Below are 61,685 nucleotides of genomic sequence, written 5' to 3'. Positions count from 1 at the left end.
TGGCTGTAGGACTGGCGTCATCGATCGAGTCTCCCCTATAAAAGGGATCACTCGATCGATACGCTGCCACAGTGAAGCACGGGGAAGCCGTGTTTACACACGGCTCTCCCCGTTCTTCAGCTCCAGGGAGCGATCGCGACGGAGCGACTATAAACGACTAGCCGCGCGGTCGTCCCGGATCGCTCCCCGAGGGAACCTGACCGCCGCATGTAGGGGGGGGGTCCCGATCGGACCCCCGACCCGCGGAAAGGCAAGGACGTACATGTACGCCCATTTGCCTGTACGTGCCATTCTGTGGACGTACATATACATGCGGCGGTCGGGAAGTGGTTAATGGCATGCAATACCGCAGGGGGGCGCCAGAGAGCCTTCGAAAAAAGGCCCAAGGACACCACGGCAAACCTCCGAAAGACTTTGGTCCCGAGATTTGCCGTGGTCAGCCGAGCTGTCCTCTGGCCTTTCTGTGCATTTTCGATCAGCGACACTCGACTCTGGCGCCCCCCCCCCCCCACCTCAGGCCAAACCCGGTACTGCACACCACTTTGGCCTGAATCGTGCTCATTTTGTGAGACAACACTCGCAAACCGAGTTACGATTTATAAAAATGCAGCGCTCGTATTACGAAACGCTCGTTAACCTCCTTACTCGCAATCCGAGGTTCCACTGTACCTCCCCATCCAGCAGCACAGTCTTCTGTCCTTGACTTGGCAACCTACTGTGCCCTTGATAAGTCGTATCTTTTATGCTCCTAACTAGAGCTGCACGATTAATCGGAAAGAGAATCGCGATCTCGATTCTCCCCGTGGGATGACCCGCGGTTCGTCCGTTTCACGGCCGGTTCCACGTAACCAGCGTGGAATCGCAAATGGCGCCGATATCGGAACCGACGTCAGCAGCTTGCGCCGCTGGATGGATGCCTGGGCTTCTCTTGCAGATCTGTACAACTGTAGTGTGTATCCATGCGCCACCCAGTGGTTGCCAGGCGGTACTGCCTCTGATGTATTAATCTTTCTCCCAGTTCTGTACAACTGTGTGTATCCATGCGCCACCCAATGGTTGCTGGCGGTACTGCTTCTGATGTATAAAAAAGAGACCAGTGATATGTCTATATTGTTAAAGACCATATAACTCCTATGAAAAAAAACAGAATCAAAGTTTGATTCTGCTTTTTTCATAGGAGTTATATGGTCTTTAACATTATAGACATATCACTGGGCTTTTATTTTTTTCTGTTCCCAGTGGACGCACGGGTTCCTTGTTTAGCGGTCCAGCCTTCACTTGAAGTTATAGTCGTAGCCTAGTCCAAATTATTCAGCAGAGGGTTTTTTTTTTTAAATATTGAGGAGATCCTCTTTAAATAATTCACAGGGTCTTGCTGTTTTATGCCGTTGAAGAGGCTCATCTTGAAGCATGACATCTAATGTACAGTTGACACCCCTTTCTCCATTCACCCCTATACTTTTCCCAGATGTATCCTGTTCTCCCAGAATTTTCTCATGGGTCCCGATGTCGGAGAACCTCAAGTAATCTTCAGACGAGGCTTTTGTCACGTGATTGACTGCCACGGCATGCGGCTGTGCGGGGGTTAGCTCTGCAGGTGTCATTGAACATGTTGTAGAACCCAACGGGTCAGTCCGCCTAAGGCTTGATGGTTCAGTTAGTAGGGTGTAGGTCAGGGATATGCAATTAGCAGACCTCCAGATGTTGCCAAACTACAAGTCCCATGAGGCATAGCGAGACTCTGACAGCATCAAGCATGACACCCAGAGGCAGAGGCATGATGGGACTTGTAGTTTGGCAACAGCTGGAGGTCCGCTAATTGCTTATCCCTGGTGTAGGTTCTTGCATTTCTGATGCCGTTATGGGTAGATAGCCTTGAGCTGGACCGGTCACCAACTTGGTTCTTGTTCTTGGCTGTGCCCACTGCTGTTTAGACTAGGGGTCTCTAAACTTTTCATACAAAGGGCCACTTTATTGTCCTTCGGGCCGGACTGTGGCCAGCAGGGGCAGAAAATGTCACGGGCCCAGCATCAGTGAGAATAAATATGGCCTCAGGTTTGGTGGTCAATAGGCGGAGTATTCCCCCTATTAGTAGGAGGAATCGTATCCCATCATTGGTATCTGTGGAAGACATAGTGCCCCATTGTTGAGTGAGAGACTTGTAAAGTGCAACACATGCGAACTTAATCGCCTCTGGGCGCTGTATCCATTTCATGGGTAAGGAACCCCTTGACCTCAGAAGAGATGGGTTTTAATCTTTCTCCTGAAGGCCAAGTGGTCCGGCTCCAGTCGGATGGTGGTTGGTAGTGCATTCCACAGGCGGGGTTCTTTGGACTGCAAATCTTCGATCTCCTTTGGACTTGTATCTGGCTTTGGGTATCTGGAGGAGGTTTTGATTGGTGGATCGCAGAATGCGATTGGGGTTATGTTGCTGTCAGTGGGAGGAATACTGCCTCATATCAGTGGAAGGAATAGTGCCCCAAGGGCCGGATTAAGGGCTAGCAAAGGGCCACATCTGGCCCTGGGGTCACAGTTTGGAGACCCCTGGTTTAGACAAACAATAAGACGAGAGGGCACAAACACCTATTGCATTACCTGCAGCAATATATCGAGTTCTGCTCTGAAGTTAGGAGCCAGAAAACGCGTGCCGAGCTCGCACGAAGAAGCGAACGCATACGCGAGCAGCGCCCGCATATGTAATATCGCCTCGAGAGCAATAATTCTAGCCCTAGACCTCCTCTAACTCAAAACATGCAACCTGTAGAATTTTTTAAACGTCGCCTATGGAGATTTTATAGGGTAAAAGTTTGTTGCCGGGTAGAAAATTTTCCGAGGGGGAAAAATCGTTTTTTTCTTAATCGTACATTCCATCCCATAGGACCGGCGCTCTGCAGACTAGGCCGCGGCCTCGCCTAAAACATCCTGCTCGCCGCGATCCTGGGAAAAGGCCGCGAGCGGCCTTTTCCCAGGATCGCGGCGGGCTGCGGGCAGGATGTTTTAGGCGAGGCCGCTGTTTCGGCCTAGTCCTCGGAGCGCCGGTCCTATGGAACAAAAACCCATAGGTTGCCCATGTCCAAGATCCCACTCGCCAGAACGCTATTTCTAGTCGCCCTGGCGACTGGGATTTGTCGAGCCCTGTTTTATCTTCTCAATTAATGATATTTATGAATGGTATGTGACATCAGTTGACGTGTTTCAGAGGGGCACGCCCCCCCCCCCCTTTAAAGCAGATCTCAATTTATCTTTCAATAAATTGCTGGAGGTAATGCAATAGATGTTTGCGCCCTCTGTTCTTATCGTTTGTACATTTACGAGATTCCCCCGATCTTTAGAGGGCTACGGCGCCTAGAGCAGTGATGGCGAACCTCGGCACCCCAGATGTTTTGGAACTACATTTCCCATGATGCTCATGCACTCTGCATTGTAGTTGAGCATCATGGGGAAATATAGTTAAATTGACCCTTTGTTTAACCACTTAAGCCCCGGACCATTATGCAGCTAAAGGACCAGGCCCCTTTTTTGCAAATCGGCACTGCGTCGCTTTAACTGACAATTGCGCGGTCGTGCGACGTGGCTTCCAAACAAAATTGACGTCCTTTTTTTTTTTTCCCCACAAATAGAGCTTTCTTTTGGTGGTATTTGATCACCTCTGCGGTTTTTAGTTTTTGCGCTGTAAACAAAAATAGAGCGACAATTTGGAAAAAAATGCAATGTTTTTTTACTTTTTGCTATAATAAATATCCCCCAAAAATATATAAAAAAAACGTTTTTCCTCAGTTTACCTTGATACGTATTCTTCTACCTATTTTTGGTAAAAAAAATCGCAATAAGCGTTTATCGGTTGGTTTGCGCAAAATTTAGAGCGTTTACAAAATAGGGAATAGTTTTATTGCATTTTTATAAAAAAAAATTTTTTTACTACTAATGGTGGCGATCAGCGTTTTTTTTTTTTTTTTTTTTTCTTTTTTTTTCGTGACTGCGACATTATGGCGGACACTTCGGCCAATTTTGACACATTTTTGGGACCATTGTTATTTTCACAGCAAAAAAATGCATTGTTTACTGTGGAAATGACAATTGCAGTTTGGGAGTTAACCACCGGGGGCGCTGAAGGGGTTATGTGTGACCTCATCTGTGTTTACAACTGTAGGGGGGTGTGGCTGTAGGTGTGACGTCATCGATCGCGTATCCCTATAAAAGGGATCACACGATCGATGACGCCGCCACAGTGAAGAACGGGGAAGCTGTGTTTACACACGGCTCTCCCCGTTCTTCAGCTCCGGGGACCGATCGCGGGACTCCAGCGGCGATCGGGTCCGCGGGTCACGGAGCTTCGGACCGGGTCGCGGCCCCACGGCTGAGCTTATAGGGCAACGAACATATACGTTGATGTGCCCAGCCGTGCCATTCTGCCGTCCTTAAGTGGTTAAGACAAGTCACTAAATCCCTGTATCACTGAATTCCTCCTTGGCCACCATAGGACATCCCGGACAGAACATAAGTGATTATCTGCCACAACTCCAAAGTATTCATATAAAAGAAAAAGACAAAGCTACTCTATAGCATATAACCATCTCAGAAGGTTTTTTATTAAAATTGCCAGAATACTCACAAGTATAGAGTACAGAATAGCTCATGAGTCCTACAAGGTGGTCCCGGGATTGGAAGGAGCCATTTCCGGTTTTGAAGGCATCACGTACGTTGGCTCCGCCCGTTACATGTTTCGTCACTTATGACGTCTTGCAGGGAATGTCCATTAATCCCCATGGGCTCCAGAAACGGGAACACCCTCTGTTCTTATTGTTTGTACAGTTACGAGTTCTGCTCTGAAGAAGGGGGGTGTGAAATATGTCAGCTGGTGTCGTCATCCACTTGAACCTTGAGGAGTTCTTCTGATGGGCTTGCTTTTGGTTCTTGGGAAGTTATACTATGCCATTCACAATGTTTTTGTGAGTATTTTTTGATCTTTTATCATATCAATTAATGATATTTATGAATGATATGTGACATCAGTTGACGTGTTTCAGAGGGGCACGCCCCCCTTTAAAGCAGATCTTAATTTATCTTTCAATAAAGAGTACAGAATAGCTCATGAGTCCTACAAGGCGGTCCCGGGATTGGAAGGAGCCATTTCCGGTTTTGAAGGCATCACGTACGTTGGCTCCGCCCGTTACATGTTTCGTCACATATGACGTCTTGCAGGGAATGTCCATTAATCCCCATGGGCTCCAGAAACGGGAACACCCTCTGTTCTTATTGATTGTACAGTTACGAGTTCTGCTCTGAAGAAGGGGGTGTGCCCCCTGATTAATGTCAACTGGTGTCGTCATCCACTTGAACCTTGAGGAGTTCTACTGATGGGCTTGCTTTTGGTTCTTGGGAAGTTATACTATGCCATTCACAATGTTTTTGTGAGTATATTTTGATCTTTTATCTTATCAATTAATGATATGTGACATCAGTTGACGTGTTTCAGAGGGGCACGCCCCCCTTTAAAGCAGATCTTAATTTATCTTTTAATAAAGAGTACAGAATAGCTCATGAGTCCTACAAGGTGATCCCGGGATTGGAAGGAGCCATTTCCGGTTTTGAAGGCATCACGTACGTTGGCTCCGCCCGTTACATGTTTCGTCACATATGACGTCTTGCAGGGAATGTCCATTAATCCCCTGGGCTCCCGAAAACCATTGGTGCTCCAGAAACATTGGTTTTTGGTGGAACAACCCTTTTTTTTTTAAACTTTCTGAGGATTGATTATTAAATTATGAATAAAACGATGGTGACTCTACAGCAATCAGAACCAAGCTTCTCCTTTTCTTTTCTCTTTTTTTTTATTTTTATAGCAGATCTGCCGTTTTGGCAAGGTGACCCAAGGTTCTTCTGTGAAAAGTACAACACTGCCTTTCTTAAAACGAACTATGTATACATATCACAGTACAGATAGGTGTCTGTGCATGCAGGCGGGGGGTGAGTTCCCTTTTAACGATGGTGGGTGGAGCCACATATTTGGTCAACTACATCCAGAACTGCTGGCCTTAGAAAAGGTAGATTGTAGAGGCATGGATCCAAACGTACGCATCCCCCCTTTCCGGCTCGTTGGCTCTCATTAGTGAGGGACATGGACAACTGCGACTTCTTGGAGTAACCAGACAATGTGACCAATCCGGTAATGGATGGGGAGCCGTCACTTTTCCTTTTTTTTTTTTTCTCTCTTGTTACATAATTAAATTTTATACTGTGGAATAAGCAAAGGGCAAAAAAAATAAAAAACTGACAATGTTAAAATAAAATCTTTATGCCTGTACAGGCAGTGAGAGATATGACTTTTATACAACTGCTGTGCAGCCTTGCGATATACAAGCCGCCATCTTGGGCTGGGTGGAGGCAGAAAACTGGCAGCTGGCAACGTTCTGTGAAGTTACTGGGCAGGAAGGTGTGTAGCAAATTATCTCCCTCCACCCCCAAACCCCCCACCACCATATATCTAATTATCTCCTGAGACATATGGCCAGATTCAGAAACAGTTACGCCGGCGTATCAGTAGATACGCCGTCGTAACTCTGAATCTACGCTGTTGTAAATTTAAGCGTATTCTGGAATCCAGATACGCTTAAATTAGGCTAAGATACGAGCGGCGTAAGTCTCCTAAGCCGTCGTATCTTAGGGTGCATATTTACGCTGGCCGCTAGGTGGTGCATCCGTTGAGTTTGGCGTAGAATATGCAAATGACTAGATACGCCGATTCACGAAAATACGCTTGCCCGTCGCAGTAAAGATACACCGTTTACGTAAGGCGTTTTCCGGCGTAAAGTTATTCCAACAAATAGCTGGCCTAGCCAATGTTAAGTATGGCCGTCGTTCCCGCGTAGAAATTTGAAAATTTTACGTCGTTTGCGTAAGTCGTCCGTGAATATTTTTCATGGTTTTAACTGGAGTTGCACACAACTTTTACCAGTCAAAACATTTGTAAAGTACCTGCACATATCTGTAATTTTACCCGGCCTCCCACCACCACCTTTCCTATGGACTACGAGTTGGTGCCTCAGCTCTGGTGATTCCTCCACCCTTGCAATGCCTTTTAAGCATCTTCCCCCTTCTGTCTAAAGCCTCGTACACACGATCGGATTTTCCACGGACCAAGCCTCAGACTTTTGTCCGAAGATCGTTGGCTGTGAACTTGTATTGCATACAAACGGCAAAGAACTGTTGGCCAAGAAACATGAAACTACGTTTTTTTCAGCTCTTTAGCGCCACCCTATGGGCAACTTCGGCTATTGTTGTCTTATGGTGACCATTGCTTCCGAGAATGCGTGTTTGTACTTTAGATTTTTTATTTTTTTTGGACTTGTGTTGTATACACACGATGGGATAATCCGACAACACACATTTGTTGTCGGAAAATGTTAAAGCATGCTATCCTACATTTGTTGTCGGAAATTCCGACAACAATTGTTCGATGGAGCATAGAAACGGTCGGATTATCCGACAGCATCCTGCCATCCCACAATTCCCCCTCGGAAAATCCAATTGTGTGTACGAGGCTTAAGTTTAAACTCCTTGGGGCAGATCCACAAAGAAATTACGCCGGCGTATCTATTGATACGCCGGCGTAATTTCAAAATTCCTGCGTCGTATCTTTGTTTTGAATCCTCAAAACAAGATACGATGGCATCTCGGCTAGATCCGACAGGCGTACGTCTTCGTACGCCTTCGGATCTTAGATGCAATTTTTCGGAGGCCGCTAGGTGGCGTTTCCGTCGTAATCCGCATTGAGGTTGCAAATTGGCTATTTACGGCGATCCACGAACGTACGTCGGCCCGGCGCATTTTTTTCCGTCGTTTGCGTTCGGCTTTTTCCGGCGTATAGTTAAAGCTGCTATATGGTGGTGTACTCAATGTTAAGTATAGCCGTCCTTCCCGCGTACAATTTTAAATTTTTTGCGTCGTTTGCGAATAGGAATTCGTGTAGAATGACGTCACCGTCGTAAGCATTGGCTGGTTCCGGTTTAATTTCGAGCATGCGCACTGGGATACCCCCAGGGACGGCGCATGCGCAGTTAAAAAAAAACGTTGTTTACGTCGGGTCATGACGTATTAACATAAAACACGCCCCCATCACTTCCATTTGAATTCCGCGCCCTTACGCCGCAACAGATACGCTACGCCGCCGTAACTTACGGCGCGGACTCGTTGTGGATTCAAACAAAGCAAAAGTAAGTTACAGCGGCGTAGCGTATCTTAGATACGCTGCGCCCGACGCAGATGTATGTGGATCTGGCCCCTTATGTGACGATTTTCAAAATTTTCTGATTCCGATGTTGTGTGGTGAGAACTGAGATAGAAAACAAAAGTCTTTAGACTGTGAGCTGCACCATGCTTGATCTGCGGTTACCAGTTGGTTCGTGTGTTGGCCTGATGCCTCCGTTGCAAGACCACCCGGGGGCACCAGTAAGGTTTTCTAGTTTCAGTTTTGAAACCCTAGGACAGTGATGGCGAACCTTGGCACTCCAGATGTTTTGGAACTACATTTCCCATGATGCTCCAGTACACTGCAGAGTGCATGAGCATCATGGGAAATGTAGTTCCAAAACAGCTGGAGTGCCAAGGTTCGCCATCACCGCCCTAGGAAGTTATGGTTTTTCTACATCATTATTACGTTATGGTCAGTACCACCTGGGACAGATGGAAGAGGAGTATTCAGAGAACACCCGCATGCATACACTTAAACCCAAGTTTTTTTGTTTTGTTTTTTCTTCATATCGTGGACCCAAGTTTTGATGTTCTAGATTGCTAGGACGGTACTGACTGATGAAGAAGTTATCTCTGTGAAATAATAAAGAAATGCCAATGTGCTTGATTTGAAGCAAAAACAAGGAAAATGTTTTTGCTCAATTAAATTGTAAAAAAAAAAAACTACTATTTGTGATCTCCTGTGTTTTGAGTTTTTCTTTCCAATCATTTGGTTCATGGTTGACCGTCCTACATTCCAGGATCTAACGGCTGGTACACTCAATCAGAAAACTACTGCTTTTGAAGCAATTGTACGATAATCTGATCGTTGGTACACAGATTTTCGAGAGCGGATCGCCGCAGTTCATCCAAAAGTATCTGAAGAGACAAACGCAAAAAAAAATTCTCGTATGAAACCAGATCGTATGATTTTTATTCATTCAGCACAGTATTCGTCTCTGAAAAAAAATTGGAAGACCACGAAAGAATACAACACAACACATTACATCACTTCTGAAGTTGTATTCTGTCGTACGAGAATTTTGGTAAGTTTCGTTTCTTCATTTTTAAAAAAGGAAGAAAAATATAAACTTACCAAAATTCTTCATTTAACCAAAGACCTGGCCACTTTTTGCGATTCGGCACTGCGTCGCTGTAACTGACAATTGCGCGGTCGTGCGACGAGGCTCCCAAACAAAACTGGCGTCCTTTTTTGCCCAAAAATAGAGCTTTCTTTTGGTGGTATTTGATCACCTCTGCGGTTTTTATCAAAAAAAGAGCGACAATTTAAAAAATATATATATATTTTTTACTTGTTGCTATAATAAATATTGCTTTTTTATTTTTTTTAACTATTTTTTTTCTCAGTTAAGGCCGATATGTACCGTATTTATCGGGGTATAGCGCACTCCCGCGTATAGTGCGCACCTCTAAATTTGCCCCCATTCCTGTGGATAAAAAATAGTTTTTTGTACTTACAGTTTTGGTGTCTTGTGCGGCGTCCGTCTGCGGCTTTGGGTGTCCTCTTCGTCGGGTCCGGCGTCCTTGCGTCCTCCCCGCTCGTTTCCCGCGCTGAGTTTTGAATACTGCGCCAGCATATACCGAGCGCAGTACACTCGGGCAGGCTCGGCAACTGTCGCGCTCACGTCCAGGACGTGACCGCGGAAGAAGCCGAGACTGGCCGACTATACTCGAGTGTACTGCGCTCGGTATATGTCAGCGCAGTATTCAAAACTCGGCGCGGGTATCGGCGTTTATCGCGCACCCACGATTTTGCCCTGATTTTCAGAGCAAAAAAGTGCGCGATATACGCCGATAAATATGTTTTTTTTCTACGTATTTTTGTAAAAAAAATCGCAATAAGCGACTGGTTTGCGCAAAAGTTATAGCGCCTACAAAATAGGGGACAGAATTATGATTTTTTTTATTATTTATTTTTTTACTAGTAATGGCGGCGATCCGTGATTTTTATTGGGACTGCGATATTGCGGCGGACGTATCGGACACTTTTGACACAAATTTGGGACCATTCACATTTATACAGCGATCAGTGCTATAAAAATGCACTAATTACTGTATAAATGTGACTGGCAGGGAAGGGGTTAACACTAGGGGGTGAGCTTTCTTTTGGTGGTATTTGATCACCTCTGCTGTTTTTATTTTTTGCGCTATAAACAAAAATAGAGCGACAATTTTGAAAAACAGCAATATTTTTTACTATAATGAATATCCCCCAAAAATATATAAAAAAAAACGTTTTCCTCAGTTTAGGCCGTATTCTTCTACATATTTTTGGTAAAAAATTGCAATAAGCGTATATTGATTGGTTTGTGCAAAAGTTATAGCGTCTACAAAATAGGGGATAGTTTTATGGCATTTTTATTAATATTTAGTTTTTTTACTAGTTATGACGGCGATCTGCGATTTTTTTATTGGTACTGCAACATTATGGCGGACACATCGGACGCTTTTGACACATTTTTGGGACCATTGTCAGTTTTACAGTGATCTGTGCTATAAAAATGCACTGATTACTGTGAAAATTTCCTCCTTCCGCCGAGGGGCTGCTAAGGCGAATAGTCAGATCGCCTTTTGGCAGCCCCTCCCTGTAGGCGATCGCCTGGGACACGTGACAGGTCCCAGGCGATCGCCTGTCCAATCGGATTGCGCAGCGTCGCTCGGGCATGCGCAGTGGGTGCCCGGCCGTGAAGCCGAAAGCTGTCACGGCCGGGTGCCCACACTTAGAATGAAGACGCCGGCCGGAGAGGGGGGGGAGCGGAGCCCCAGCCGGCGCGTTGCTGGAACGTAGAGCAGGTGAGTGTATGTTTATTAAAAGCCAGCAGCTACACTTTTTGTAGCTGCTGACTTTTAATAAACATAAAAAATGACTTGAACACCCCTTTAAGGTTTCTCTCCTGTGTGAGTCTTTTGGTGGGACACCAGTTCTGAATAGCACCTAAAATACTTCCCACACCCTGAACACAACAAGGTTTTTTCTTTAGGGTGGGTCTGGTGGGCACCTAAAATTAATACGGTCATGTGACCTCCCAGAATCCTCCTCACCTCTCCGGTCAGCTCTGTGTTTTATTAATAGAGATAAGAGTGACGTCATGTGACCTCCCAGAATCCTCCTCACCTCTCCAGTCAGGTCTGTGTTTTATTAATAGAGATAAGAGTGATGTCATGTGACCTCCCAGAATCCTCCTCACCTCTCCAGTCAGGTCTGTGTTTTATTAATAGAGATAAGAGTGATGTCACGTGACCTCCCAGAATCCTCCTCACCTCTCCGGTCAGCTCTGTGTTTTATTCATAGAGATAAGAGTGATGTCATGTGACCTCCCAGAATCCTCCTCACCTCTCCGGTCAGCAGTTAGGCGATCTCCTGGGTAAGCCATAATATCCTCTAGTCTAGGTCATCTTGCTCAGAAATGGTGAGGGAGCGAACTCTATTAGGGAGGACGCTGTGCAGAAGAGCGCAGAAATCTGAAGACGGAATGAAATGACGCAACCGGCCAGAGGAGACGGGAATCGCATTTGGAGATATTCTGGGATGTATCGGACTCCCAACTCCGAATCAGATCTTCCTATTGGTTCCCTGTGAGCCCAAAGAAAACTATAGGATAATTTAAAGTGGAGTTCCACCCAAAAATGGAACTTCCACTTTTCGTAACCCTCTGTCCCTCCGGTGTCACATTTGGCACCCTTCAGGGGGAGGGGGGAGCAGCTACCTGTCTAATACACCCCACTTCCTGACATAGATCACAGCGGTGATCTACGTCATGTCCAGCGCCTACACTATCCTCCCCCGCTGTCTTCTGGGAAACACACAGGTCCCAGAAGATAGCGGGGACCAGTGAGGACACGCAGCGTGGCTCGCGCATGCGCAGTGAGGAACCGGGAAGTGAAGGCGCAAGGCTTAATTTCCTGATTCCCTCACTGAGGATGGCGTCAGGGGCAGCCGAGAGCTGAGCGCACCCGCGACCCGGTCCGCTGGAGTCCCGCGATCGGCCCCCGGAGCTGAAGAACGGGGAGAGCCGCGTGTAAACACACCTTCCCCGTTCTTCACTGTGGCGCCGTCATCGATCGTGTGTTCCCTTATACAGGGAATCACAATCGATGATGTCACACCTACAGCCACACCCCCCTACAGTTAGAAACACAGATGAGGTCACACATCACATCAGCGCCCCCTTGTGGTTAACTCCCAAACTGCAATTGTCATTTTCACAGTAAACAATGCATTTTTAATGCATTTTTTGCTGTGAAAATGACAATGGTCCCAAAAACGTGTCAAAATTGTCCGAAGTGTCCGCCATAATGTCGCAGTCACGAAAAAAATCGCTGATCGCCGCCATTAGTAGTAGTAAAAAAAAAAAAATAATAAAAATGCAATAAAACTATCCCCTATTTTGTAAACGCTATAAATTTTGCGCAAACCAATCGATAAACGCTTATTGCGATTTTTTTTTTACCAAAAATAGGTAGAAGAATACGTATCGGCCTAAACTGAGGGAAAAAAATGTTTTTTTATATATTTTTGGGAGATATTTATTATAGCAACAAGTAAAAAATATTGCATTTTTTTCAAAATTGTCGCTCTATTTTTGTTTATAGGGCAAAAAATAAAAACCGCAGAGGTGATCAAATACCACCAAAAGAAAGCTCTATTTGTGGGGGAAAAAGGACGCCAATTTTGTTTGAGAGTCACGACGCATGACCGCGCAATTGTCAGTTAAAGCGACACAGTGCCGAATCGCAAAAAGGGGCCTGGTCCTTTAAGTGGTTAAGCATTATATATATATATATATATATATATATATATACACACAAACACACACTATATATCTATAGATATATAGACATATATATATATATATATATATATATATATATATATATATATATATATATATATATTGTGTATATATATATATATTTTTTTTGTTTTATGTTCAGAATGATACTGTATATCTATCTGTATACATATCTAAGTATCTATATCTACCTATATCTAGATAAATAGATCTAGACATTATACAGAAGATATTTGTTATTTAATCATGAAATTCTTAGACGAAGGATGATCAGAGCTTTCCATTGGTCAGCTCCTGTGCAATTCCCACCCCTGGAAGTGCCTGCCCCTCCTCCCTTCTCCTCACGAGTCTTTTCCCGCGTCTGCAAAGAACCCCCTAAATTCCCCCGAACCACGCCCACTCCCCTCTACCGCTTCCGGCGTTTGCGTTCCACCAACTCTCCCCACCGCTTGCACAGTCCTGGTGAAACGCACAGAGCGAAAGTGGGTGGGGGGGAGAATCCCGGAAGTAGGTTATTTCCGGGTCTGCGAAGAAGGGGGTAAGAGTTGTGTGTGAGGTACTGAGGGGTCAGCATGCTGCTGAGGGGAGGGAGGAGATATATCCTGTACACCACTGTATATATTATATGATTGGGAGGTAATAATAATAATAATATATATCGCTGTGTGTTTCTAATATACAATGATAGAAGTTATTTCCTCCATAGACTATAGTTGTGTTCTCTGGGGATAGATAGGATATAATTACACATACATGATCTCTATGGTGGGTGGGAGGATTGGAATGTCCTGAGGGGGTGATAGATCTGATCGAAGGATAACTAAACCCTCGTACATACCATGAGATTATCAGAAGAACGATCGTCTGGGGGTTTTTTGGGGGGTTTTTTTTTGCACGCCGGTCTTATATTGGAAAAAAAAAAGGTTCCGAAAATTCTCGTACGCCAATAAAAATTCGCAAAGCGATGTATTTGTATTGTATTTTCGTACGACAGCCGCGCTGATTTAACCACTTTCTGCTGTAAGTGGTTGCGTTATCCTGACTGGATGTCATGTGACGCCCAGCAGGTTAACAGCCACCGCACGCCCATGGGGGTGCAGCATCGCGACGATCGGTGTGTCAGTCTGACGCACCGCTACGTTACCGCCCGGCCATCATTCTGCTGTAAGTGGTTGCGTTATCCTGACTGGATGTCATGTGACGCCTAGCAGGATAACAGCCGCCGCACACCCATGGGGGTGCGCATCGCGACGATCGGTGTGTCAGTCTGACGCACCGCTACGTTACCGCCCGGCCATCATTCCGCTGTAAGTGGTTGCGTTATCCTGACTGGATGTCATGTGACGCCCAGCAGGATAACAGCCGCCGCATGCCCATGGGGGTGCGCATCGCGACGATTGGTGTGTCAGTCTGACGCACCGCTATGTTACCGCCCGGCCATCATTCCGCTGTAAGTGGTTGCGTTATCCTGACTGGATGTCATGTGACGCCCAGCAGGATAACAGCCACCGCCGCATGCCCATGGGGGTGCGCATCGCGACGATCGGTGTGTCAGTCTCACGCAACGCTACGTTACCGCCCAGGCAATCAATCCGCTGTAAGTGGTTGCGTTATCCTGACTGGATGTCATGTGACGCCCAGCAGGTTAACAGCCGCCGCACGCCCATGGGGGTGCAGCATCGCGACGATCGGTGTGTCAGTCCGACACACCGCTACGCCGATCTCAGTAAAGAGCCTTCGTTGGAGGCTCTTTACCACGTGATCAGCAGCGTCCAATCACTATATAAATAGGAAGAGCCGTTGATCGGCTTTACCTCACTCGCGTCTGACGCGGTGGTGGAGGGAGGAGGATTGTGACAGACGCTAGTAGAGGAGAGCAGCCAATCGGCTCTCCTCTACTAGCGTCTGTCACCATCCTCCAATCAGCTGCTCTCTTGACAGGGGGGGTCTGTGCTGATTGTCTATCAGGACCACCAGGATGCCGGAATGGACCACCAGGGATGGCCACCCCACTGGACCACTAGGTATGCCACCTAGAGATCTCAGTAAAGTGCCTTCGTTGGAGGCTCTTTACCATGTGATCAGCAGCGTCCAATCACGATATATAAACAGGAAGAGCCGTTGATCGGCTTTTCCTCACTGGCGTCTGACGCGATAGTGGAGGATGGTGACGCTAGTAGAGGAGAGCCGATCGGCTGCTCTTCTGACAGGAGGGGGGGGGGGGGTCTTTGCTGGTTGTCTATCAGGACCACCAGGATGCTGGAATGGACCACCAGGGATGGCCACCCCACTGGACCACTAGGTATGCCACCTAGAGATCTCAGTAAAGTGCCTTCGTTGGAGGCTCTTTACCATGTGATCAGCCATATCCAATCACGGCTGATCACGATATATATAAACAGGAAGAGCCGTTGATCGGCTTTTCCTCACTCGCGTCTGACGCGAGGGCGGAGGATGGTGACAGACGCTAGTAGAGGAGAGCCGATCGGCTGCTCTCCTGACGGGGGGTCTGTGCTGATTGTCTATCAGGACCACCAGGATGCCAGAATGGACCACCAGGGATGGCCACCCCACTGGACCACTAGGTATGCCACTCAGACCACCAGGCAGCTGCCAATCAGTGCCCACCCACAATGCCTGCCAGTGCTACAAGGTAGGGTTGTCCCGATACCAGTATCTGTATCGGGACCGAGCTGTAGTGTTTCCCGCCACGCCACGTATAGACACTCCCCCTTGCTCGGGATTGGACGGGTGATCTGTCCAATCTTGAGCAAGGGGGAGTGTCTATACGCGGCGGGGAACACTACAGCTATTCAAATGAAAGCTGTGATGTTCCCCGCACGCTGTTTAACCATGCGGCGGCGGCATCTATGTATGGGGGGACATGGCTGCATATATGGGGGGACATGGCTGCATATATGGGGGGACATGGCTGCATATATGGGGGGACATGGCTGCATATATGGGGGGACATGGCTGCATATATGGGGGGACATGGCTGCATATATGGGGGGACATGGCTGCATTTGTGTGGGGACATGGCTGCATATGTGTGGGGACATGGCTGCATATGTGTGGGGACATGGCTGCATGTGGGGGGACATGGCTGCATCTGTGGGGGGACATGGCTGAATTTGTGGGGGGACATGGCTGCATATGGGGGGGACATGGCTGCATCTGTGGGGGGACATGGCTGCATCTGTGGGGGGACATGGCTGCATATGTGGGGGGACATGGCTGCATATGTGTGGGGACATGGCTGCATATGGGGGGGACATGGCTGCATATGGGGGTGACATGGCTGCATCTGTGGGGGGGGTCATGGCTGCATCTGTGGGGGGACATGGCTGCATCTTTGGGGGGACATGGCTGCATATAGGGGGGACATGGCTGCATATGTGGGGGGACATGGCTGCATATATGGGGGGACATGGCTGCATATATGGGGGGACATGGCTGCATATATGGGGGGACATGGCTGCATATATGGGGGGACATGGCTGCATTTGTGTGGGGACATGGCTGCATATGTGTGGGGACATGGCTGCATATGTGTGGGGACATGGCTGCATGTGGGGGGACATGGCTGCATCTGTGGGGGGACATGGCTGAATTTGTGGGGGGACATGGCTGCATATGGGGGGACATGGCTGCATCTGTGGGGGGACATGGCTGCATCTGTGGGGGGACATGGCTGCATATGTGGGGGGACATGGCTGCATATGTGTGGGGACATGGCTGCATATGGGGGGGGACATGGCTGCATATGGGGGTGACATGGCTGCATCTGTGGGGGGGTCATGGCTGCATCTGTGGGGGGGACATGGCTGCATCTTTGGGGGGACATGGCTGCATATATGGGGGGACATGGCTGCATATGTGTGGGGACATGGCTGCATCTGTGGGGGGACATGGCTGGATATATGTGGGGGGACATGGCTGGATATATGTGGGGGGACATGGCTGGATATATGTGGGGGGGACATGGCTGCAATATGTGGGGGGACATGGCTGCATTTATGTGGGGCGACATGGCTGGATATATGTGGGGGGACATGGCTGGATATATGGGGGGGGACATGGCTGCATATGTGGGGGGACATGGCTGCATATATGTGGGGGGACATGGCTGCATCTGGGGGGGACATGGCTGCATATATGTGGGGGATATGGCTGAATATATGTGGGGGGACATGGCTGCATTTGGGGACACATTTAAAAAAAAGTATCGGTATTCGGTATCGGCGAGTACTTGAAAAAAAGTATCGGTACTTGTACTCGGTCATAAAAAAGTGGTATCGGGACAACTCTAGTCTGAACACTGACAAGCTGACCCCCCCCCCCCCACCCCTTCATTCTCTGCAGCGCTCATACGTCTGTTTCCCGAAGACCACCTCTGGATATGACGCTGAGCACGTGACCTCAACTGCTTTGGTCGACCATGGCGAGGCCTGTTCTGAGGGGAACCTGTCCTGTTATACCGCTGTATGGTCTTGCCCACCGTGCTGCAACTGAGCGTTTCAGGGTCTTGGCAATCTTCTTATAGTCTAGGCCATCTTTATGTGGAGCAACAATTCTCTTTTTTCACATTCTCAGAGAGTTCTTTGCCATGAGGTGCCATGTTGAAATTCCAGTGACAAGTATTAGAGAGTGAGAGCGATAACACCGAATTTAACACACCTGCTCCCCATTCACCCCTGAGACCTTGTAACTCTAACGAGTCACATGACACCGGGGAGGGAAAATGGCTTAATGGGCCGAATTTGGACATTTGCACTCAATTTTGTTGCCAGCGGTTTAGACATTAATGGCTGTGTGTTGAGATATTTTGAGCAGATTTACACTGTTATACAAGCTGTACACTCACTACACAACATTGTAGCAAAGTGTCATTTCTTCATTGTTGTCACATGAAAAGATAGAAGAAAATATTTACAAAAATGTGAAGGGGTGTACTTACTTTTCTGAGATACTGTATTTTACTGTATATCCCCCCTCACTCTGCCTCTTTTCTTTCTCTCTATTCCCTATTCTGCCTGTGTTCCTGCTTGCATTCCCCTCCCTGTCACTGTATCCCTCTCTCTCTCATCCCCCTCTCTCCTCTCTCTCTCTCTCTCTCTCTCTCTCTCTCTCATCCCCCTCTCTCCTCTCTCTCTCATCCCCCTTTCTCCTCTCTCTCTCATCCCCCTTTCTCCTCTCTCTCTCTCTCTCTCTCTCTCTCTCTCTCTCTCTCATCCCCCTTTCTCCTCTCTCTCTCTCTCTCTCTCTCTCTCTCATCCCCCTTTCTCCTCTCTCTCTCTCATCCCCCTCTCTCCTCTCTCTCCTCTCTCTCTCTCTCTCATCCCCCTCTCTCCTCTCTCTTAACCCCCTCTCTCAAAACCCCCACTTTCCTCTCTCTCTACCCCCTGTCTCCTCCCTCCCTCTTAACCTTCTCTCTCCTCTCTCTCTTAACCTCCTCTCTCTCTCTCTTAACCCCCACATGCCTCTTTACCCCCCTCTCTCTCTCTCTCATCCCCCTCTCTCTTAGCCCCCTCTCTCTAAACCCCCACTTTCCTCTCTACCCCCTGTCTCCTCTCTCCCTCTTAACCTTCTCTCTCCTCTCTCTCTCTCTCTCTCTCTCTCTCTCTTAACCCCCACTCGCCTCTCTACTCCCTCTCTCTCCTAACCCCCTCTCTCTCCTAACCCCCTCTCTCCTCTCTCTTAACTCCCACTCTCCTCTTTCTCTACCCCATCTCTCCTCTCTCTCTCTACCCCCTCTCCCCTCTTTCTCCCAACCCCCCAACCCCCTCTCCCCTATCTCTCTCTACCCCATCTCTCCTCTCTCTATCTACCCCCTCTCCCCTCTTTCTCCCAACCCCCTCTCCCCTATCTCTCTCTACCCCATCTCTCCTCTCTCTATCTACCCCCTCTCCCCTCTTTCTCCCAACCCCCTCTCCCCTATCTCTCTCTACCCCTTCTCTCCTCTCTCTTGACCCCCTCTCTGCTCTCTCTCTACCCCCTCTCTCCTCTCTCTCTTAAACCCCTCTCTCCTCTCTCTCTTAACCCCATCTCTCCTCTCTCTTTTAACCCCTCTCACAACCCCCTCTCTCCTCTCTCTCTTAACTCCTCTCTCTCCACGCCTCTCTCATCTCTCTCTCTACCACTCTCTCCTCTCTATTAGCCCCCTCTCTCTTAACACCCATTCTCCTCTCTCTACCCCTCTCTCCTCTCTCTCTTAACCCCCTTTCTCCTGTCTCCCTCTCTACCCCCTCTCTCATTTCTCTCTTAACCCCTCTCTACCCCCTCTCTCCTCTCTCTCAACCCCCTGTCTCTCTCTACCCCCTCTCTCTCCCTCTTAACCCCTCTCTTCTCTCTCTTAACCCCCTTTTTACTCTCTCTAATAACCCCCTCTCCATCACTCTGCTTTTTTATCCCAACTTTACCTCTATCGTCTATCTTTCCAATCCCTGTTGCTCTTTCCCTCTTTCTCTACAACCCATGTCCGCTCTCTCTATCTGCCCCCACACCCCTTTAAATCATTTCTCTGTATCCCCCACTATCTGTCTATCCCAAATCTCTCCCTGTCCTGTCTCTTAACACCCCCCCCCCCCCCGGCCTCTCTCTCCATCCCGACATTCTCTGTGTCCTTTCTCTGTATCCCCCCTCTCTTTCCTTTCTCTCTATCCCCTCACCCCCATCTCTCTGTCATCTCTCCACCCCTCCCTCTCTCTGTTTCTCTACCACATCCTCTCTGTCTCTCGTCCCTCCTCCTCCAATCAATCTTCCCCTGCCTCTCTACCACCCTTCCCTATATCTATACCCCCCCCATCTCATTCTTTCACATTTTATTGTCACATGTACAGACATGACCCCCAAAGATTTCTACTGTGAGCAGTACTGCTACCAAGGAGGTGTTAGAGCATTGTGTGTGAACTGTACTCACCATAGTTATTCCCATTCCAACACAATCCAATCCTCAAATCACCTTCCATTGTCTTCTAATTGTACCTCTCCTCCACCAGGATTTCTCTACAAGGGATGTACCAAAGATGGACAGGAACAGAAAGGTGATGACCAAGAAGATATTGGACCTCACCATGGAGATCATCTACCTGCTAACTGGAGAGGTGAGGAGGATTCTGGGAGGTCACATGACATCACTCTTATCTCTAATAATAAAACACAGACCTGACCGGAGAGGTGAGGAGGATTCTGGGAGGTCACATGACATCACTCTTATCTCTATTAATAAAACAGACCTGACCGGAGAGGTGAGGAGGATTCTGGGAGGTCACATGACATCACTCTTATCTCTATTAATAAAACACAGAGCTGACCGGAGAGGTGAGGAGGATTCTGGGAGGTCACATGACATCACTCTCATCTCTATTAATAAAACACAGACCTGACCGGAGAGGCGAGGATGATTCTGGGAGGTCACATGACACCACTCTTATCTCTATTAATAAAACACAGACCTGACCGGAGAGGTGAGGAGGATTCTGGGAGGTCACATGACACCACTCTTATCTCTATTAATAATACACAGACCTGACCGGAGAGGTGAGGAGGATTCTGGGAGGTCACATGACATCACACTTATCTCTATTAATAAAACACAGAGCTGACCGGAGAGGTGAGGAGGATTCTGGGAGGTCACATGACATTACTCTTATCTTTATTAATAAAACACAGAGCTGACCGGAGAGGTGAGGAGGATTCTGGGAGGTCACATGACATCACTCTTTTCTCTTAATAAAACACAGACCTGACCGGAGAGGTGAGGAGGATTCTGGGAGATCACTATTAGTTATTTTCAACTTTCTCCTCCTATCTAGAAATATGCAGCAGTGAAGATGACATTTATTGAGGGTCTTTTACAAGGAATGTATCCACCTGCCCTAGAAGGCCAGAGCCCCATTTTGGAGCATGCATCCTATTCTCTAGAACGTGAGAGGAACAATGACGAGAAGATTATAGAAGTCGCACAGAACATCATTGATCTGCTGACAGGAGAGGTGAGCGGTGCCGGGAATTCTGGGACATTATCAGTAACAGACAAGGGATGTGTCTGGATGGTGACGGTATCATTGTGTGTGTCAGGTTCCTATAAGGTGTCAGGATGTCACTGTCTATTTCTCCATGGAGGAGTGGGAGTATATAGAAGGACACAAGGATCTCTACAAGGACGTCATGATGGAGAATCAGCCGCCCCTCACATCACCGGGTAAGAGGAGACTTTATTGTAAAGGAGAGAGCAGTACAGAGGCTCCACCTAGATCCCCCATCATCTGATAAACACATGGAAACAAGTTATTCAGTCACTGTGTGTGTTTCCTACAGATGGTTCCAGTAATAGAAATCCCCATTCTCCGTATTACCGGGATTCCTTTCAGGAAGATCACACCATCCCTCACCATCAGCAGGTAAATAGAACTTAGAGTCTCACCAAAGTGAAATTCGTTATTTTTTGCTTCTTTTTTGTTGTTTTCTTATCTGTTTCCATTTTACGTTTAGGGTGAAGATTTGAATGACGGGACAGTGCCATATGTAGAAGAGACATCTTCAATGGCTGATGACCGATGTCTGCAGGATATCCCTCCAGAGATCAGCAGAGGTGAGTCATTATCAAAAAAATTATTTTACCTTCTTGTTATTTTACAGTTATGATATACACCCACCGGCCACTTTACTAGGCACACTTTGCTGGTACCGGGTTGGACCCCCTTTTGTCTTCATTCTTCGTGGCATAGATCCAACAAGGTGTTGGAAACATTCCTCAGAGATTTCGGTCCATATTGACACGATGGCATCACACAGTTGCTGCAGAATTGTCAGCTGCACATCCCAATGGTGCTCAAATGGATGAGATCTGATGAGTGTGGAGGCCATTGGAGGACAGTGACCTCATTGTCCAGTGGTGAGGTGATTTGAGCTTTGTGACATGGATCATTATCTTGCTGGAAGGAGCCGCCAGAAGATGGGGACACTGTTGTCATAAAGGGATGGACATGGTCAGCAACAATACTCAGGTAGGACGTGGCATTTAAACGATGCTCAATTGGTACTAAGGGGCCCAAAGTGTGCCAAGAAGATATCACCCCAACCATTACACCACCACCACCAGCCTGAGCCGGTGATACAAGGCAGGATGGATCCATGCTTTCATGTTGTTTACACCAAATTCTGACCCCACCATCTGAATGTCTCAGCTGAAATCCAGACTCACCAGACCAGGCAAATTTTTGTCCAGTCTTCTATTGTCCAATTTTGGTGAGCCTGTGCGAATTGTAGGCACAGTTTCCTGTTCTTAGCTGATAGGAGTGGCACCTGGTGTGGTCTTCTGCTGCTGTAACCCATCTGCTTCAAGGTTCAATGTCTTGTGCGTTCAGAGATGGTATTCTGCATATCTTGGATGTAACGAGTGGTTATTTGAGTTACTGTTGCCTTTCTATCATCTGGAAGCAGTCTGCCTATTCTCCTCTGACCTCCGACATCAACAAGGCATTTTCCTCCTACACAAATGCCGCTCACTGGATATTTTTTCTCTTTCGGACCCATCTCTAAACCCGAGCGATGTTTGTGTGTGAAAATCCCAGTAGATCAGTTTTTGAAATACTCAGACCAGCCCGTCTGGCACCAACAACCATGCCACGTTCAAAGTCACTTAAATCCCTGCTCTTCCCCATTCTGGTGCTCGATTTGAACTTCAGAGTTGTTGCCATGTGATTGGCTGATTAGCAATTTGTGTTACCAAACAATTGAACAGGTGTATCTAAGAAAGTGGGTGGTGAGGGTATGTTGTAGTGAACTTTTCCCTACAATAAATAAATCATGTTTAAAAAAATAAAAATAAGGGCAAGAAAACATGGAAAGATTAAAATGTTGTATTTCCCCGCAGATGCACACCTCACCGGGAGACGCTCAGAGGAACGTTCCACCTGTAGAATGATCAAGGATGAAGTTGTAGAAGATTCTCAAGGAGAAAACCGTGTTACCCCCAATATCCATCCAGGACCTTACAGTGCAGATACATCTAATTCCAAGAATTCTTTTACCAAAGAGGCACATTCTGTTTTGCCAAGCGTCCATTTTGGACTCCAGAATGTGGATAGGTCAGTCAATCCATCTATTTCTGAGGAACCCTCTCCCATGGAGTTGGATACTATTGGCCCAAATATCCCTTCAGCACTTAGCAGATCGCCAGATCTCTCTTTCCCCATTGAACCTCCCGATAAATTGCACACTGCCCCAAATATCAAACACGAGCCTCATGGATCCCCCCACCCCACTAATCCCCAAGAATCTTCTCTTGATGTATCCTGTACTCTCTCCCCAAATATCCATCAGAGGCTGCAAAATACAGACGATTTGCTGGATCTCGCTAATCCCGAGGAATCCACTCAAGATAAACCCCATACTGTTTCCTCAAATATGAATCTGGGGCTTCACAATACGGATCGACCACCAGAGTCTAAAGAATCCTCTCCCGTTAAGTCTCGCACAATTAACTCAAATATCCATTTAGAACTTAAGAGATCACCAGATTCCTCTCATCCTGAGAGATCTTCTTCTGCTCAATCACAGACTGATGTAAATATTAATTCAGGAGTTGATAGTTCAGACAGAGCAGTAGATGCCTCCAAGCCGAAGCAATCTTCTCCTATAAATGCCTATATTTTAACTCCAAGAATCCATTCAGCACATTATGGATCTGGATCATCTGCCTTTTCCTTAAGTACCCCTCCAGGAGTTCCTAGTGTGGATAGATCAGCAGATCCCTCTAATCCCAGAGAATCTTTTGCGACCAAATCACATTCTGTTACCCTAGATATGTATCCAGAACCCTCCAATGTACATGGATCACCCGTTCCCTTAAATCCTGAGGCATGCCATCCCATGCAGTCACAAACTGCTAGTGCAGATATGCATTCAGAATGCCACAGATCACTGGATCCCTGTTGTGTTGGTGAATCGTCTACTACTTCAAATACTATTCACGATGTCTATTCAGGACCTCACAATGTGGACAGATCACTAGATCCTGACAAATCGTCTGCTACATCACATACTATTCCGAATGGCAATTCAGGACCTTACAGTGCGGAAAGAATACCGAATCCCTGTTCTCTTAATAAATCTTTTGCTACATCACATACTTTTTCGAATGGCAATTCAGGACCGCACAGATCGCTAGATCCTGACGAATCTTCTGCTACATCACCTATTTCACATGTGAATCCAGGACCTCACAGTGCAGAAAGATTACCTGATCCCCATTATCTTGACAAATCTTTTGCTACATCACCTACTACTATTCCACATGTCAATTCAGTAACTCACAGCGTGGACAGATCACAAGATCCCTGTTATCCTCAGGAATCTTCAGCTACATCACACACCATTGCAAATGTCAATTCAGGACCTCACGGTGCAGAAAGATTACAGGAGGATCCCTCTTATCCTCATAAATCTTCTGATACATCACCTACTATTCCAAATGTCAATTCAGAAGTTCACAATTCTGATAATCCACCCGATCCTGTTAAGTCCTGGGTATCTTTTCTCATGAAGTTACATGCCAGTGGATCAAATATGCATTCATCTCTTACCACATCACTGAATCTGTCTGACCCCGATGACTCTTGTGATAAGCAACTTCCTGTCCCAAATATGAATTCAGGATTTCGTACTTCATCCAGATCACCATTGTTTACTAATCTTGGGGAATCCTACCCTGATAAATCCAATGCTGTCACTCCAAACCTCCAACCAGATCATTATAATGTAGATAGAATACCAGACCTTGCTCATCCTGGAAAACCTCAGACTGTCACCCAAGATGTTCATCGGGAATTACCCAGTGTGGATAGAACACCAAGTTCTCCGGGATCCTCTCTCACAAAGTCTCATGTCTTAATCCAGTCAAAATTAAACAAATCTCTGGATCCCTCGTATTCTGTTGAATCTTCTACTTCATCACAGACTCCGGCAAATATACATTCAAGTTTTGACAAGGCAGATGGGTCAACAGATTACCTTGATCCCGGAGCATCTTCTCTCCTGAAGTCACATACCGTTAGCTCGAATACCCAGGCAATGATTAGAAGATCACTGGATCCTTCTTACCCTGTTGAACCCTCTGAAATATCGCATACTGCCCTAAATATCAATGCAGGACTTCACAGTACAAGCAGATCACTGCATTCCTCAAATCCCAATGAATCGTCTCTTGATACATCCCATACTGTCACTCAAAATATCCATCACTGTGCAGATAGAGCACTGTATCGTACAAATCCAGAGGAATCCTCTGCTGAAATACCCGACGCCCCAGATATCCATCACAGTGTGAATAGAACACCGGATCCTGAGGTGTCCTGCCCTATGAGGTCACATAATATTACCTCAAATACATATTCAGAGTTTAATTCTCCAGATCCATCTGACAAATCCTCCCTTGAATCACATACTGCTCCTCATATCCATTCAGGCCTACAGACCACAGATAGTTCTCAGGATCCCCCCATTGATTATTTGTTATCCAATAAATTACTCATTACCTTGAATGTCCATCCAGAACTTTACCTTATGGATAAATCATCCATTCCTTCTTATCCCGAAGAATACTCTTCCATTAAGTCACTAATTATTAGCCCAAATATCCGTTCTTTACGTGGGAGATCACCGGATCCTTCTTCTGATGAACCTTCTGATAAATTGCATACTGCTCCAAATATCAGTCTTGGATTTCAGAGTGAGGACAGATCACTGCATTCTTCTTATTCCGAGTTATGTTCTGTCGCCCCAAATATCAATTCGGAAATTCACAGTGTGGATACAAGCCTGGATCGTGAGGTATCTGATCACATGAAATCACAGACTGTTACCACAAATTTACATTCACTTAACAGATCACCAGATTCGTGTTATCCCGATGAATCTACTGCTAAGTCACATTCGTCCCCAAATAACTACGCAGGAGATCACATTCAAAGCAAATCACTAGAATCCCACATAGCTGAGCTATCTCCTCCCAATGTATCACTTAATGTTGACTCAAATGTCCTTCCTGAACATGACATTGCAAACAGATCACCCAACAGCTCTTGTCCTATGGAATTCTGTCCCATTAAGTCATCCATTGTTTCCCCCGATATCTGTTCATTTAACAGATCACCAGATTCCTATTATTCTGATGTATCCTCTGATGAATCACCCTCGTCTCCAAATATCCATGCAGGACATCACAGTGAAAACAGATCACCAGATCTCTCCATAGCTGAGCAGTTTTCTCCCAATGTATTACTTAATGTTGACTCAAATGCTCTACCAGAACATCAAAGTGTGGATAGATCACCCAGCCACTCTGATCCTAAGGATTTAATTCCCATGGAGTCACACACTCTTATGCCAAATGTAGGATCAGCATTCCCGAGTGCGGACCGATCACCAGGTCCCTCTAAACTTGACGAATATTCTATTGATGCATCAAATATTCATCCAAAAAGCTCTATTAGATCTCTGGATCCGATTTATAATCCCGAGGAACCTTCTCCTACCAAAATGTATACCGTTTGTCCAATTACTCCTCCAGGACTTCAGATTGTAGATAGATCACCAGATCCTGAAGTATCTTTTCACGCAATGTCACAATCGGTTAATCAAGATGCTCATCTAGAACGTCACAATGTGGATAGCCCACCCAGTCCCTCTAACCCAAAAGAACCTAGCTCCAGGGAATTACCTCCTATTACAACAAATATTCTTCAAGAACTGTGCAATGCTCCCCCATGTCTGGATTCCTCTGGCCTTAACACAATGTCGCAATCAGTTTCTCAAGATGCTCCTCTAGAACGTCACAATGTGGATAGCCCACCCAGTCCTAACCCAAAAGAACCTGGCTCCATGGAATTACCTCCTATTACAACAAATATTCTTCAAGAACTGTGCAATGCTCCCCCTTGTCTGGATTCCTCTGACCTTCACACCATGTCACAATCAGTTACTCAAGATGCTCCTCTAGAACGTCACAATGTGGATAGCCCACCCAGTCCCTCTAACCCAAAAGAACCTGGCTACATGGAATTGCCTCCTATTACAACAAATATTCTTCAAGAACTGTGCAATGCTCCCCCATGTCTGGATTCCTCTGGCCTTCACACAATGTCGCAATCAGTTACTCAAGATGCTCCTCTAGGACGTCTAAATGTGGATAGCCCACCCAGTCCCTCTAACCCAAAAGAACCTGGCTACATGGAATTACCTCCTATTACAACAAATATTCTTCAAGAACTGTGCAATGCTCCCCCATGTCTGGATTCCTCTGGCCTTAACACAATGTCGCAATCAGTTTCTCAAGATGCTCCTCTAGAACGTCACAATGTGGATAGCCCACCCAGTCCTAACCCAAAAGAACCTGGCTCCATGGAATTACCTCCTATTACAACAAATATTCTTCAAGAACTGTGCAATGCTCCCCCATGTCTGGATTCCTCTGACCTTCACACAATGTCACAATCAGTTACTCAAGATGCTCCTCTAGAACGTCACAATGTGGATAGCCCACCCAGTCCCTCTAATCCAAAAGAACCTGGCTACATGGAATTACCTCCTATTACAAGTATTCTTCAAGAACTGTACAATGCTCCCCCATGTCTGGATTCCTCTGGCCTTCACACAATGTCGCAATCGGTTACTCAAGATGCTCCTCTAGAACGTCACAATGGGGATAGCCCACCCAGTCCCTCTAACCCAAAAGAACCTGGCTACATGGAATTACCTCCTATTACAACAAGTATTCTTCAAGAACTGTGCAATGCTCCCCCATGTCTGGATTCCTCTGGCCTTCACACAATGTCACAATCAGTTACTCAAGATGCTCCTTTAGAATGTCACAATGGGGATAGCCCACCCAGCCCCTCTAACCCAAAAGAATCTAGATCCTCGGAATCACCTCCTATTACAACAGATATTCTTCAAGAACTATGCAATGCTCATCGATGTCTTGATTCCACGGGCCTTCATGAGTCTTTTCAAGCTCCCGCCCTAAATATCTACTATGAAAATCCTAGTGCTCATAATTTAGCTGATCCCTTTGGTCCTGAGGAACTTGCACCCAATGGGTCTCTTGCTAACACGCCAACTAACCATCCAGAAATTTGCAGCTTGGATAAATCACCTAAATCCTCTGAGGAATCTTCTTTGGAGAAGTCATATTATGTTCTCCCAAACATCCAATTAGAACCTCACAAGGCTGATCAATCCCCAGACACCTCAAATCTTCAGGAAACCTCTTTCAAGCAGACATTTACGGTTACCCCAAATAATGCCTTGGCACTTCATCAAACACTGGAAGCCTCTAATTCTGAGGAGCATTCTCAAGATAAGTCACGTGCCCTAACCATAAAACCCTCTAACCCGAGGCCGTCTCTTCCTGACCGATCGGGTTGTGCGACTGGAAATGCAGATAAAAATGGTCTCAGAGAAATTTCATGTCCAGTATGTGGCCGAAGTTTTAGACGCCAGCCAATATTTCTGAAACATTGGGGAATTTACTGTGGGAAAATCTTTAAAGAAAAGCCTTCTCGTAAGAAAAAACCTGACAAAAAGTCATCCCCACCTGCTAAACGGGGAAAATTGTTTAAAAAGAAAGAAGTTGTTCTCAAAGAACCAGATACTCAGCAGTCCACGGGGCCTTATCCATGTCCTGAATGTGGGAAATTCTATTCGCAGAAGTCAAATCTCCTCCAGCATCGGAGAATTCATACCGGCTTGAAGCCCTTTTCCTGTCTACATTGCGGGAAGACATTCACCAAGAAAATAAGTCTTGTGACTCACATCCGAATTCATTCTGGGGAAAAGCCATTCAAGTGCAAACAGTGTGGGAAATGTTTTGGCCAGCAGGGTCACCTCGATAGACACCGCAAAATGCACACTGGGGAGAAGCCCCATCCATGTCCTGAATGCGATAAATCCTTCCTTCAGAAATGTGATCTGGTTAAACACCAGAGGATTCACACGGGACAGAGACCTTATCTGTGTCCTGAGTGTGGGAAGTCCTTCACGGAAACGTCAGGCCTTAAAAGACATCGAAGACTTCACCGGTGAGAAATATCGACTACTGTGATTTTCTTCAAGACACCAAATCTGACCCATCACAAAATTCACACAAGATAAGCGGGAAACCTAATCGGAAGACCAGGTCCTGAATTTGATAAAGCCTTCCTTCGGAAATGCTATCTGGTTAAACACCGGAGGATTCACACAGGACTGAGACCTTATTTGTGTTCTGAGCGTGGGAAGTCGTTAACGGAGACCTTAGACCTTAAAAGACATTGACGATTTCATAGGCGAGAGATATTGACTACTGTGATCTTCTCCAAAAGACCAAAGACTACTGACATATTGACTACTGTGTTCTCCTCTAATGCACACGGTCAGAATTTCCAACAACAAATGTTCGATGTGAGCTTTTGGTCGGATATTCTGACCGTGTGTAGGCTCCATCGGACATTTGCTGTCGGAATTTCCTACAACAAATGTTTGAGAGCTGGTTCTCAATTTTTCCGACAACAAAAGTTCTTGTCGGAAATTCCGAACGTCTGTATGCATGCTCGGAATCATTAAACTTAATTTTTCTCGGCGCGTCATAGTGTTGTACGTGACCGCGTTCTTGACGTTCGGAATTCCCGACAACATTTGTGTGACCGTGTGTATGCAAGACAAGTTTGAGCGAACAGTCTGACGGGGAAAAAAAAACACTGTTTTGTTGTCGGAATGTCCGATCGTGTGTACGCAGCAATTTAAGACCAAATCTGATCCATCACAACATTCGCACAAGAGAAGCGAAAAGCCTAATCATTGATAAATCCTTCCTTCAGAAATGCTATCTGGTTAAACACCAGAGGATTCACACGGGACAGAGACCTTATCTGTGTTCTGATTGTGGAAAGTCATTCACAGAGACATCGGGCCTTAAAAGACATTGAAGACTTCATCGATGAGAGATATTGACTACTGTGATCTTCTCCAAGAGACTATATCTGATCAATCACAACATTCATATGAGAGACGCAGGAAGCCTAATAATTGAAGACCATTCAGTGTCCAATGTGGAGGACATTTAGAGAAGATATTAGACTTTAGTAGGCATTAAAGGATAAAGATAAGAAGAAGCCATCTCCGAATTCACCAATGGACGTTCCAACCAAAACACCAAGGCGGGTGGGAACAGTGCCAAGAACATCTCAGCGCTTCCCAAACCTTCACCAATGGACGTTCCAACCAAAACACCAAGGTGGGTGGGAACAGTGCCAAGAACATCTCAGCGCTTCCCAAACCTTCACCAATGGACGTTCCAACCAAAACACCAAGGTGGGTGGGAACAGTGCCAAGAACATCTCAGCGCTTCCCAAACCTTCACCAATGGACGTTCCAACCAAAACATCAAGGTGGGTGGGAACAGTGCCAAGAACATCTCAGCGCTTCCCAAACCTTCACCAATGGACGTTCCAACCAAAACACCAAGGTGGGTGGGAACAGTGCCAAGAACATCTCAGCGCTTCCCAAACCTTCACCAATGGACGTTCCAACCAAAACACCAAGGTGGGTGGGAACAGTGCCAAGAACATCTCAGCGCTTCCCAAACCTTCACCAATGGACGTTCCAACCAAAACACCAAGGTGGGTGGGAACAGTGCCAAGAACATCTCAGCGCTTCCCAAACCTTCACCAATGGACGTTCCAACCAAAACACCAAGGTGGGTGGGAACAGTGCCAAGAACATCTCAGCGCTTCCCAAACCTTCACCAATGGACGTTCCAACCAAAGCACCAAGGTGGGTGGGAACAGTGCCAAGAACATCTCAGCGCTCCAAGAGGTTTATGAAGCCAACAGGTGCCTGAGCCAACTATATATGGATTATATTTTTTAATAGATGTATGTCATTTTTTTACTTTTCTAATTTATATTTCAGTTTTGTTCTGGGAATGTTTTTATTGTTGTTTTTAAATTGTTGGAGTTGGTTTTACTTAAATATAACACAAGCTCTACTACCCATTTTGCCTATTTGATAGACAATGCTGTGAAAATGCTTTATGCCGCGTACACACGATAATTTTTCGGCATGAAAAAAAAAACGACGTTTTTAAAAACGTCATTTAAAATGATCGTGTGTGGGCTACACATCATTTTTCGGCTTCTGAAAAATCATTTTTCGGGTTGTAAAAAATGATCGTGTGTGGGCTAAAACAACGTTTTAAACCCGCGCATGCTCAGAAGCAAGTTACGAGACGGGAGCGCTCGTTCTGGTAAAACTACCGTTCATAATGGAGTAAGCACATTCATCACGCTGTGAAGGAGTGGGTATTACCGCGCTACCAAAGGGGATGGGGGGGAGGGGAAAAAGGGGGGGGTACAGCTGCGGCACTGAAAGGTGTATCAGACCATAGGATAATAACAAAAAAGAAGATAGTGCTGCGCTGTAACAGACAGAAAAGCGCGAATCGTCTTTTACTAACACGGAATCAGCTAAAAGCAGCCCAAAGGCGAATAGAACTTCCCCTTTAGAGTGCCGTCGTACGTGTTGTAGTCGTACGTGTTGTACGTCACCGCGCTTTGTTCATCATTTTTTAAAAACGATGGTGTGTGGGCAACGTCGTTTTTTAATGATGAAGTCGGAAAAACGTTGTTTTTTGGACATGCTGAAAAACAAAGTTTTTTTTCATGCCGAAAAATGATCGTGTGTACACGGCATTAGAACTTAAGCCCTGTACACACGGCCCAGATTCTCATCAGGAAAAAAAACGTTGTTTTTCCTGACGAGATTCTTGGCAAGATTCTCTTGCCAGCCCAGTGTACACACACACCATTCAAAAGAACCGCCGTTCTTTTGAATGGCACAAACACAGTGAAGTCATCGACTACGACGAGCATGCGCTCGTCACGTTCGATGCCGTCGCCGCCATCTTGCCTCACCCTACCTATGATTGAAAGCTACCGCGCATGCGTCAAAGTAATTTCGAGCATGCGCGGGTTTCCATGGAGAGGTAAGTATACTCACGCTCGGGTTTCTTGGCAGGAAAACACTGCTGAGAATGTCACGATGAGAAAAAATAGAGAGCAGGCCAAGGCCAATTTTCAGCGTTGTCACACTTTGAAGGACAATTGCGCGGTCATGCAACACTGTACCGAAATTTAATTTATATTAATTTATTGAAACAGAGCTTTCTTTTGGTGGTATTTAACCACTTGAGGACCAGCCGCCACAGTTATACTGCGGCAGGTTGGCTCCCCTGGGCAAATCAGCGTAACTGTACGTCGGCCAGAGTCGATGCGTGTGGCCGGTGCGTGGCCGGTGGGCAACCCGCGATTGCTCCTGACAGAGACAGAGCGGAGACCTGTCAATGTAAATAGACAGATCTCTGTTCTGTCAGGGGAGGAAAGACAGATCTGCTGCTCCTACTGATTAGGAGCAGTGATCGGTCTCCTCCCCCAGGCAGTCTCATTTTCCCACAGTTAGAAACACTCCCTAGGCAACGCACTTAACCTCTTGATGGCCCCCTAGTGTTAATCCCTTCCCAGCCAATTACATTTATATAGTAATCAGTGGCTATTTTTAATTCTGATCGTTGTATAAATGTCAATGGTCTCAAAAAAAGTGTCTGATCTGTCTGCCGCAATGTCGCAGTCCCGCTAAAAAAATCACTGATCACCACCGCCATTACAAGTAAAAAAAAAAAAAAGAATAATAAAAATGCCAGAAATATATCCCCTATTTTGTAGACGCAATAACTTTTGCGCAAACCAATCAATATATGCTTGGTGCAATTTTTTTTTTTTTTACCAAAAATATGAAGAAGAATACATATTGGCCTTCATATTGATGAAGATTTTTTTTTTTTTATATATATATATATATATGTATTATATCAAAAAGTTAAAATATTGTTGTTGTTTTTTTCAAAATTTTCGCTTTTTTTTTTTTGTTTATAGCGCAAACAATAAAACTCGCAGAGGTGATCAAATTTCACCAAAAGAAAGCTCTATTTGTGGGGAAAAAAGGACATACATTTTATTTGGATTCATCGCGGTCGTGCGATGCAATTGTCAGTTAAAGCGAAACAGTGCCATACCGCAAAAAATGGCCTGGTCATTAAGGGGGCAAATCTTTCCGGGCCTTAAGTGGTTAATCACCACTGTTTGTTTTTGTTTTTTGCTAAATAAGACTGGAAAATATTTTTTTCATAGTTTCTGTTATAAAATTTTGCAAATAAGTAATTTTTCTTTTTCATTGATGTGCACTGATGAGGCTACACTAATGAGCACATTGAAGCTGCACTGATGGGACTGCACTGATAATCAGGTCACAGATGAGATCAGTGCCTTGATTATCAGTGTAAAGAATGTGCTCATTGTGCCCTGTTAGCCTTTCAGGTTGTCGCCTCTCCTTTCCTCACGTAGAGACAGCGTCTGAGGAAAGGACTGCCAATAACTGGCAAAGTTTGTTTACATGTGACCAGCTGTGATTAAACACAGCTGATCACATGGTAAAGGGCCGCTGTGATTGGCCCTTTACCACAATCTGTGATCAGCTGTGTCCAAAGGATACAGCAGTCACAGAGCGCTCCCCAGGGTGCGCGGTTTTGAGTGTATTTCCAATGGATGCCGCCGCAGAACTGGAGAGCCACGCTGTAGCCGTCTTTGAGCTATAGCGCGGTACCCGCACATATGTCCTTTTAACTAGGCTTTCCCAATTAATTGTGACACAGAGGCCACAGCCTTAAAGCCCGTAGGTTCGAGTAATGCCCTGTACACACGATCGGTTTGTCTGATGAACCGATCGTGTGTGGGCCCCATCGTTTTTGTTCCCATCAGTGAAAAAAAATAGAACCTGTTTTAAAATTTTCTGATGGTTAAAAAACTGATAGAAAAAAAGACGATCGTGTGTGGGGAAATCCATCGGTCAAAAATTCACCCATGCTCAGAATCAAGTCGACGCATGCTCGGAAGCATTGAACTTCATTTTTCTCTGCACGTCGTCGTGTTTTATGTCACCGCGTTCTGACACGATCGGATTTTTAACTGATGGTGTGTAGGCAAGACTGATGAAAGTCAGCTTCATCGGATATCTGATGAAAAAATTCAATCGGTCCGTTTTCATCGGATGAACCGATCGTGTGTACAGGGCATAAGGGGCTCAGGAATGCAGTAAAATGCCACGATAGACTTGTTTGTAAATTGCTTCATTATGGATAATAGATAAAAATGCAATAATATATATATATTTATAAAATGACTAAGAATATGACTATATTTTTCTATTAAGGTGTTGATTATATTCTTCTATTAAAGTGTCGAATAAAACCAGAGTTTGCTATAAACAATTGTTTCATTGGTCATTTATGTAGCGCTACTTCCACAGGAGCCGCTTGGTTGATTGGGTTCTCTGTTCTTTGCCTCGACTTTGGGATTAACCTCAGCCCCACTGAAACACCTGGTTGAATGAAAACTGCTATCGCGCCGATTTAACTGCGCATGCGCCGTCCGCAGATTTTGCCGGCGTGCATTGCTCCCAATGACGTCGCTAGGACGTCATTGGTTTCGGCGTGAGCGTAACTTGCGTCCAGCACTTTTATTGCTTATTGCTTGTATAGCGTAGAATCACCCGAAGGTATCGAAACGCTTCCAGACCTTAACAATTCACAACAGGACCGAGTGTTACAGGCATAAATTAACATAGTAACAATATAAAATATGTACCACAATTAAAATCATAATAAAACAACAATATAACACCATAAAACCAATACAGTACAAAACCATAGAAATCACATAAGACCAAAGGAGAGACAACACACAATTCCCAACCGATCTAGCAGTGCTTCCCGCCAGAATTACCCTAACCTCACTCTTCCTATCAATCTGCCTCTGCCCACAGATAGGTTTTTAGATCCCTCCTAAATGTGGGTAGGTCAGGACTCTGAATCGACTTACGCAAACAACGTAAAATTTCAAAATTCGACGCGGGAACGACGGCCATACTTAACATTGGCTGCGCCTCATAGACCCAGGGGTAACTATACGCCGGAAAAAAGCCGAACGCAAACGACGTAAAAAAAAAAAAAAAAAGCGTCGGTCGTTCGTTTCGGAATCGGCGTAACTGCTCATTAGCATAATCATCGCGTAAAAGATAGGGAAGCGCCAACTGGCGGCCGGCCTGGAATTGCAGCCTAAGATCCGACGGTGTAACACAGTTACACCTGTCGGATCTTAGGGATATCTATGCGTAACTGATTCTATGAATCAGTCGCATAGATACGACCGGCACAACTCAGAGATACGACGGCGTGTCAGGAGATACACCATTGTATCTCTATGTGAATCTGGCCCAATGTATTTGTAACGGTCACCACCGTTTACGACCTTCCATCCCATCCAAGACAGCTTATCGACACTCCAACCAACAGGACCCGATCCCATTTCATTTGCCCAGAATCAAGACGAGACACACAGCTCTGTGCTTGTTCCAAATGTAATGACACTTTAATGGTTTCTTCTCAGCTTTTTATACAGTACAAGGCATTAAAGCAACAATGAGATCTCCACCCCCCCCCTAATCACACACTAAGGCTAATTACTTAAACATTCTAGACAGGTCGGCACCGGCCTATAATTATCATGTCTAATCACTGCACATTCCTTAAACAGCATAATAAACAAACCCATCACACACTGAGTTCCCTAGGCAGACGTTTCGTCTCCGCATGCAGCTTTACACCTATTCACACCTCTGAGCATCAATAGGTTTTAGACAGTGTTATCACACAATTAAAGGCCTTTCAAAAGCCAGCCTTATTTAACATATTAACAGTCTTCAGAGAGAGATGAATCACTATTGACTGGTTGGGGTCACAATTAACCAACATCTTGCAGTGTCTCAAAATCCTGCAATACGAACTATCAGTGATGTCAAATCTCATGTAATACATGAATTATGATTCACTTGCCACTCCATGCCCAAAGGGCACAGAGTGGACTCAGACCCAAGAGTTATCAGTGACGCTGACACAGGAGTATCCTCCATCCTCACAAAGTCTTTGGGTGTCACGGGTCATTCCGTTACAGTATTGATATGGGTTTGAATAAATGGTGTACCATAAAATTCTGTACCACTAGACTGGAATTAACTAATGAATCAGCAAAGTCAGCAATAAACAGTACATAGAAGCAATAACTGCAGTGTTGATACCTCTTAATATAAGCAATAGGCACAGGTCTCTGTGGAGCAGCTATAGGAAAGTCAGTCCTTGGTCCTATCTCTTCATCCGGCTAGCGTTGGGGGCCAGTTTTCCCGGTGGTGCACATGAGTACAGTCAAACCTGCAGGTGATCTGACTATATGGTTCTGGCTATCGAGATGGTTCCTGTAAGGGCTGCGCAGGCTCAATCCTTGCCGACGGAAATCACCGAACCTCGAGGGCGACGTGGAATTTGAGGTAAGTGGCCAGTCGGCCTCACGTCCTCGCTTTGCTCAGACGGCTCGCTCGGCCTCCTGGCTCTTTTTTTAACAACCTCCAATCCACGGGGATGTTAAGGAATGAGCCTGGATGCCGGCCGAGGTTCGGAGATTTCCGTCGGCAAGGATTGCGCCTGCGCCTGACAGAAGAAAACAGTGGCCCAGATTCAAGAAGCAATTGCGCCTGTGTAACCATAGGTTACACAGCGCAATTGCTTACTTGCTCCGGTGTTACAAATGCTCCTGATTCAGGAAAATCGTAACGCCGACTGCAGCCTAAAATCTGCGTGGCATAAGGCTCTTATGCCACGCATATCTTAGGCTGCATTCTTACGATGGCCGCTAGGGGGCGCTCCCATTGTGCTCAGCGTATAGTATGCAAATTGCATACTAACACCGATTCACAATGTTGCGCGAGCCCTGCGTACGCAATTTACGTTGTTTCCGTACGGCGTGTTTAGCGTAAGGCTGCCCCTTCTAATAGCAGGGGCAGCCAATGCTAAAGTATACCCGTCGTTCCCGCGTCGCGACGTTCGAATTTTACGTAATTTGCGTAAGTGATTCGTGAATGGCGCTGGACGCCATTCACGTTCACTTTGAAGCAAATGACGTCCTTGCGACGTCATTTGCCGCAATGCACGTCGGGAAAGTTTCCCGACGGAGCATGCGCTCTACGCTCGGCGCGGGAGCGCGCCTAATTTAAATGATTCCCGCCCCCTACGGGATCATTTACATTAGGCGCCCTTACGCAGGGCAAGTTTACACAGCGCACACGCAATTTACGGAGCTACTGCTCCGTGAATCGCAGGTAGCGCAGTAAATTTGCGGGGGCGCAGGGCAAAAACGTTGCCCTGCGCCTACGCAAGAAAGGGGCAAATCTACCTGAATCCGGGCCAGTGCTCTCTGTTTGAAACAACAGGTAATGTATTTTTAAAAGTATCACAGCTTAGCTTACTCACAAAAGCCGAAGATAAAGCAGCATATAAAAATCCCTGATGGGCTGTGTAGCGGCGGCGGCGGCGGGTGATGACATGTGCGGCTTTGCTTCCATTAGATTATTATTTGCGCTGCACTCCCACTCTCTGCGGGCTGGCTTGGGCGTCCCCTGGACTCCTCCCTGATGGTGACCGAGCTATCGAGGAATCGGATATCAGCCCCCGCTTCTGGAGGTGTGTCCTGCCTGGAGACACTCCAGTGTGGGCTTCCGCCCTTACATCGCGGGACATGGACGCGCTGACGTGACGCGCCCAGACCCGGCAATTACTCTGCTGCCATCTAGTGGCGGTAGATGTAATTGCGGTAACGCCGCCCAAGTAATGGGAACGGCGTTGCCGCGAGGGGAAGAGTAATCTGGTAGACTACTCGTTACCCTCAAAAGGGGCATCGTTACTTACAACACTGGCCGTAAGCCAAGGGTGTCCAAACTTTTTTCAAAGAGGGCCAGATTTGATGAAGTGAACACTGCGTGAGGGGCCGACCATTTTTCCTGACATTCTTCGAACCATTAAAATTAAATGCAAATTAACTAATACACGGCCCAACAAGAATGATCTTGCCTTTGTGGCTGTGTGTGGTGAAGAGTCTAAAGATGAGCTTAGGTGTTTTATTCTTCACTTTATGTGGGAAGTTTCAGGAAAAAACTTACATTTTAAATCAAGAACTGTGGAGCAAAATAAGTCAGGTCAGTGCCCATCAATGCAGCCTAATGAGTGCCCATCTGCAACCTTGCCATTGCCATGAATGCAGCCTTGCCATTGCCATGAATGCAGCCTCGCCATTGCCATGAATGCAGCGTGGGGATCGCGGCCGCACCGTGTTGCTAGGGCATGGTGCGACCCCGATCTCTGTGAAGAGTCGTGGCCGCGGCTCTTTAACCACTTAAGGACCGCCTCCTGCACATTTACGTTGGCAGAATGGCACGGCTGGGCACATGTACCTACAGGTACGTCCTCTTTAAGTGCCCAGCCGGGACCCGCGGACCCGATCGCCGCTGGAGTCCCACGATCGGTCCCCGGAGCTGAAGAACGGGGAGAGCTGTGTGTAAACACAGCTTCCCCGTTCTTCACTGTGGCGCCGTCATCGATCGTGTGATCCCTTTTATAGGGATACACAATCGATGACGTCAGACCTACAGCCACACCCCCCTACAGTTAGAAACACAAATGAGGTCACACTTAACCCCTTCAGCGCCCCCTTGTGGTTAACTCCCAAACTGCAATCGGTATTTTCACAGTAAACAATGCATTTTTTGCTGTGAAAATGACAATGGTCCCAAAAAGGTGTCAAAATTGTCCGAAGTGTCCGCCAAAATGTCGCAGTCACGAAAAAAATCGCTGATCGCCGCCATTAGTAGTAAAAAAAAAATCATAAAAATGCAATAAAAATATCCCCTATTTCGTAAACAATATACATTTTGCGCAAACCAACCGATAAACGCTTATTGCGATTTTTATTACCAAAAATAGGTAGAAGAATACGTATCGGCCTAAACTGAGGAAAAAAAACGATTTTTATATATTTTCTGGGGATATTTATTATAGCAAAAAGTAAAAAATATTGAATTTTTTTCAAAATTGACGCTCTATTTTTGTTTATAGCGCAAAAAATAAAAACCGCAGAAGTGATCAAATACCACCAAAAGAAAGCTCTATTTGTGGGGAAAAAAGGACGCCAATTTTGTTTGGGAGCCACGTCGCACGACCGCGCAATTGTCTGTTAAATCGACGCAGTGCCGAATTGTAAAAACAACTTGGGTCTTTAGGCAGCATATTGGTCCGGTCCTTAAGTGGTTAAATACCACCAAAAAAAAAGCTCTATTTGTTTGTTAAAAATGATAAAAAATAAAAATAAAACGCTGCACAAATACGGTGTGACATATAAAAAATTGCAACGTTTGCAATTTTATTCTCAAGGGTCTCTGCTAAAAATATATATATAATGTTTGGGGGTTATAAGTCATTTTCTAGTTTTAAAAAAAAAAAACTGATTTAAATTTGTAAACAAAAAAAGCCCGGTCAGCAAGTAGTTAAATTTGGGCGCAGCCAAGTTTCCACTTTACCCACCCAAGCCTCAGTGAGTTTGCCGTCGAGCTTCAACAAAATGGCCGCCCTGACATGTCTCCCTCCGCAGACAGACGGCTTTAATAGCGACGGACGTCCGCCGCTGCGGGCTCCGAGAAAATGGCCGCCGGGGTGGGGAGAAAAACCTCGCGCGTGCCCCCATGGCTACGGCCGCAGGCCCGGCCATGTTGGGTGTGGGCAGTGCGGCGTGGAAATTCCGGAGAGGAAGTGGGCAAGCCATAGAGAGGAAGTGGGCTGCAAATCCTTTGTATTGAGCATAGAGGGGTGCTGAGAGGAAGGTGAGTGTGCTCTCTGGGAGGACCCCAGTTTTCTGCTGTATTATATGGAGGGGGGAGGGGGGGAAGACTTTTATCAGCCCCTGGGATCGTTGTGTTGATGGATTATCAATCTGTGACATCAAAGAGGACCAGTCACCATGGCACCAATGCAGGGGTGTGTTATGATCATGGCTCACCTATAAAAGAGTGACATGTGTGGTGTATTCACTTACCGACTCTTCGGGGGTGGGGGGGTTCAGAGGTCACTTGAAACTAAATTGGTCGACGCCCGGCGACCAGGTAGGCTTCGCTTGCAACCTTCCAGCTCTTTAGTGCACCCAACCTTAGGAAATAACAGTCAAGAAGGGAGGTAGAAGGCTAAGTGGCCCCCTTGGTTGTCTTCGGGGTTAGGAGCTCCATAGACTGTCGGCAGAACGGTGGCTGAATGCAGTCCCACCCCTGACAGTTGCTGCCCCTTTAAATGGCTGATCAACGGTGGTTTTTAGCTGGGGAACCCATATGGATCGGCATGGCGGGGTGAAGGGGGGTAGGGGTTGGCTGGAAGGAGATCAGGAGAAGCGTGAGGATTTGTTGTGGAGGAAAATAGTAGACCATCCAGGATCGGGGTTCTGGGTGATCTACTATTAGGGTGATCAGATGTCCCTGGTTTTCCCGGGGACAGTCCCCGGATTGAGGACATTGTCCCCGGAGCCGTCTGTTCCTGGACTTGTCCCCGGATTCAGGGCCTATCCTGTGCGGGTGCACTGCAAGCTGGGGCTGAGGGGGGGGCGCCCAGGGCCGGTCCTACTATGGGCCCCAGATGGATGGGGGGGGGGGCGAGTGCCGCCAGATTATACAGAACGGGGATCTCTGCCTACTTGGCTGTCAGACCTTTATTATAAGAGGCGGGACTTTGTCCGAGGACAGCGGCTGTGCGGGGTAAACAGGAGATCCCTGCTCTGTATAATATGTCTCCTCTCCTCGCTCGCTATCCACTGATGGGCACTGAACTGGCTGAGCTGATGGTCACTGGACAATCTGCATTGATGGTCACTGGACAGCCTGAGCTGATGGTCACTGGCCAGGCTGAGCTGATGGTCACTGGCCAGCCTGAGCTGATGGTCACTGGCCAGGCTGCATTGATGGTCACTGGACAGCCTGAGCTGATGATCACTGGCCAGGCTGCATTGATGGTCACTGGAAAGCCTGAGCTGATAGTCACTGGCCAGGCTGCATTGATGGTCACTGGCCAGGCTGAGCTGATGGTCACTGGCCAGCCTGAGCTGATGGTCACTGGCCAGGCTGAGCTGATGGTCACTGGCCAGGCTGAGCTGATGGTCACTTGACAGGCTGCATTGATGGTCACTGGCCAGGCTGAGCTGATGGTCACTGGACAGGCTGAGCTGATGGTCACTGGACAGGCTGAGCTGATGGTCACTGGACAGGCTGAGCTGATGGTCACTGGACAGCCTGAGCTGATGGTCACTGGACAGCCTGAGCTGATGGTCACTGGCCAGCCTGAGCTGACGGTCACTGGCCAGCCTGAGCTGACGGTCACTGGCCAAGCTGAGCTGACGGTCACTGGCCAGCCTGAGCTGATGGTCACTGGCCAGGCTGAGCTGATGGTCACTGGCCAGGCTGAGCTGATGGTCACTGGCCAGGCTGAGCTGATGGTCACTGGACAAGCTGAGCTGATGGTCACTGGACAAGCTGAGCTGATGGTCACTGGCCAGGCTGAGCTGATGGTCACTGGCCAGGCTGAGCTGATGGTCACTGGCCAGGCTGAGCTGATGGTCACTGGCCAGGCTGAGCTGATGGTCACTGGCCAGGCTGAGCTGATGGTCACTGGCCAGGCTGAGCTGATGGTCACTGGACAGGCTGAGCTGATGGTCACTGGACAGGCTGAGCTGATGGTTACTGGACACGCTGAGCTGATGGGCACTGGACAGGCTGCATTGATGGGCACTGGACAGGTTACATTGATGGGCACTGAACAGGCTACATTGATGGGCACTACATATATGTCCCCGGATTTCATGAAGAAAATCTGCTCATCTTATCTACTATGGCAGTTATTGCCCCTTTTTAAATGGCTGATCTGTGGTGGTTTTCAGCTGGGGAACCCATATGGGTAAGCAGAGCGAGGATGAAGGTAGATGGGTGTTCTGGGATGGAAGGAAATCATGGAGGTAAATAGTAGACCATCCCGGACCAGGGTTCTGGACGGTCTGCTGTTCTAGTTCTACTATGGCAGGTCTCGCCCCCTTGGTTTTGGTTTTGTGTTGGTTTTCAGCTGGGGAACTCGCATGGATGATCAAGGCAGGGGTGAAGGAAGGTTGGTGGTGTCGGCTGGACAGAGATCAGGAAAATACTTGACCATCCAGGACCAGAGTTCTAGATGGTCTACTATTCCAGTTCTACTATGGTAGTTCTTGCCCCTGTACATGGTTGATCAGTGGTGGTTTTTCGCTGGGGAACCTACATGAGTGAGCAGAGTGAAGGTAGGTGGATGTTGTTGACTGGAAGGAGATCAGGAGAAATAGTAGACCATTCAGGACCAGGGTTCTGGATGGTCTTCAATTCCTGTTCTACTATGGCAGTTCTTGCCCCTTTAAATGGCTAATCAGTGGCAGTTTTTAACTTGGGAACCCATATAGGTGAGTAGAGCGGGGATAAGGTAGTTGGGTGTTCCTGGCTGGAAAGAGATCGGGAGAAGTGCGAGGATCTGAGAGGGAGGAAAATAGTAGACCATTCAGGACCAAGTTTTTGGATTGTCCACTACTCCAGTTCTACGATGGCAGTTTTTGCCTCTTTAAATGGCTAATCATAATCAATGGTGGTTTTCAGCTGAAGAACCCAAATGGGTAAGCAGAGCAAAGAAGAAAGTAAATGGGTGTTCCTGGCTGGAAGGAGATCAAGAGAAAGTTTAGGACCTTCCAGTACTACTATGACACTTCTTGCCCCTTTAAATGTCTGATCTATGGTGCTTTCCAGCTGGTGGACCCACATGGGTGAGCAGAGTGAGGAAGAAGGTAGTTAAGTACTCCCTGGCTAGAAGAAAATCAGGACAAACGTGAGGATTTGCTATGGAGAGAAATAGTAGACCATCCCAGACCAGGGTTCTGGGTGGTCTACTATTCCAGTTGGTTGATCTATGGTGGTTTCCAACTAGGGAACTCTAATGGGTGAGCAGAGCGAGGAAGAAGGTGCTCCTGACTGGAAGAAGATCAGGAAAAACGTGAGGATTTGCTCTAGAGGGAGAGAGTAGACCACCCAGGACCAGGTTTCTGGGTGGTTTGCTTTTCAAGTTCTACTATGGCAGTTCTTGACCCTTTAAATGGCTAGCCAATGGTGGTTTTCATCTGGTAAACCCACATGGGTGAGCAGAGCAAGAAAGAAAGTAGATGGATGATCCTGGCTGGAAGGAGATTGGGAGAAGTGTGCGGATCTGCTATGGAGAAAATTGGTAGACCAATTAGGACCAGAGTTCTAGATGGTCTACTATTCCAGTTCTCTTATGGCAGTTCTTGCCCATTTAAATGGCTGATCTGTGGTGGGTTTCAGCTAGTGAACCCACATGGGAGAGTAGAGCAGCGAAGAAGTTGGTGGGAGCTTTTGGCTGAAAGGAGATCAGATGGGCAGTTCTTGGCTGGAAGGAGATCAGATGGGCAGTTCTTGTCTGGAAGGATATCAGATGGGCAGTTCTTGGCTGGAAAGAGATCAGGTGGGCATTTTTCGGCTGGAAAGAGATCAGGTGGGCATTTTTTGGCTGGAAAGAGATCAGGTGGGCAGTTTTTTGGCTGGAAAGAGATCAGGTGGGCAGTTTTTGGCTGGAAAGAGATCAGGTGGGCAGTTTTTGGGCTGGAAGGAGATCAGGTGGGCAGTTTTTTGGCTGGGAGGACATCACTTGGCCAGTTCTTGGCTGGGAGGAGATCAGGTGGCCAGTTTTTGGCCGGAAGGAGATCAGGTGGCCAGTTTTTGTCCGGAAGGAGATCGGGTGGCCAGTTTTTGTCCGGAAGGGGATCAGGTGGCCTGTTTTTGGCCGGAAGGAGATCAGGTGGTCAGATTTTGGCCGGAAGGAGATCAGGTGGTCAGATTTTGGCCGGAAGGAGATCAGGTGGCCAGTTTTTGGCCGGGAGGAGATCAGGTGGCCAGTTTTTGGCCGGGAGGAGATCAGGTGGCCAGTTTTTGGCCGGGAGGAGATCAGGTGGCCAGTTTTTGGCCGGGAGGAGATCAGGTGGCCAGTTCTTGGCCGGGAGAAGATCAGGTGGCCAGTTCATGGCCAGGAGGAGATCAGGTGGCCAGTTCTTGGCTGGAAGGAGATCAGGCGGGCAGTTCTTAGCTGAAAGGAGATCAAGAGAAGGGCAGGTACCCTTCTGCTACCAGACCAAACCTACTCAGACTATCTGAGGTTGACATAAATAGCCAGGCCAGGCCAGGCTCCCGGAGGAACGCTATAGAAATAACAATCTCTTCAAAAGATGAGGCTGATCGTCCCGTAGTGGACCTTCTACTTGACTGGCCACCCTGACTCTGAGGAGCCTCTGTGGACCTGAGTGAGCTTTGAGATTTACATAAATGGCTGGCACCATGCAGCTTGTGACCTGGAGGAGTTTGTGGTGCATCTAGCTCATCTGGTTAGTAGAGGGCTCCTTGGTTCATGAATTTGTTCTATCACTCATACAAAATGCTTTACTAAAAATGTTCATAGTTGTATTTCTAGTCAATACTGGAGGATTATTTAATGTTGCTCGCCTATTGTATAACTTTATTTACAGTTTTCTGCTTTACGGTACTTCATTGTCAAGGCTGCTGTGACCTCATCATAGTCCCTTTATCTTCTTCCAGGTCCCAAGTCTTCTTCCTGACTGTTCCACGAGGATGGATAAGGAAAAGATCAAGATCACCGAGAGGATACTAAACCTCACCTTGGAGATCGTCTGCCTGCTGACCGGAGAGGTGAGGGGGATTCTGGGAGGTCACATGACATCACTCTTATCTCTATTAATAAAACACAGAGCTGACCGGAGAGGTGAGGAGGATTCTGGGAGGTCACATGACATCACTCTTATCTCTATTAATAAAACACAGACCTGACCGGAGAGGTGAGGAGGATTCTGGGAGGTCACATGACATCACTCTTATCTCAATTAACAAAACAGACCTGACCGGAGAGGTGAGGAGGGTTCTGGGAGGTCACATGACATCACTCTTATCTCTATTAATAAAACACAGACCTGACCGGAGAGGTGAGGAGGATTCTGGGAGGTCACATGACATCACTCTTATCTCTATTAATAAAACACAGAGCTGACCGGAGAGGTGAGGAGGATTCTGGGAGGTCACATGACATCACTCTTATCTCTATTAATAAAATACAGAGCTGACTGGAGAGGTGAGGAGGATTCTGGGAGGTCACATGACATCGCTCTTATCTCTATTAATAAAACACAGACCTGACCGGAGAGGTGAGGAGGATTCTGGGAGGTCACATGACATCACTCTTATCTCTATTAATAAAACACAGACCGGAGAGGTGAGGAGGATTCTGGGAGGTCACATGACTATGTTGATCTTTTATTACAGCGCTTTCCTCCGGTGAAATCTGGTGACAATGTGATCATCACAGTGCCCCAACTGCAATCACTGATACCCGAGAGAAAGGACAAGAAGATTCTAGAAGTCACCCAGAAGATCATAGAGCTGCTGACGGGAGAGGTAAGTTGTGTCACGAGTTTTCGGGTGTTATCCAGTTACAGGCAAGCGCTGTGACTGGATGGTGACGGTATCATTGTGTGTGTCAGGTTCCTATAAGGTGTCAGGATGTCACTGTCTATTTTTCTATGGAGGAGTGGGAATATTTAGAAGGACACAAGGATTTCTACAAGGATGCCATGCTGGAGGACCCGAGGAAACAGGAGGCCATGATGGAGGACCAGAAGGAGAACACCGTGAATTTGAGAACAGAAAGATGCCCCAGCAGTGCCTTGGGTGGCACACAGGAAGAGCACAACTACGCTCAGAATTACCAGGTAAGGGGCTCAGAGCAATACGTAACCTGCTCTTTTTTTATATTGTGTTTTTAATTAAAACATTGAAAATGAATCCTGTCACACATTTAGAACGGAATCTTGGAAAATGTTAAAATTAAAGAAGAGGAGAAAGAAGATGATGATGAGATGGTGATCATGGTGAGGGTGAAGGAGGAGGAGGAGGATCCCATAGAGATTGGAGCAGGTGAGCAAAGAACACCAAATCCAGAAAAGAGTCGCTACAGCACAGCAACGTCTTCTGGCCCCAATGTGTTCCGTCTATGGACGGCCCGGAAGACACAGTGGTTGTTATCCCAAAACCCCATTCCTTTGCAGAGTTTAGTGGACAATGTTGTTATAACCGAATTCACGTTGTGTGCGCCTCCAAAAAGTCTCCTCATTCGGTTGTAGCCCTCAGAAATCTGTGGGCGTGGCATAGCACCAAAGCTTGGGGTGGAGACCTAACATTGGCACCTTTTCCCCCTCCCACCTAATTAGAGTGTCTCTGTCTGTCTCTATCCTCTGCTGTCTCTCTTGGTTCTCTCTCTGTCTCGCACGCTCTCTGTATTCTCTGCTCGCTCTCTTCTTTGCTGTCCCTCTCGCTCTGTAGTCGCTGCTGTCTCTCTCTGTATTCTCCTCTCTCTCTCTCTCTCTCTCTCTCTCTCTCTCTCTCTCTCTCTCTCTTTTCTGTCTCTCTCTCTCTATTTTTTCGCTCGCTCTCTTTGTCTCGCACGCTCTCTGTATTCTCTGCTGTCTCTCTTTGTCTCGCACGCTCTCTTTTTTGCTGTCCCTCTCGCTCTGTAGTCTCTACTGTCTCTCTCTCATGCGCTCTCCCTGTATTCTCTGCTTTCTCTCTCTTGCACTCTCTATGCTGTCTCTCTCTGTATTCTCTGCTGTCTGTCTCGCACGCTCTCTGTATTCTCTGCTCTCTCTCTTCTTTGCTGTCCCTCTTGCTCTGTAGTCTCTGCTGTCTCTCTCTCTTGCGCTCTCTCAGTAGTCTCTGCTTTCTCTCTCTTGCTCTCTCTCTGCATTCTCTGCTGTCTCTGTATTCTCCTCTCTCTCTCTCTCTCTCTCTTTTCTGTCTCTCTCTATTCTCTGCTCGCTCTCTCTGTATTCTCTGCTCTCTCTCTTTGTGTCGCACGCTCTCGGTATTCTCTGCTGTCTCTTTTTGTCTCGCACGCTCTCTGTATTCTCTGCTCTCTCTCTTCTTTGCTGTCCTTCTCGCTCTGTAGTCTCTGCCATCTCTCGCAGGTTTTCTTGGTATTCTCTGCTCTCTCTCTCTTGTTGTGTCTCTGTATTCTCTGCTGTCTCTGTCTTGGTCTTCTCTGCTCTCTCTCCGTATTCTCTGCTTTCTCTCTCACGCGCACTCTCTCTGTATTCTCTGCTCTCTCTCTTCTCCCTCTTGCGCTCTCTGTATTCTCTGCGCACTCTCTCTAATCTCTCTATCTCTGTATTCTCTGCGCTCTCTGTATTCTCTGCTCTCTCAGTATTCTCTGCGCTCTCTCTCTCTTGCGCTCTCTGTATTCTCTGCTGTCTCTCTATTCTCTTCTCTGTCTCTCCTCTGCTGTCTATCTCTGTATTCTCTGCTCTTTCTCTGTGTTTCTCTCCCCCTCTGCGCTCTCTCTCTTGCTCTGTGATGTGTCTTTCTCGCTCTGATGTCTCTCTCGCTCTCTCTAGTGCCTCTCTCTCCGTTTTCTCTGTGCTCTGTCTCTCTCCCCCCTCTGCTCTCTCTCTCTCCTAGTATTCTCTCCTTTCTCTCTAGTGTCTCTCTCTAGTATTCTCTTCTTTCTCTCTAGTGTCTCTCTCTATATTCTCTGCTCTCTCTCTCTCTAGTGTCTCTCCCCCCCCCCCCCTCTACTCTTTCTCTGTGTCTCTCCCCCCCTCTGCTCTCTTTCTCGCTCTCTGTGATGAGTCTCTCTCGCTCTCTCTAGTGTGTCTCTCTGTATTCTCTGCTCTCTCTCTAGTGTCTCTCTCTGTATTCTCTGCTTTCTCTAGTGTCTCTCCCCCCCCCTCTACTCTCCCTCTGTGTCTCTCACCCCCCCACTCTATCTCTCTCTCTATCCCCCCTCTGCTCTCTCTTTCCCGCTCTCCGTGATGTGTCTCTCTCTGTATTCTCTGCTTTCTCTCTAGTGTCTCTCTCCCCCTCTGCTCTCCCTCTGTCTCTCCCCCCTACTCTCTCTCTCTCTCTGTGTCTCTCTCCCCCCTCTGCTCTCTCTCTCTCTCTCTAGTGTCTCTCTCGCTCTGATGTCTTTCTCGCTCTCTCTAGTGTCTCTCTCGCTCTGATGTCTCTCTCGCTCTGATGTCTCTTTCTGTATGCTCCGCTGACTCGGTGAGCTTTTACCTGCATCTCTGGCGGAGAGGAAAGTGAAAGTAAAATCTGTCTCGGACGGTACAGAGCAGCATCAGACACGCCCCCTTCACCCAGGTTCAGGCGTGTCTCATTACACAGGCTGTCAATCAAAAGAGAAGGGGCGTGGCAAAGTCTTTCTAGGAGACCTATGAAGAGTACAATCGCTGATACCCTGGAGCGAAGCCGTGGGTGGTCCTTAAGCAGCAAATTCAGGTAGCCAAGCCACTTGGGAAGATCTGTAGGAACTTGTGTCTTGATGTGCTCCAGCCGTAGTTCCGAGGCTTTCTAGGGGACCCGTGAAGAGAACAACCACTGATACACCGGGGGGGCACCTTTATTTGGAGTATACCAATGCCTCCAGAGCTCTAGGGTCAACCAGCTCGGTGTTGCCTTTGGCCTTGTGGCAATGTTGATGTTCTCCATACTTGTGATGGACCGATCTCGGCATCTCTGTGCTAACTACTCGAACAGACAACTCCGGGCTCTCGTGTTCTCCCCCCTCTCCAAATTCCTTTGTTCTCTACCTTCTCCGCCCCCCCCTCCTTTCTGCTCTTCCCGCCGCTCACATCCTGTTTCCAAATTCCACACCCCCTTCCTCTCCACTTTGTTGTTCCATCTGTAGAACATCATTTACACCCTTCTTTGGAAATTCCTCCACGTAACCAAACCTCTACTACGTGGTACCCCAAGGTCAGCCCAGCTCCCCTACCTATCCTATTCCATCCCAATACCCCGCCTGCCCTCTCTTTTCCTAACTCCCCAAGGTCAGCCCAGCTCCCCTACCTATCCTATTCCATCCCAATACCCCGCCTGCCCTCTCTTTTCCTAACTCCCCAAGGCCAGCCCAGCTCCCCTACCTATCCTATTCCATCCCAATACCCCGCCTGCCTTCTCTTTTCCTAACTCCCCAAGGCCAGCCCAGCTCCCCTACCTATCCTATTGGATCCCAATACCCCGCCTGCCCTCTCTTTTCCTAACTCCCCAAGGCCAGCCCAGCTCCCCTACCTATACTTTTGGATCCCAATACCCCACCTGCCCTCTCTTTTCCTAACTCCCCAAGGCCAGCCCAGCTCCCCTACCTATCCTATTCCATCCCAATACCCTGCCTGCCTTCTCTTTTCCTAACTCCCCAAGGCCAGCCCAGCTCCCCTACCTATCCTATTCGATCCCAATACCCTGCCTGCCTTCTTTTTTCCTAACTCCCCAAGGCCAGCCCAGCTCCCCTACCTATCCTATTGGATCCCAATACCCCGCCTGCCCTCTCTTTTCCTAACTCCTCAAGGCCAGCCCAGCTCCCCTACCTATCCTATTGGATCCCAATACCCCGCCTGCCCTCTCTTTTCCTAACTCCTCAAGGCCAGCCCAGCTCCCCTACCTATCCTATTGGATCCCAATACCCCGCCTGCCCTCTCTTTTCCTAACTCCCCGAGGCCAGCCCAGCTCCCCTACCTATCCTTTTCGATCCCAATACCCCGCCTGCCCTCTCTTTTCCTAACTCCCATAAAAGTTGACTCCTTGACCAATTGTATGGGGTACAGAAGCGGTGGTCAATCTTTTACATAGAGGGGTCTCAAGAGACTGATATGAATGTACAATAGAGATGCGTAAATTGGCGGTGCTATAGGCGCTATATAAGTCATAAATTAGAGCGGCCCTCAACTTTACCAAAGGGCCACACTTATAATTTCAGTGTCAGAGACAGCAGACACACAATAGGATATATTCAAAGATTTTGGGCATGATCTAAGAAAAGGTCAGAGACTGCAGACATGATACAGGAGATGGCCAGAGAGTGCAGACGTGATACAGGCGATGGTCAGAGAGTGAAGACGTGATACAGGCGATGGTCAGAGAGTGCAGACGTGATACAGGCGATGGTCAGAGACTGCAGACGTGATGCAAGAGAAGGTCAAAGACTGCCGACATGGTACAGGCGATGGTCAGAGACTGCAGACGTGATGCAAGAGAAGGTCAAAGACTGCCGACATGATACAGGAGATGGTCAGAGACTGCAGACATGATACAGGCGATGGTCAGACTGCAGACATGATACAGGCGATGGTCAGACTGCAGACATGATACAGGCGATGGTCAGAGAGTGCAGACATGATACAGGCGATGGTCAGACTGCAGACATGATACAGGCGATGGTCAGAGACTGCAGACGTGATACAGGCGATGGTCAGAGAGTGCAGACATGATACAGGCGATGGTCAGACTGCAGACATGATACAGGCGATGGTCAGAGACTGCAGACATGATACAGGAGATGGTCAGAGACTGCAGACATGATACAGGAGATGGTCAGAGACTGCAGACGTGATACAGGCGATGGTCAGAGACTGCAGACGTGATGCAAGAGAAGGTCAAAGACTGCCGACATGGTACAGGAGATGGTCAGAGACTGCGGACAGAATAGAAGAGATGGTCAGAGACTGCAGACATGATACAGGCGATGGTCAGACTGCAGACATGATACAGGAGATGGTCAGAGACTGCAGACATGATACAGGAGATGGTCAGAGACTGCAGACATGATACAGGAGATGGTCAGAGACTGCAGAGATTTTTAAGGGTAAAAGTTTGACGCCATTCCACGAGCGGGCACAATTTTGAAGCGTAACATGTTGGGTATCATTTTACTCGGCGTAACATTTTCTTTCACAATATAAAAAAAAAGTGGGCTAACTTTACTGTTGTCTTATTTTTCAGTAAAAAAAAGTGAATTTTGCAATGACCGCCATTCTATTCTCTAGGGTGTTAGAAAAAAAAATATATATAATGTTTGGGGGTTCTAAGTAATTTTCTATAAAAAAAAAAAATGTTTTAAACTTGTAAACACTGAGTCTGAAAAACAGGCTTGGTCCTTAAGTGGTTAAACTTGCACCCCTGTACACTAGAGATAATTTGAAGCCAATCCTGAAAACGTCTTTTTGTTCTCTTCCTGGCAGATGGACGCGAGTTGAACAGATCCTCGGAGGATTATCTTTCCTCACCCCCATATTCAGACGCCGACCACACGATGCCACATTCTCATACAGGACTATCCAATCCTTCAGGTTTTGAGGAATCTTTTAGAGTACACGATCTCCGTCGGGGAACTTATGCCGAGGGTAGAAGAGCCAGTTCCTCCAATCCTGAGGGATCTTTTAACGCTCAATCACATACCTTCGGCTCGGAGCCGTACGGTGCAGACCGGTTGGACAGTCCCTCTAGTTCCGAGAGATATTTCCCAGCTAGATCACATACGGTCACTCCAGATTTGCACCAAGGTGGCCAGGGATCGCCAGATCCTTCCAGTTCTGAGGGAGTTTCTCTCAAGTCCCGTGGTCCGAAATTTCAGTGCCTAGAGTGCGGGAAATGTTTATCCCAGAAATCTCATCTCATGGAGCATTTAAAAGCCCACAAGCGGGAGAAGCCATTTTCCTGCTCCGCCTGCGGCAAGTGTTTCACGGGGCAGGCCAACCTTAACCGCCACAAGAGCGTCCACACGGGCGAGCTCCCGTTCATCTGCCCCGAGTGCGGCAAGAGCTACGGGACCGTGTCGTGTCTCAACGAGCACCGTAAAACCCACAGTGACCAGACGCCGTTCCCTTGCGCTCAGTGCGGGAAATGCTTCCCCAGCAACTCTGCCCTCCTTCAGCACGGAGACACTCACAACAGTGAGGGACCCTTTGCCTGTCCTGAGTGCGGGAAAAATTATAAACGGAAGTGGGAGCTTCTTAAACACCAGAAGGTTCACACCGGAGAGAAGCCGTTCTCCTGTACGGAGTGCGGGAAAAGTTTTGTCTGGAAGTTTGCACTGAACACTCACCTTAGACGGGTTCACTCCGCGGAGGGAACGTTCCTGTGCACCATATGCGGTAAGCTTTACCCGTGTCGGGCCCGGCTTGTAGAACACCAGAAGATCCACTCGGGGGAGAAGCCATATTCCTGCGCCGAGTGCAACAAGCCGTTCTCCTCCAGGACTGAGTTGGTGCACCACCAGAGGACCCACACTGGTGACAAGTCCTACCAGTGCTTGGAGTGCGGCAAGTCCTTCACGTGGACGTTCCAGCTCCGAACCCACCAGCGTATTCACACGGGAGAAAAACCATTCTCCTGCTCCGACTGCGGCAAGAGCTTCACGCTGATGGCGTTGCTCCGTAGACACCAAAAGCACCACACCGGCGACAAGCCCTACTCCTGCTCGGAGTGCGGCAAGCGGTTCATCACCAGGGCCGAGCTCATCGTTCACGAGAGGGTCCACCGGGGCGAGAAGCCGTTCCCGTGTCCGCAGTGCGGCAAGTGCTTCACCCAGCGCTCGCAGCTTCAGACGCACCAGCGCATTCATACGGATGAGAAGCCGTATGCCTGCGCGGTGTGCGGGAGGTGTTTCGGGCGGAAGTCCCATATGGACAAACACCAGAGAACTCATACTCGCTGAGATGTAGCGTTTTTGACTTGGAGTTTGTTTTATCAATGCAATAAATGTGTAATAAAGATTTATCCCAAACTCGGCGTCTTACTTTTCTCTGCGGCTCCTGGTGGTCATCTGAGAAACCTGTTAGCCTCTCTGCCTGGTGCTTGAACCATTAAACCTCTCATCTCCTATCTGTGCTTTGACCACCAGGGGCAGTAGTTCTTCAGTCTGGGTCCAAATCCACCCTAAGGCCCCATTCACACTGCGTAGCACGAACCCGAGTTCCCACTTGCAGGTTTTTTTTTTTTTTTACTTTTAATCAGATTTTATTTTATTTTTATTTTTTTAAATCACAGACACATACAAGAGAACAAACGGGTCATATCGCAAATAATCATAGCAAGGCAAAAACAGCCACACACACAAAAAAAAGTTTTTGCACATAGGGTGGGCAATTCACCTTTGTCGCACAGCGCACTTTTCCTGTGTGTTTTGGCACGCATTCAAGAAATGCCAAGTGTGAATGTGGCCTTAGGAAGAAGATATTCTGCTTACAGAGCTCAGTAGCTCAAGGCACACACACATCGATAACTCACCCCCCCCCCCCCCCCCAGACTTTCTCAGTTTCGAAATTTCAAACTGAGCATATATAAAATATTTAATTGAACGACTTGACCTCCGGAAGGTCCCCCTTCATGACTAGAGCATTTTTTTTTGCTATTCAGCATTGCACTGCGTGTATATATATATATATATATATATATATATATACGCAGTGCTGAATAGCAAAAAAAAATACTCTGGTCATGAAGGGGGTAAAACCTTCCACATAATAATAAATAAAATTGTATGTATGTGTGTGTATATATATATGTGTATATATATATATATATACACAATTTTTTTTATTTAATTATTATCCGGAAGGCTTTACCCCCTTCATGTCCAAAGTATTCTTTGCTATTCAGCACTGTGTGTGTGTGTGTATGTGTAGATATATATATATATATATATATATATATATAAATTAATTATACAGTACATGTATAATTAATATTATATATATATATATATATATATATATATATATATATATATATATAATTAGAATCAGTTACGCATAGATTTCTTTTAGATCCGACCGGCGTAAGTCTCTTACGTCGTCGGATCGTAACTGCATATTTACGCTGGCCGCTAGGGGCGTGTGTTTACGCCCGGCCGATGCAGTACAGATACACCGTTTACGTTAGGCTTTTCCCGGCGTAAAGTTACCCCTGCTCTATGCGGCGTACCAATGCTAAGTATGGCCGTCATTCCCGCGTCAAATTTTTTATATTTTACTTTGTTTGCGTAACTCGTCAGTGAATGGGGCTGGACGTAATTTACGTTCACGTCTAAACCAATACGTCTATGAGGCGTACTTTGGAGCAATGCACACTGGGATATGTCCACGGACAGCGCATGCGCCGTTCGTGAAAAACGTCAATCACGTCGGGTCACAGAACATTTACATAAAACACGCCCCCCCCCGTTCCAAATTTGAATTGGGCAGGCTTACGCCGGCCGATTTACGCTACGCCGCCGCAACTTACGGAGCAAGTGCTTTGAGAATACAGCACTTGCCCGTCTAAGTTGCGGAGGCGTAACGTAAATCAGGTACGTTACGCCCGCACAAAGATACGCCGCTGTACGAGAATCTGGCCCATAGTCTCTAAACTATGGTATATATTTGAAAATCAAACTGACGGCTTTGATTTCTTAAAGCCCTAAAATGCCAGGAGAGTACAAATACCCCTCAAAATACCCCTTTTTGGAAAGTAGATCTGAGGTATTTAGTAAGAGGCATGGCAAGTTTTTTTTGAAGTTGTAATTTTTTTTTGTCACTTTTTTTGAGAAAATTTATAGATTTTTTTTTTTTTTTTTTTTTTTTTTTTTTATAATTTACATAGGTTGAAAAAAATATTGTACAATCCCATATACCCAATTCTATACCCACAGTTGATTGGTTTTTTTTTTTGTGTATACTGTCACTAGTGCAGTACAGCGTCATATTATGGTTGTCATCAGGGATACTGACTGATGACAGTATGTAAAAATAAATAATTAATTGCATAAATAACTACTCTGATGACAGTGGGCCATATTCCCGTAGATTTCGGGCGGGCGTCGCGTAAGCCATTTACACTCCGCCGCCCCAACCTACAGGAGCAAGTGCTGTATTCCCCAAACACTTGCACCGTAGTTTGCGGCGGCGTAGTGTAATTGGCCCGGCGTAGCCACGCGTATATCCAAGGGGGCGGCTTCTATTTAAATTAAGCGCGCCCCCGATTCTAACGAACTGCGCAAGAGCGGGGCTTAAAATAGCCCAGTGCGCATGCTCCAGTTCTCGGCGTAAAACGTCAATGACGCCGACGTGTGCATCATTGACGTAAAGTCGTATTCAAGAACGACTTAGGGAAACGACGTAGCCGACGGAAAAACACGACACGGACCCGACGCCATACTTAACCACTTGCCGTCGCCGCACCATCGAAATACGTCCACAAGGTGGCTCTGCTGGGCGAGAGCACGTAATATGACGTCCTCTCTCCCAGCCGCCACTAGGGGCGCGCGCGCGCGCCCCCCGCTCGCCCCCGACTCCCGTGCGTGTGCGATCGCCGCCGGGCACACGCGATCGCTCGGTACAGAGCGGGGACCGGGAGCTGTGTGTGTAAACACACAGCTCCCGGTCCTGTCAGCAGGGGAAATGCTGATCTTTGGTTCATACAATGTATGAACAGAGGATCAGTGTTTCCCTTAGTGAGGCCACCCCCCCCCCCCCCCCACAGTAAGAACACACCCAGGGAACATACTTAACCCCTTCCCCGCCCCCTAGTGTTAACCCCTTCCCTGCCAGTGGCATTTTTATAGTAATCCAATGCATTTTTATAGCACTGATCGCTATAAAAATGCCAATGGTCCCAAAAATGTGTCAAAAGTGTCCGAAGTGTCCGCCATAATGTCGCAGTACCGAAAAAAAAAATCGCTGATCGCCGCCATTACTAGTAAAAAAAAATATAATAAAAATGACATAAAACTACCCCCTATTTTGTAAACGCTATAACTTTTGCGCAAACCAATCAATAAACGCTTATTGCGATTTTTTTTTACGAAAAATATGTAGAAGAAAACGTATCGGCCTAAACTGAGGAAAAAAAATGTTTTTTTATATATTTTTGGGGCATATTTATTATAGCAAAATGTAAAACATATTCATTTTTTTCAAAATTGTCGCTCTATTTTTGTTTATAGCGCAAAAACTAAAAACCGCAGAGGTGATCAAATACCACCAAAAGAAAGCTCTATTTGTGGGAAAAAAAGGACGCCAATTTTGTTTGGGAGCCACGTCGCACGACCGCGCAATTGTCTGTTAAAGCGACAGAGTCCCGAATCGCAAAAAGTGGTTAACATGGCCTACGTGGGACTTGCGTAAACGTACCCCTCATATAGCAGGGGTAAGTTTACGCTTACGCAAACGACGTTAGCGACGGTTACGCAACGCGAATTCGTTCGGGAATCGGCGTATCAGGCTCATTTGCATAAACACATGAGACCTGAACGTAAACGCCATCTAGCGGCGGGCGGCGTAATTACATTTTAAGATCCGACAGTGTAAGTGACTTACACATGGCGGATCTTAAGTGTATCTATGCGAAAATGATTCTAAGAATCAGTCGCATAGATACACGGGCCAAAAAAGAGAGATACGATGGAGTATCCTGAGATACTCCATCGTATCCTTACTCAGAATATGGCCCAGTATGTTAGATAAATAATTTTTAAGAAAAATCTTTTAAAAAAGTAATAATTTTTCATAAAAATTTTTAAAGGTTATTTTTTTATTTTTTTTTTTACATATTTTTGAAAAAAATATCTTAATTTTCTTTTTAATGGAATACAAATTATTCTATTTTTTTAACTTTTTCCTTTACATTTTTTTTTTTCAAGATTATTATTATTTAAAGTGGATGTAAACCCCAATTTTTTTTTATTTTTTATGTCACAATGTAGAGTATAAGATTTACTATGATCTGTGCCCAGTCTTGCCACACAGAGTTAATCCAGCTCTGAGCAATCCTCTTTTATTGTTCAGTGAAAATTAACAGACTTCCAGATAAAAACCTGTCTAGGTTCACACTGCTGCGAATTCAAAATCGTGGTAAAATCGCGATTTTTACCGCGATTTCGGCCGCGATTTAAGAGACATCTTTGCAGGGTTCAATGTAAATCGCGGCCCAAAATCGCAAAAAGTAGTACAGGAACTACTTTTTGAAATCGGTGCAGCGCCGCACCGATTAGGACGGTGCCATTGCTGACAATTTGAGATGCGATTTGACATGTGAAATCGCATCTCAAATCGTACCCAGTGTGAACCTGGGCTAAATAAAAAGTCCTTTCCTCTCTCCTTGCTTTGAGTGACAGGTTATTTACATATCTAGCTTGGACATGTTTATCATATGTTATGTTATGTTTATCAGAATATGAGGTGATCCACAGTATACAAAGTGAGAAATCCACCCCTCCCCCACATAACACATCCTGGTAATATACAATGAACTGTGGATCACCTCATATTATGATAAACATTGTGAATCAAAAAAATAAATACATTTTTTGGGGTTTACATCCACTCTAACATACGGTCATCAGAGTAGTTCGGTGTCACCATAGTAACACTGTGCCACTCTGGGAGGGTGATCGGGGCTCCCCCAGCCCCACTATTATTGCTTATAACAGTGATGATATAAAACAAAAAATGAAAGAAATGAAATAAAATTGACCTGCAAACCATTTTAAGTCACAAAGAATGTTACAGGAGGAGATGGAACCACTCAAACTTTCCAAGAAGACGAGAACAGATTCGGCAACTGGTTAATGGATCTTGCTGCTGGAATCCTTCAAGCCCCGACTCTGGGATACATTGTACCTCCCACCCTCTGTCTGATCACTGGATCGAAAACATAAATAAAAAAAGACCCTATCTAACTGCCCTTTTTTACTCCACTTAATCTATGGTCACGTGATTCCGCAAGCCAGAGTCTTCCCTTATGGTTACTACTTGGTTGCTTTAGTGCCTTCATGACCTGGACATAGCCTATTGGATGTCCAGGGGTGTGGCTTCTTTTAGGATCCAGAAGAGGACTGTTGTCCTTACAGAGAGACTGGCAAACTTGTGCTTCATCTCCCTGCTGGAACCAGTAATGGGGAGGGACCAGGAGGAGGGGCTTTGGTGAGTTTAGCTGGCTTCACAAGGTAGGAGAAGAAAAGCCTATCAGGATGGGTTAGAGCAGGGGTGTCAAAGGCAATTATCAGCATTGTGGTTGCCCTCAAAGGGCCGGCTGTATCTGCAAGACTAGATGTCCAGAGCACCCCACCCTCCCTTACATCACATCACGGGAAGAAACTGGGAAGCAGAAAGTGCAGGGTCTGCAGAAAGGCTGAGGTCAGCTAAGGGCGGGGGGGATGGGGCTGGTGTACGATCCGTATGAGAAGTTCTGTCCCCTCTGCTGAGACGGGGAGTGGGGAAGAGGTGAGTCACTCTGTGGCTGCACGGAGAAGTGCAGGATCTGGTAGAATAGGTCTGTCCTCTGCTAAAAACAAGGTGGGGTCGAAGATGAGGGCGGTTCCGCAGGTGCAAGAGCGACATGAAATGGCCTGCCGGGTCGGATTTGGCACAGGTGGATTAGAAGTAAGTGTGAGGGAGGGGTTGGGAAAAATAGTTTTAGCTTGGGTTTGGGCTTAAGGAAAGGTCTCAAATCAAGCGAAAAGAAGAGATGGAATACCTACCTCAGTGCTCTGATCACTAGAAATGGTCCCCTGAAGTCCATTTCAGGGAGTGTCGATCTCCTGTGTCTTATATAGAATTTAGTGGTTCATTCTGTTCACCTTCACGTAGATAGGGTCTCCTAAAGTGATATGGAGCTCAAGAGGAGGAACCAGTAAGAAGTTAGGTCGGCAACAATGCCACTTTAGCCTACCTTCCCTTAGAACAAGGCCACTTTAGCATATCTTCGCTTAGAACAAGGCCACTTTAGCCTATCTTCGCTTAGAACAAGGCCACTTTAGCCTATCTTCGCTTAGAACAAGGCCACTTTAGCCTATCTTCGCTTATAACAAGGCCACTTTAGCCTATCTTCGCTTAGAACAAGGCAACTTTAGCCTATCTTCGCTTAGAACAAGGCCACTATAGCCTATCTTCAATTAGGCTAAAGTGGCCTTGTTTTAAGTGAAGATAGGCTAAAGTGGCCTTGTTCTATTTTCACTTAGAACAAGGCCACTTTAGCCTATCTGCACTTAGAACAAGGCCACTATCTTCAAGCGGAGGTCCAGCGAAAAAAAAAAAAATATTAAAAGCCAGCAGCTACAAATACTGCAGCTGCAGACTTTTTAATAAATGGACACTTACCTGTACAGCGCGCCCGTGATGTCGGCAGCAGAAGACGAGCAATCGCTCGACTCTGCTGCCCCGCCGCCATCCTCGGTGAGGGAATCAGGAAGTGAAGCCTTGTGGCTTCACTGCCCGGTTCCCTACTGTGCATGCGCGAGTAGCGCAGCGCGTTGCCAGTGGTCCCTGCTGTCTCCTGGGACCAGTGTGTTTCCCAGAAGGCAGTGGGGGTGGGGATAACGGGAAGTGGAGTGACTCCCGTGGGAGTCTCTCCCCGGAAGTGGGTGCAAATACCTGTATTATACAGGTATCTGCAGCCCCCTCCCCCCTGAAAGGTGCCAAATGTGACACCGGAGGGGGGGGTTCCGGAAAGCGGAAGTTCAATTTTTGGGTGGAACTCCACTTTCACTTAGAACAAGGTCACTTCAGCCTATCTTCACTTAGAACAAGGCCACTTTAGCCTATCTTCACTTAGAACAAGGCCACTTTAGCCTATCTTCACTTAGAACAATGCCACTTTATCCTATCTTCGCTTAGAACAGGGGTGTCAAACACAATTTCATCGGGGACCGCAACAGCATTATAATTGCCCTCGCCTACCCACCATCAGAAGTTGAGTCCCCCACTCTCCCTTACATCAAAGTGCACCCCCCTCCTTTCCTCATGCTTCTGCTGGGAAGAAGCTGGATGCATTGCTTGAAAACAGAAAGTAAGGACCAGAGGAGGGCTGAAGCTCTCCTGCAGCTGTAGGAGAGGTGCGAGGGCCACATGCATATGGCCTGGAGGGCCAGATTTGGCCCACGGGCCTTGTGTTTGACACCTGTGACTTAGAACAAGGCCACTTTAGCCTATCTACGCTTAGAACAAGGCCACTTTAGCCTATCTTCGCTTAGAACAAGGCTACTTTAGTCTATCTTCGCTTAGAACAAGGCCACTTTAGCCTATGTTCGCTTAGAACAAGGCCACTTTAGCCTATGTTCGCTTAGAACAAGGCCACTTTAGCCTATGTTCGCTTAGAACAAGGCCACTTTAGCCTATCTTCACTTCGAACAAGGCCACTTTAGCCTATCTTCACTTAGAAGTTATCATTATAAAAAAGTATCTGTTATAACACCATTAAATGGCCATTCTTGTAACTCCTGTTGGATGTGACTCCACTGACGTATTTCAACCTGCCCATCGGGACCTAATAGGGATCTCTGATTGAGGGTGAAATGTGTCAGCCAGGAGTTGTGTCCGGCGTGAGTAACAAAGTATGAATGGCCATGTAAAAATGGTAACAAAAAAATACAACGTACGGTCTGGACCTTTGTTCATGATTGCAAGGAGAAGGTTTGCCTTTATCTAAGACACAGGAGAATGGAAGCTTTCCTCCGATCTTGTCACTGGTAAACCATCACTGGAATCAGAAGCACCCCTAAGATACCCAACAGAGGTCCCCAACATCGCTAAAAACACAAGAGCAGGGGGACGAGGGTGCTTCTGGATGGGTGTCAAACTGACAGATTTAACACAGTTTTTTTTTTTTTTTATAAAAACAATTTTATTTGGTTTTTGCCAACAACACTCAATAAATAAGTCCTCCAGAATAAGAAATCCACTGAAAGAGAAAGAAACAAAACAAGAAAATAAAACCATCCATAACAGTCTTAAAAAACACTAGTCAAGTGGTTTGGTGCACATTTTTGCATAATTTTTAACAGCCCGGTGGACATTTTTAGAAGTCTTCGGGTATTCAATAAGAATAAAACAGTCAGAGTCTTGTTCCTTGCACCTGCTGACTCAGCATCCCAGAGTACTCCGGAACGCGTCGACTGATGGTACCATTTTAGGCCCACATGTGTTCTCTGGAGCGGGGCCAGACCCAGATCGTGCATAGCAGCAGAACACGGGGACGGTTCTTCTATAACGGTTGGTCTTACAGATGTAAAAGACAATACAATCCGTTCTGAGAAAAGTTCTCAGGGATGTGTGTGGTCTTTCAGAAGTAGAAGATAATACAATCCATGCTGAAAAAAGGTTCTCCTCAGGGGCGTGTGTAGTCTATCAGATGTAGAAGACAATATAATCCATTCTGATTAACGTTCTCCTCAGGGGCGTATGTGGTCTTTCAGACGTAGAAGATAATACTATCCATTCTGAGTAACGTCCTCCTCAGGGGCATGTGGTCTTTCAGATGTAGAAGATAATACAATCCATTCTGAGCAACGTTCTCCTCAGGGGCATGTGGTCTTTCAGATGTAGAAGACAATACAATCCGTTTGAGAAACGTTCTCCTCAGGGGCACATGTGGTCTATCAGATGTAGAAGACAAATCAATCCATTCTGAAAAATGTTCTCCTCAGGGGCATGTGGTCTTTCAGACGTAGAAGATAATACAATCTGTTTTGAGAAACGTTCTCCTCAGGGGCACATGTGGTCTATCAGATGTTGAAGACAATACAATCTATTCTGAGAAACGTTCTCCTCCGGGCGTTGTGGTCTATCAGATGTAGAAGACAATATAATCCATTCTGAGAAACCTTCACCTCAGGGGCGTATGTGGTCTTTCAGACGTAGAAGACAATACAATCCATTTTGAGAAACGTTCTCCTCAGGGGCG

The 61,685-nt window shown here is 46.7% G+C and overlaps 3 protein-coding genes across 4 annotated transcripts in view; 2 read left to right on the top strand and 1 right to left on the bottom strand.

The window, feature by feature from the left end:
* Nucleotides 1-21,216: 21,216 nt before the first annotated feature.
* LOC120909352 lies at nucleotides 21,217-29,530 on the top strand. The gene is made up of 4 exons (XM_040321103.1): nucleotides 21,217-21,249; nucleotides 21,366-21,448; nucleotides 21,540-21,639; nucleotides 22,924-29,530. Exons 1-4 carry the CDS (start codon nucleotides 21,219-21,221, stop codon nucleotides 29,130-29,132), a joined length of 6,423 nt encoding a protein of 2,140 aa, XP_040177037.1. The 5' UTR covers nucleotides 21,217-21,218; the 3' UTR covers nucleotides 29,133-29,530.
* Nucleotides 29,531-39,721: 10,191 nt separating this feature from the next.
* Nucleotides 39,722-52,752, top strand: LOC120909360 (gastrula zinc finger protein XlCGF26.1-like). Of its 2 annotated transcripts, none has more exons than XM_040321115.1 (6): nucleotides 39,722-39,896; nucleotides 44,724-44,834; nucleotides 45,462-45,593; nucleotides 45,725-45,907; nucleotides 45,998-46,112; nucleotides 51,209-52,752. In XM_040321115.1, exons 2-6 carry the CDS (start codon nucleotides 44,757-44,759, stop codon nucleotides 52,681-52,683), a joined length of 1,983 nt encoding a protein of 660 aa, XP_040177049.1. In that variant the 5' UTR covers nucleotides 39,722-39,896; nucleotides 44,724-44,756; the 3' UTR covers nucleotides 52,684-52,752. The 2 variants fall into 2 exon arrangements, with proteins under 2 accessions (XP_040177049.1, XP_040177048.1); XM_040321114.1 differs by lacking the exon at nucleotides 39,722-39,896 and adding an exon at nucleotides 39,954-40,050.
* Nucleotides 52,753-61,284: 8,532 nt separating this feature from the next.
* Nucleotides 61,285-61,685, bottom strand: part of LOC120910486 (zinc finger protein 629-like) — a 5,189-nt gene continuing 4,788 nt past the window's right edge. The window contains exon 4 of the mRNA XM_040322243.1: nucleotides 61,285-61,685. This exon is cut by the window's right edge and continues 1,304 nt beyond it. The gene's annotated coding sequence lies outside the window, so the exon portion shown is untranslated.

The sequence above is a fragment of the Rana temporaria genome, chromosome 8, assembly GCF_905171775.1.
Source record: "Rana temporaria chromosome 8, aRanTem1.1, whole genome shotgun sequence".
In the NCBI taxonomy this organism is placed as follows: Eukaryota; Metazoa; Chordata; class Amphibia; order Anura; family Ranidae; genus Rana; species Rana temporaria.
The sequence above is the reverse complement of the archived record's forward strand: the minus strand, read 5'-3'. Positions and strand labels throughout refer to the sequence as shown.

Coding starts and splice junctions, on each gene's coding strand:
- LOC120909352 (XM_040321103.1), top strand. CDS start 21,219: ATGGAGAATCAGCCGCCCCTCACATCACCGG. Junction 21,250..21,365: donor GCCGCCCCTCACATCACCGG/GTAAGAGGAGAC, acceptor TGTTTCCTACAG/ATGGTTCCAGTAATAGAAAT. Junction 21,449..21,539: donor CCATCCCTCACCATCAGCAG/GTAAATAGAACT, acceptor TTTTACGTTTAG/GGTGAAGATTTGAATGACGG.
- LOC120909360 (XM_040321114.1), top strand. CDS start 39,994: ATGGATTATCAATCTGTGACATCAAAGAGGACCAGTCACCATGGCACC. Junction 40,051..44,723: donor ACCATGGCACCAATGCAGGG/GTGTGTTATGAT, acceptor ATCTTCTTCCAG/GTCCCAAGTCTTCTTCCTGA. Junction 46,113..51,208: donor TCCCATAGAGATTGGAGCAG/GTGAGCAAAGAA, acceptor TCTTCCTGGCAG/ATGGACGCGAGTTGAACAGA.